This window comes from Protomyctophum parallelum (assembly GCF_964188405.1).
Source record: "Protomyctophum parallelum genome assembly, chromosome: 7".
NCBI classification, from domain to species: Eukaryota; Metazoa; Chordata; class Actinopteri; order Myctophiformes; family Myctophidae; genus Protomyctophum; species Protomyctophum parallelum.
Genome location: NC_139705.1, coordinates 40,961,981 through 41,034,069, shown reverse-complemented (window position 1 = coordinate 41,034,069; position 72,089 = coordinate 40,961,981). Strand labels below are relative to the sequence as shown.

At 41.2% G+C, this 72,089-nt stretch overlaps 6 protein-coding genes across 6 annotated transcripts in view; 3 read left to right on the top strand and 3 right to left on the bottom strand.

Annotated features, from left to right (window-relative positions):
• Positions 1–1,709, top strand: part of lhfpl4b (LHFPL tetraspan subfamily member 4b) — a gene marked incomplete at both ends in the record, with an annotated part of 2,933 nt that extends 1,224 nt beyond the window's left edge. The window contains 4 exons of the mRNA XM_083768978.1: positions 1–127; positions 440–519; positions 1,391–1,538; positions 1,684–1,709. The exon at positions 1–127 is cut by the window's left edge and continues 78 nt beyond it. Coding sequence (XP_083625104.1) covers positions 1–127; positions 440–519; positions 1,391–1,538; positions 1,684–1,709 — 381 coding nt within the window. The remainder of the gene's footprint in view (positions 128–439; positions 520–1,390; positions 1,539–1,683) is intronic.
• Positions 1,710–4,632: 2,923 nt separating this feature from the next.
• Positions 4,633–14,773, bottom strand: pcsk1nl (proprotein convertase subtilisin/kexin type 1 inhibitor, like). The gene is made up of 5 exons (XM_083768974.1): positions 14,627–14,773; positions 10,278–10,521; positions 9,748–9,916; positions 8,979–9,101; positions 4,633–5,450 (listed from the first exon to the last, which is right to left on the bottom strand). The coding sequence occupies exons 1-5, from the start codon at positions 14,705–14,707 to the stop codon at positions 5,072–5,074; spliced, it is 996 nt and encodes a 331-aa protein (XP_083625100.1). The 5' UTR covers positions 14,708–14,773; the 3' UTR covers positions 4,633–5,071.
• A 7,445-nt stretch (positions 14,774–22,218) lies between these two features.
• Positions 22,219–44,782, bottom strand: spats2 (spermatogenesis associated serine rich 2). The gene is given in 14 exon segments (XM_083768968.1): positions 22,219–23,854; positions 26,951–27,096; positions 28,104–28,206; positions 29,638–29,747; positions 32,641–32,699; positions 33,686–33,821; positions 34,091–34,229; positions 34,232–34,278; positions 35,614–35,842; positions 37,050–37,099; positions 38,388–38,496; positions 39,504–39,583; positions 40,847–41,130; positions 44,683–44,782. Coding segments are annotated over 13 exon segments (1,587 nt in total). The 5' UTR covers positions 40,872–41,130; positions 44,683–44,782; the 3' UTR covers positions 22,219–23,500.
• A 4,511-nt stretch (positions 44,783–49,293) lies between these two features.
• On the top strand, positions 49,294–52,728 carry pym1 (PYM homolog 1, exon junction complex associated factor). Its single transcript, XM_083768977.1, has 3 exons — positions 49,294–49,355; positions 50,047–50,140; positions 50,425–52,728. Exons 1-3 carry the CDS (start codon positions 49,319–49,321, stop codon positions 50,945–50,947), a joined length of 654 nt encoding a protein of 217 aa, XP_083625103.1. The 5' UTR covers positions 49,294–49,318; the 3' UTR covers positions 50,948–52,728.
• LOC310862101 (matrix metalloproteinase-19-like) lies at positions 51,148–60,537 on the top strand (the record flags this gene model as incomplete). Its single annotated transcript, XM_083769838.1, has 10 exons — positions 51,148–51,217; positions 55,676–55,719; positions 56,181–56,269; positions 56,792–56,922; positions 57,850–58,062; positions 58,453–58,698; positions 58,816–58,914; positions 59,481–59,645; positions 60,003–60,130; positions 60,229–60,537. The coding sequence occupies 10 exons, from the start codon at positions 51,148–51,150 to the stop codon at positions 60,457–60,459; spliced, it is 1,416 nt and encodes a 471-aa protein (XP_083625964.1). The 3' UTR covers positions 60,460–60,537.
• A 2,852-nt stretch (positions 60,538–63,389) lies between these two features.
• LOC310861509 (transmembrane protein 198-like) lies at positions 63,390–70,220 on the bottom strand. Its single transcript, XM_083768973.1, has 5 exons — positions 70,082–70,220; positions 67,730–68,038; positions 65,857–66,435; positions 65,137–65,273; positions 63,390–64,799 (listed from the first exon to the last, which is right to left on the bottom strand). Exons 2-5 carry the CDS (start codon positions 67,881–67,883, stop codon positions 64,650–64,652), a joined length of 1,020 nt encoding a protein of 339 aa, XP_083625099.1. The 5' UTR covers positions 67,884–68,038; positions 70,082–70,220; the 3' UTR covers positions 63,390–64,649.
• Between the last annotated feature and the right edge of the window lie 1,869 nt (positions 70,221–72,089).

Sequence of the window (72,089 nt, the reverse complement as noted above, 5' to 3'; positions counted from 1 at the left end):
AGTTCAGCCGTCCTGGTGTGTGTGTCTCTGACCATGGTGTGGACCAGCGTGGGATGTCTCTGCCTCTTCAGGTTCTGTAACGCTGCCACCGTCTACAAGATCTGCGCCTGGCTGCAGCTGACAGCAGGTACACAGCAGAGCCCATGACCCATGCTACATCTTTTGGGTCCGATCCAGATTTTGGAGAGTACGGTCTAGACCGGTGGTTCTCAGCCTCTGAGTCGGGACCACCATGGGATCCCCTTTTTTGAGGTTTTGGGTCCTTATAGATGACAGTAAAGTTAAACTTGAATGACTTGAATTTTAAGACCTTTTTTATACCTAAAAAAGGGGAAATAAAGAAAGAGGGGGGAAAAATCTTCAACAAACTATATTATATATATTTGTCAAACATTGGCCAAATTTTGAGAGACTTTTTTGTTGTCTGTCTGTCTGTCAGGGTCATGCATGGCGTTGGCCTGTCTGTTGTTTCCAGACTCCTGGGAGTGTGCAGAGATGAGAGCTCTGTGTGGCGATGGGGTCAGTTCACTACACTTATAACTATCAGTAATGCTGAATGCAATTCTCAGACCACTTCAATTCAACCTTTGCAGTACATGTTCCAGTTAGGCCACATGAATCAAACAACATCGCTGACTGTCAATAATGCAGCAGACACTTAGCATTGCATAGTTCTGTCACAGAGTGACTATGGTCCTATACATTTGCTCTGTCAGTGCATTGATTGGTTGTGTCAACATTTCCTTCGAGTAGCCTAAAATGACATAATTGTCTTTTGGTGCCACGGAAAAAAAATACAGAAAGTTAGGCTACTGTACAGTATGTTCAGACTGGCAGCCCAAATCAGATTTTGGCCTATACAGGAATCTGGACTGTTTTCATCAATTCTGAACAGCAAAATATACAAAATTGTTAATATTGTGGATCTGATTTGTACTACATTCCTAGGTGGTTTGAAATGTGATTCAAATCTGAATTTATAAAGATGTGTCTCAGTCTGGACAGTGGACACTTAGACACTGAAACATGGAAAATGGCCAATCTACAAGCTCGCAAGCTTGTACATCGTTTATTTGTAAGTGACATTGTTAAGCATAAGTTGAGCAATGAACATTAGTCATGCCATTGTCTTACCTCTTTACCACAGCAACAAATACAGATAGGGTGATGTTGTCTGAATACGCAAATCCCATCTGATCACTTGCAAATAACAGTGTTGACATTCGGTCCTAAAGAACATTTCGGAATCATAACAATCGTCTGCAGTTTGAACAAAGGCTTAACTCGATCCCCTTTGAAGGCTGAAAACCTTTTATGGATTTAAGATCTAATTTCTTATATGACCAAGTCAACGTGCCCATTTATTATTAGCATGTCTCTCTCTCTTCAGGTGAGTAGTTTCTCTCCAGGGAACTGTTCGGTGCACTGGGCATATATACTGGCCATACTGGGAATACTGGATGCCTCCATACTGGCCACACTGGCCTTTGTACTGGGAAACAGACAGGATGCTCTACTGCCACCTGATAATAAAGATGGTAGGTGGAGAGTGTTCAATATAATTCAAATGATTAACTTATAATGCACTATGAATGTATCTGTAATGCATTATTGGCTTTAAAGTATTTACCAAAACTTATTTCTCGCCATTTGTCATCTCTCTCTCTCCGTCTCTCTCTCTAGTGACTACAGGTCTTTTATCTGCGTAGGAAGATGTCCTGGTTCAGTTTCACCAGGTGAGTCATCGGACCGATTATTATTCTTCTTTATTGACCAATACCTCTATTCTGTTCTTCTCTGTCCCCTTTTTTATCTTCCCTTCTCCCCCTCTCACTTCTCCAATCCAGGAATGAATCCTCAGCTGTGTTCCTCTGTCCATCCTGTTGTCAAAAAGGATACAAATATAAGCCAGAGAAGTCTTCTCTTCTCTTCTCTTCTCTTCTCTTCTCTTCTCTTCTCTTCTCTTCTCTTCTCTTCTCTTCTCTTCTCTTCTCTTCTCTTCTCTTCTCTTCTCTTCTCGATACCAACTAGAAAGGTGTCGGCAGTAGAACACACATCTCTGACAGAAGACATGCCCTACCTTCCTCCATCTGTCTGAATCATGAGCTGAAAGGCATTGGCCAACGGGTGAAGGGATATAATAGAGGACTGTCATTACATCATTATGGGGCAACCAAAGTAGACAGGCTGTATGCATACAATTCTTTTGACAATGAACGGAACACATCGAAAAGTAGTGTGGTTTCTTGTCATCACTAGGACAAACATGACGTTACATTGTTATAGCCTTATAGATTGCAATAAGTGTGTGCAACAGCGTAAAAGTGTGATTGATCCATGTGTATATCAAGTTTATTATATCACCAGTCAATGAAAGGTTGTGTAATTGTCAGGTGTTTGCTGCCCCACAGTCAGTTTTCGAGTTCTTCGCAGGAGCGAGTAAAGCTGTTTCTCCATTGACATAATGGCTACACAAGTTGACAGTCAATTGTACGTGTAACTGAAAAGTAATGGCATGTAGGAGAAGAAGAAACAGCTAAGTGAGAGGTGGCAGACCGTGCGAGCATAGTCTCAGGAAAGAGATCTCAGAGCATGAGATGGAGTGAGAATGGAGACATTTCAATCCATAGTCTTAATTTCATTACTTCTCGTCTGCTATTTTTAGTGGGTAGAGAGAAGAAAAAAAAGCTGTCGCGCTGTCAAATCATCAAGTGCACAAAGGGCTCTTCTCTCACAGACGAGTTTTGAGAACTTTATGCACACTCTGTAAATCTGTATTTCTGCAGAGTAGAATTATCCATACATCATGTGACCAAATTGTGACTAAAACTTAAGTCATTTATTTAGTTATTTAAATTCTAAATCTGTTTTTAGTTGAGTTTTACTAGAATAATCTTGGCACACCCACACCAAAACACCTCATTAGAAGGCTGTTTCTCAATTGTTGTGCCTCAAAAGTATAGTAATACCTGTACATGCTCACACATGCACACATGCAAGCACACACACACACACACACACACACACACACACACACACACACACACACGTGAGCGGTGAAACATGATCTTCCTCTGGTGGACATACAGTATTGACAATTGTGAATGTAGGACATTTCAATAATTACTTATTGCATGTATTTTACCAGTATATTAACTTGTAAACATGTCACTGCATCATGTTGTATGCTGTATAGTTGTCACGATACCTTTCACGATTTTTCAGACCGAGTACGAGTACAAGTACTATTTTTAGTATTTATTTTACCACCTTTTTCTCCAATTTAATTTCATTGTCATGCCTACACTACACTGTCATGCCTACACACGTTTATGCTTGTAGATGCTGTTTCTGGCGATCTGCTGCATTGTTGGGTCAGACTTGCTCCCGTTGCATTGGTTCAGCCTAGTGTCAATTGGATGTTTTGGTACTCGGGTCAGAGTATTGGGGCCTTGAGGGTGGTATCGGCCCGAGTGTACCAGAATCTGTATCGGAACAACTCTAGTATGCTGGTGCATATCTGTATTTGACATATTAATTAATCTAATAGCAATGGTACTCACAGGTCCATCAGTATTTTTTAAATCGACAAATATTCTGTTTTCCTGTACAGATAGGGTATTAAGGTCTGTGTAGTATAAATATTGTATTACTCTAATATTAATATTGTATTTATTGCAATATAATGTATTGTGTATCATGGATGAGGTGTATATGTTTTAGATTATGTGTAGAATACATGTGTTTTTTAAGAACCAGTTTGTTACTGTGTACGAGGTGCGTGCGTGCATTTCGAATTTTACAACATGAATGATGTCTTCACAGCCCTAAAACTGTCAAATAAAATGAGTATTATTGTATAGGCCAAAGATTCTGGCAATTTTTTTCCATTTTAAATTATTCATTTTGAATGTTATAATTTCATACTGTTTTTTACACACTTTAATAATAAGAAAGTAGGCGGGAAGGAATACTGGTTTCAGTGATTTGAATTTGAACAGACTAGAGTAGATAGAATCACAACAGAGTAGGATAATGTACGAAGCATTGAAGTATAAAAGAGGTTGTTTAGTAGAAAACACAAGTACAGTAGAAAAAGTGTGTGTGTGTGTGTGTGTGTGTGTGTGTGTGTGTTTGTGCTTGTATTACTATCCATGTGTTGGGGTTGATAATGGCCCGCGGTCACACGCGCGGGGGTGCTGACTATGATGGAACTCCTAACTTTGTTAAGAGTCGAGTCTTGACCGAGGCTAGTCGAATTGATAGGACTTCGGATGAAAAGATGGACAAGTTCAAAGAACAAGTTATTGTTCGAATATTATCTTAAATACGATCTCAGCAGGAAACTTAATTTGTCAAAGAACAATTCTGGCACGCTTGTGCCTTTATTGAAGAGGAGATGACGTAACGACTAAGTCGTCATCACGTCAACCCTGACACCATGACAGTACCAATAATCTCCACAAGGACAGTAAGACATCAAAGATAAAGAAATCTTGTTACCTTGACAACAATGCAGAAATTGTTTTGTCGAATCACTGTACAATGACAGTGATGGACAGAGATAGACGAGTGACACTCCCACACAACAAAAGGAGCCATGTAACTAAGTTATAAGTTGGACATATTTTATTTTGTTTGTTGCCTTTTGACATTTGTCAGTTTTGCTACTATAGCTAAGCTAATGGTAGAGAAGATGAAATTGGAGCGGAGATGAGTGGAGAAGAGGGGAGAGCAGAGGAGAGGAGAAGAGAGGAGAGGAGAAGAGAGGAGATGAGGTGAAATGAGGTGAAAGGAGAAAGAGACGAGACGAGCAGAGGGTGGGGGAGAGTAGAGTGCTGCATGCTTAAAGCGTTGCATTAGCCTTACATCAAAATACAGAGTTGTGGCAGAATATGGTAGAGGTTTTCTTTAACAATCACACTGACACTGACGTACAGTGGTGATATTATCTAGACAGACACAGACCGACTGACTGACGGGTTCACTTTTTATGATGCATCTACATCTCGCACTCTTCCTGGAATATCTTCCCTCATCTCTTTCCTTCTCTCCATCTATCTCCCTCTCTCTATTGTATGTACTGTAGAATTTGTTGAGCCAGGAGTCTCGGATCGTAGTTCACTGCAGCTCTCCTCCTGCGCCTACGACCCCCATGATGCAGTTCATCATCCTGTTGGCCTGTTGCCATGGTATCGACTCGCTTCATCCTCTGCAGGGCTGCGGGGACAGCATCACCGTATCCCTCCTCCACCTCCTCCAACCTCTTCACCCTGAGGAGAGGCGGATCGCTGCTAGGCGACGGCAGAGCCGTGTCGTCAAGGGAACGCCGGGTCCTCCTATGGGCGGGTTCTCTGTCTGACAGGTCTGTCCTCATTGGCTGAGCAGCAGACCAACTCACCTGGCTGATGTCGGGTCCAATGCTGGACAGTATCTTAGCAACAAGGTATCTGATCGATATACATGACAGACATACAGAGAGGCAGAAAGAACGGTGTATTACTTTAAAGTGTTGTGGCTCTAACCTCAAATACCAACCTATTGACGAATTAACCGATTAAAGGGACACTTCACCCCTTTTGCAACCAGATCTTATTACTTGCGCAAGCAGAGCGCGCAAGTAATGTGATCGGCCTGGCCCATTTGTCGTGACAGCTGTTCCGCCATTTGAGGCTTACGCAGAAAAACATCAAATCTGTGCCCGTATTGCTGGACCAATGATGACGAAATGACCATATTTCTTACGTCATCATTTAGAGCTAGTCATACACGTATTTCTTACGTCATCATTTAGAGCTAGTCATACACATACGTGTATGACTAGCTCTAAATGATGACGTAAGAAATATGGTCATTTCGTCATCATTGGTCCAGCAATACGGGCACAGATTTGATGTTTTTCTGCGTAAGCCTCAAATGGCGGAACAGCTGTCACGGTTCTTGGACCAAAGTGACCACAGAATACCGCTAATCAACTTACAACTACACACTTTATACAGTATAGAGTATAGAGTATATATGTATACATATATAGTATATGCCTATATACTATATATATATATACTATATATATTTCTTACGTCATCATTTAGAGCTAGTCATACGTATACTATATACATAATCAATAAAAAATAAAATACCAAATTGTGCCTGATCTGCTGGGACCAGAGTACGTGGTGTGTATGTGTATGACTAGCTCTAAATGATGACGTAAGAAATATGGTCATTTCGTCATCATTGGTCCAGCAATACGGGCACAGATTTGATGTATGACTAGCTCTAAATGATGACGTAAGAAATACGTGTATGACTAGCTCTAAATGATGACGTAAGAAATATGGTCATTTCGTCATCATTGGTCCAGCAATACGGGCACAGATTTGATGTTTTTCTGCGTAAGCCTCAAATGGCGGAACAGCTGTCACGGTTTTTGGACCAAAGTGACCACAGAATACCGCTAATCAACTTACAACTACACACTTTATACAGTATAGAGTATAGAGTGTATATGTATACATATATAGTATATGCCTATATACTATATACTATATATTTCTTACGTCATCATTTAGAGCTAGTCATACGTATACTATATACATAATCAATAAAAAATAAAATACCAAATTGTGCCTGATCTGCTGGGACCAGAGTACGTGGTGTGTATGTGTATGACTAGCTCTAAATGATGACGTAAGAAATATGGTCATTTCGTCATCATTGGTCCAGCAATACGGGCACAGATTTGATGTATGACTAGCTCTAAATGATGACGTAAGAAATACGTGTATGACTAGCTCTAAATGATGACGTAAGAAATATGGTAATTTCGTCATCATTGGTCCAGCAATACGGGCACAGATTTGATGTTTTTCTGCGTAAGCCTCAAATGGCGGAACAGCTGTCACGGTTTTTGGACCAAAGTGACCACAGAATACCGCTAATCAACTTACAACTACACACTTTATACAGTATAGAGTATAGAGTATATATGTATACATATATAGTATATGCCTATATACTATATATATACTATATATATTTCTTACGTCATCATTTAGAGCTAGTCATACGTATACTATATACATAATCAATAAAAAATAAAATACCAAATTGTGCCTGATCTGCTGGGACCAGAGTACGTGGTGTGTATGTGTATGACTAGCTCTAAATGATGACGTAAGAAATATGGTCATTTCGTCATCATTGGTCCAGCAATACGGGCACAGATTTGATGTTTTTCTGCGTAAGCCTCAAATGGCGGAACAGCTGTCACGGTTTTTGGACCAAAGTGACCACAGAATACCGCTAATCAACTTACAACTACACACTTTATACAGTATAGAGTATAGAGTATATATGTATACATATATAGTATATGCCTATATACTATATACATACTATATATATTTCTTACGTCATCATTTAGAGCTAGTCATACACATACACACCACGTACTCTGGTCCCAGCAGATCAGGCACAATTTGCTATTTTATTTTTACTGATTATGTATATAGTATGATGACGTAAGAAATATGGTCATTTCGTCATCATTGGTCCAGCAACACGGGCACAGATTTGATGTTTTTCTGCGTAAGCCTCAAATGGCGAAACAGCTGTCACGGTTTTTGGCGCAAAGTAACCACAGTATACCGCTAATCAACTTACAACTACACACTTTATACAGTATAGAGTATAGAGTATATAGGTATACGTATATAGTATATGCCTATATACGTATATAGATATTGTATAACTGCTCTCAATAATGACGTATGTAATACAACATTATGATTCTGGAATGTATAAAAAAAGTGTCAAAAATTTAACCATAAATGTTAATGTTAGTGTAGTGTGCAAAATTAAATATATATCTAAGTATATAATTATATATGCAAAAACTAAGTTAAAATTTCGAAAGAGTCTCAGTCATTTCAACAGGCCTTGGCCTCAATTGAAGATTGGATTGGAGTATCATACTTAATACTAAATGTTTACATGTATAGTAGGTAGCAAATAATTACATCTAAACATTAATCATTTCAAACGTTCGTTCACAGAGATACTGAGATTTGACAGTTTACAGCGGGCGAAAACATTACATGCGCGCTCTGCTTGCGCACTAGTTGGCCATTTATGGCCTACTAGTGTGCAACAAGCAAGTATGCACTCGACAGAGTGCAGTTCTAGTTTCAATTATGTTTGGGATGTCTACCACCACTTTCCGGGGTTTTTTATGTGGGTAATATGTGTTTTTTATATTTTAGTATTTCAAAGTGTTTATGATCTCATGGACACTGGGCTCACCTTCCTGGACTACAATTCATATAATGCTTTGGTGCACTGCTCCTCTTTGTGGATAGGGAGAGGGCTGTCTTACTGAGACAACATGTAGTCCAGGAAGTAAGTGAGCCCAGTGTCCATGACATCCCTTTGAAATACTAAAATATCTAAAAACACATTACCCACATAAAAACCCCAGGGAAGTGTTTCTTGTCTCCAAACATCATTAAAATAGGATCTGGTTGCAAAAGGGGTGAAGTGGCCCTTTAACCAACCAAGGAACAAACTAGCTAACTAAGTTAATGTTTAACTAATACGATTAAACCATCTGACTATTACTGTGACTTATAATCTACTACATTTTAATCTAATGCATTCATATTAGTAGTTCTTCGTATCGTAGTTATGTATTCAATCTATTGGTTTTATACCTGTATATACAGTATGTTGTTTGTATGTCTGGCCTCGTGGGGAAAGATGGCGGGTGGATGGGGAGGATTGGGAAGGGAGTTGTGGCAGAAAATATAAAAACAAAGAGTTGTGTTTTCCTTTCTTTTTGTGAAACTTGCATATGATGTCATGCTCATACCCTTTGAATAAAGTTTATTTAAAAAATATATATATTAGTAGTCGGTTACAATTACAGTGTAGTCTAATACTGTTCCTGTGTAATTTCTTATCATACTATTGACACTGACCTCAGTGTCTCCTGGTCTGTTGCTCTGTCAAGTCCCGTTCCAGTTCTTTGTGCTCCAAGTCTTGCTTGCAGCCGGTCCTGTCCGATCCGATCCAGTAGAGCCTGGGCCACCTCTGGATCCATTCTGGGATCAGGGAGTCATAGGTAGGTCAGACCTGGGCTCAGACTGGCGACTGCGAGTACCAACTAACTGACCGACTAACTCTCTTCAACCACTTACTACCGACTTGGTGCCTTGCAGGTTCAAAACATGTATAGGAAAAATACATTCAAATATTCTGCTGCGTTACTGTGGAATAGACTAAATACATGCGAAAAACACCTTTTCACACTTTTAGAGCATACTCATGGCCATAAACATAATGATTGTATTTTTATATCAAAAGTCCATAAAAGTTCATTCATTGATTCCCATAGCTAGTGTTCCTCCACTCTCACCTGATTTTAATTAGGGAAACGCTCTTGGAGTGATACATCCCTTGTCCAACTCAAAATGATGGCCAGACGGTGATTTACTCGTTTTGAACTTAAACAGTGCATTAATATACTGTATGTATCTGCAAACATTGGAGGTGAGAAATAAGCAATGCACTACGTAGAAGTGTTTCAGCTTTTCTCCACTCTCCATGCAGTGTGTGTAGAGTCCATCGATCCCATAGCCCAGAGTGGACGGGAGTGTTGACTGACACTGATTGGTTAATCCCACCCCGAAGGCTCTTTTTGGAAACGGCCTCAGTCCTAAATGGGTAAGAGTGATTGAAGTCACTCACCTGTCTATTCTGGGCTGCATCCGCCAGGCGGTCTGGGGGTTTCCAATCACGTTGGTTTCATCGTAGTCCGGGGGTTCCTGGAAGTCCCCGGGTCTCTCTTCCTCTTCCTCTTCCACCAAACCCACGCTCTTGGCCTCGTTCAGAAGGCGAAGCAAATTGGCCAGGTAGGCTGTTGATATAGATAATAAACAATATAGATGCCTCATTGGCCGCTGCAGTTCAATGGGGCGACAAGCAGAAGTGCCTTAGGGCCAAGTGGCGTCACTCATGCGACTCCTCCATGTCTCTCGCTGTCACTCAATTGACTACTGGCCAATCACAGCACGTCTTTTCTGAGACTTCCATTACGCACGCAATACTTCCGCTATGCTTTGCAAGGAATCTCTGTAAAATTGTGCCTTCAATTTTGACACGCTCCCCAGAGCCGGAATAGGCCTTTATATGTCTATGGGCTGTTGATTGGTTTGTTTTAAACATAACGTTTCAATTCTACTTCTAAAGAATTAATTGAATGTGTTCTTCTTCATCACCTGCTGCCTGCTCCTCTTCCTCCTGCTGTTCCTGCCGCTGGTCGCTCTCCACCATTCGCTGTAGTGCTTGGCCCAAAGCCCGCCCCTTCCACTCCTCCGGTTGGTTGTAGAGGACTTCACGTCTTGTGGGATATGACATCATATCCGCCTCGTACGGTAGCAAATCACGGAGCTCTCTCCGCAGACGTCTGGCTCCTCCCAGTGAAGCATCAAAACCACGCCCACCATGCACTGCAGGTAAAGACTAAGAGGAAAGGAAAAGGAAAGGACAGTTGTACAATTGTACACAACCAATGATTTAGAGTGAATATAATTTATACTAGATTTTCACAATACAAGAAAAAACAACTTGAAGCCTAGTGTCCCTATTCTGGGGTGACAATAGCTGATCAACAAGCTACGTGTATTGTAGATTCGGAATTTCCGGCAAAGATATTTAGTGTAGTGGAGCAAGGATGGGGTATAGAGCCATGGAGGACTCCGATCAGCTAAGTATAGGATAGAAGTGATTAATGCTCTCCTCTCCTCTCTTCTACCCCTAGTGACTCACAGTGCTGAGTCACGGGAACACAAATAGATCCATACATGCATTATGCCTCTACGCACAAACGCAGACACATGCGCGCACACACAAACCCACTTCTCCTGGTTCGGTCATTCACAGGCCTGATTGTCTGGGTATTTAGCAGTCCGTCTACTGCCGGTGGCCTTGTGGAAGGTTCGCGGTTCCATCTGGCTTTCTGCCAGACAGTGAGGGGCAACCACAAGATGTTGTTGACATTTGGGAAACACGCCTGTGTCATGTACGTAAACCAGCAGTGACAGTTATTCCTTAGCACTGTAACTAACGTTCAAAGGTTATGTGATGAGTGATAATGTGTGGATAGATGCTCATGCTCTCCTCTGTTGCACTCATGTCTGTAGTTGTGTGCAGTTCGCTCAGGGAACAGATGGTCACACCATTGACCAGGATGTACAGACTACCGGCACCACTAGACCGATTAGTAGATTACTGCCAATTTCTTTTGCGCTTTCTCTCTCGTCCTCCTCCTCAAATTATGGCCATGTTTGGCTATTCCTTTCCAGCAAGCTGCGAGCGCAAGCTGGTGCAAGCTGTAAGTCTTAGGGCCGATTCATACTCCCATTTTACCGCTGTTTCGGCGCTGTAGTGCCGAAATTATTTCGGCTCGTCAGAAATTTTCAGTAGCACCGAAGAGCCGACTTTAGCACGGTACCCGCCCCCCCCCCCCCCCCCCCCCCCCCCCCCGAACCTCAAATGACGTCAAATTGTAGGCTCTACAGCGCCGAACCGACTTTTATTCGGCTCTAAAATAGGAGTATGAATCGGCCCTTATACCCTGAAATGTGAATAATATTGAGGGATTCCCTTTGTCTCCTCCTGACAGCATTGCACAATCAATGTGGTGCTGATGGGTGTAGTGATTTGTGAGGTTTGGACAGAGACAGACACGCCCCTGCTGTTCCAGCCTAAGTGGAGATAATTAGTCACATTTCGTCAAAAAAGCCATAGACAGTCAAAAGACGTCATATTATCATAAAAGAAGTGAAGTGAGGGGTGCTTTTATCATCTTACATCATCACATTCCGGCCAATCACTTTTCTGTCCTCACTTTTTAAGCCCTCAGCCAATCAAATCGTCGCTATGGGGTGCACACAGACACACAGATGCTATTTTTCCCCTCCCCTCTGCCAGTGGTCCGGTATTGATGATGCTGATTGCTGAGTCAGACCTTCGGCCCGCGCTCAGGGCATTCTGTCGAATATACAATCCTTACTGTTCATTTTACTCTGTGAAGAGTGGACAAATGGAACCAATGTACTCTGCATGTGTATTAACCGCACACAAATCCTATTTACTTCATTCCCCCCGGTTCTATTGGTCCGCTAGAATTTCCCTCTACACCAAATCTCTCAAATAGCACATGTACAAGATTGTACGTTGTACCGTATTTCCATTTTCTCCTACTGATCTGCCCTAGAATAAGGACACTATAGGGCTGTGGAGTGGACCGTGGTTCATTAAGAATGGTGAGGACACTGCAGTTGTGTTGTTATCTCAAATCACACATCCTCTGGCTCATCTACAAATAAATGTTAATATAGTGACAACGATCATTATTATGCCTATTAGTAACCATTTGTATAGACAGGAAAAACTGGAATATAAGTTATTATAATAAAAGATATTATGTACCTGTTGTTACTGTGTACAGGCTGACACACACACACACACACACACACACACACACAAACACACACACACACACACACACACACACACACACACACACACGGGTGACCCAGAATAACCTTCATGAACAGACGTGTGTTATGATACCTCCTGTGTCCAGGGAGGATTGTTGCCATGGCTGCCAGTGTTTCTAACGACCTGTGTTCTCCCTCCATTAATTCGATTGGCTGTGTGTGTGTGTGTGTGTGTGTGTGTGTGTGTGTGTGTGTGTGTGTGTGTGTGTGTGTGTGTGTGTGTGTGTGTGTGTGTGTGTGTGTGTGTGTGTGTGTATGTGTATGCACACGCAAGCATGCATTTGTGCACACTTGCGTGTATGCGCACACAGTTTTATGTGTCTTCCCTTGGAGAAACGTCCTTTTAGTGCGTGTTGTGCATGCATGCAGTGTGACATGTTTATTGATTATGATGGAGTCATTCAGGTTCAGGGAGAAAGGGATACAGTCAGACAGACAGACAGACAGACAGACAGGGAGGGAGGGAGGGAGATAAGAGATGAGGGAGAGAGTCATAGAAATGTGAGATTGTTCATATTGTTTGTACAGCGTTATTCAATCTCATTCACAAATAGAGAAGAGTACAAACAAGGGCCCACATTGCAATGGTTGCTATAGCAACCAGTATAAAGCGCAGGAAGCTAACATTTATTTTATGAGAATTATTCAAACTGATGATTCCTGATTATGACTTCAGTGTCTCACTCTGCCTGTAGCTGAGTGCAGTAATTACTGATAAATAGCAGGCCTTTAAGCTCACAATGTGACGTGTTGTGAGTATAAAGTATAAGTATAAATAAGGCTTTAGTAAAACACTGTTAGTGTTAAGCCCTTTTTCTGGACACAGGTTGTCTCTATACCTGGAGCTGCCCCCCCCCCCCCCCCCTCTCTCTTTGCAAAAAAAAACAAAAACACGTTGTGAGCTTGTAAATCTGCTGCTTTTGTTTGTCTAATGTTATATGGATTCTGGGGTTCATGTGGTTCAAATCAGCTGCTGATGGCCAGTGAAACCAGTATAAATCAGGCATCAGCTGTGCTTTTCTCTTTCTGTCCCTTGATGTATGTATGCATCAAAACACGCATGCACGCACGCACGCACACACGCACGCACGCACCCACACACACACACACACACACACACACACACACACACACACACACACACACACTGTTGTTACTGCTGGCCACTGTAGTTACGGGTTTAGTGTTGGAGTCGAAATAGACTGTTGCCTAGTGATGACGCACAAATGTGTCCTCTCTCTCTCTCACAAACTTTATTTTGTGAAAAAGCTCCTTATTGGCTGTTTCCCCTACCATAAGCCCAAAATGAATTGCATTGAATTGAATGGGAATTGAATGGGGCTATGGGGTGTTGTGCTAATTCGCTTATTTCCATCGCTCAAAATTATAATTTCTTTGTATATATCCTCTCTTCATAATGTAAATAATATCCCAAGCGGCACACTTTACTACTTCTTTCGATGGAAATAAGCGAACTAGCATAACACCCCATAGCCCCATTCAATTCCCATTCAATGCAATGCAATTCATTGAGGGCTTATGGTAGGGAAAATAGCCAATAAGTTTTTGCACAAAAAAACACCTGGACCTCTTTGGTGGGGACGTAACAACTACAAAGAAAGGTAAGAAAGATAAGAAAGCATTCTAGCATGGAATTCTCCTTTAACTGTGTGTGGCATTCTGTGTGTGGCATTCAGTAAAAAGAATAAAGCCATTTCGGAGTTTAATTTAATTTCCAACTATAGTCTCTTTTTCTTGAGTCATCATTTGTGAAAGAAAACAAAAAGTAATGAATTAAAATGTATAATGAGTTCTGATGCTTTAAATATAAATATGACCCAAAAAATGCATGTTTGGTACCTGTTTGTAGCAAACCTGTATGAGTGAGTGACAAATAAACCATCTTGATTGAACCCTCTCTGTGTGTGTGTGTGTGTGTGTGTGTGTGTGTGTGTGTGTGTGTGTGTGTGTGTGTGTGTGTGTGTGTGTGTGTGTGTGTGTGTGTGTGTGTGTGTGTGTGTGTGTGTGTGTGTGTGTGTGTGTGTGCGTTGCATGTGCCTTACCTTGGTGCTGGCTGTGTGCGCCAGCAGAATCACGGCAGAAGCGGGGATGAAGAGCAGACCCACAGTGACAGAACCCAACATTCTGACTGAGTGACCAGAATGAGGCTGTTCTGTTCAGCAACAACACACTCACACACGCACACTGCTACGCTGTGTCTGCACTGAGCACTCAGGGATGGAGAGAGGAGAGGAGAGAGGAGGGGGGAGGGGCTGCGTGGAGAGAGGGAGGGAGGGGGAGGACTTTCACACATGAGTTATGTAAGACATGCACTGTGACGACAGCGAGGGGGAGAGGGAGGGGGGGGGTCACGATTATGACATTTTGGTGGATGATTGTCATTCAAATAATTGCGATTGATAATTCAACTTTTTATTTTGCCTACATAAATAAAAATGTATAATGTATGAAATAGCCAAAAAATAGCCAATCTACAAGCTCACAAGCTTACCCTCCTGGACGACAAGTGTTCCATAAGCTCTGCTGAGCTGCAGATGGTTGAAGCCCTCCATCAGGTAACCAGAGAATGGGCCCCTTTACAGAAGATGGCCTGCATGGTTCCTGAAATACAAGATGCTGTCAAGAACACAGACAGACAGACAGACAGACAGAATTGTACAGGGTCCATGTCGTAAAGTTCTCCTGCATTCCGATCCATTATGATCTTCCAGTGATCCAGCTGTTCTTCTATCCAGCTGTGTAACATAACAACACTGCTTTACTTCACTAAACGAGTGTTGATTGCTACGCCCTCACATCTCATCTCCTTCCTCTGGGTCAAGGGGAGGAGCGGCCGGTCCTATAGTGAGGGACATGAGAGGATGGAAAAAGAGTGGAATAAGGCCACACGGGCTGCCAAGCCTCCCAAGTTGTTATAGCTATACACCTCTGTGGTCTATGATTGATATATATGGGCCTTTCTGTTCCTTGATGTATGTATGTATGCAACCCTCTCTCTCTCTCTCTCTCTCTCACTCAAACATGCACGCACGCGCTCCCCAAAACAACAGGTTTGGAGATCAGTTGGGAATTGATACATGAAACAGTCACCCGTGCGCCCAGTCCCAATGTTTGTAAACAATGAATTGGTTTATTGTGAAATTAATTAGGAACTGAATAAACACTGCCTCATTAATAGTAAGGTGTTAACCTTTTCAGTTTTATTCATGTATTTGTATATATTTTTTTTTTACCTCAATTGCACCCAAAAAACCTTCAGTGGATTGGCTGTGGTCTAGGATTTTCTGAATAACTATAGGCTCAACCAAGTGCTCTGATGATCTACCTGTGTTGATGTCACAATCCACAAATCCAGCCCCCTCTCCTCCCTGCCCCTCCCCTATGCTTCAGCCCCTATAGACCGATTCACAGAGGGTTTCCTGGGTGCGGCCATTACTGAGGTGTACCATTGAGTGCAGCAGCACTGATTAGCTACACCTGGCCAGGGGCGGCCTTAGGAATCTGGAGGCCTGTTTCAAGACCAAATATGAGGCCCCCATATACCTATGACATCATTATTTTGTTGATACAGCCATATATTGATACGAATAGTTTGACTGTTCAATATCACACGCAGCCATTACTCTTGACAATTAGCAACAACACCTTTCCTCATCCTGTCGTCCCTTCACAATGAAAGTGTCTCCCCTTTACCTCCCAATGCTGCACATTTTACCATGTTATTTACATAAAATAGGTAACTTTACTAACTTAACATTTGTGGGAGAGAGCAAGGCAGTGAGTGAGAGAGAGAGAGAGGGCCAAGAGTGGCGGGGGTTGACTGAGGGGACTTCAGTGCACTGTACACTCTTGCTTCGTGTCCCAGGTTGGCTTGGTGTGGAATGTGCTAATTTGTCCCCTATATTCAAAGTCTGATTTCCATTGATTGTTGGCTGTGTTTAGCATGTATATGGCTGTGGAGTTTTGGTACAAAATCAAAACAACTTGTCTAATATTTTGGCATGTTAAAACCTCCAAGAAAATCCGTGTTGAGGTTATTGATCCATTGTTTTTCATTTTTTTTGTCCTACCGTCCAGTTGGGATTGTGTTGAAGTCCAGATACTTTAAGAGCTTCAATGCCATGTGCCATGTAATTTTGAACAATCCTTGTAGTTGCCTTTATTGCATTGTTAATATTGTATCTGTGTTGTCTCAGCCTTGCAGCTATTGTTTTACTCGTTTCTCCGACATATTGTAAGCCACATTTTTAAATAAACACAGTTGCTGGTGCTGGCTGTTATCTGTTGTTTAATCTCCAACGTGCATTTGTAGTTCTATTTTTAACTATTTGTTTTGAGTTTGAAGTATTCTGGTCTCTGGCGTGCTGGTGTGTTGATTCCTTTTAGTTTGCTGTGTACCAGATAAAATGGTAAATGGTGCATTTATATAGCGCCTTTATCCAAAGCGCTTTACGTAGATTGTGCATTACATTCACCCATTCACACACACATTCATACACCGATTGCGGTGGAAGCCATGCAAGGCACCAACCAGCACATCGGGAGCAATTTGGGGTTCAGTGTCTTGCCCAAGGACACTTCGACATGTAGACAGGAGGAGCCGGGATTCGAACCGCCGACCCATGGATTAATGGACGACCTGCTCTACCTCTTGAGCCACAGTCGCCCTTAAGAGTTTTGTTTTTTCTGTAGGCTGAGTTTCGCGATTATTATTTTTTTGGCAGAAGGAGAAGGAAAAAAAAACTAACAATAACAATAAAGGACCAAGTCCTTTCAGGACTCCTTTAAATAAAAAAAGATAATAGAAATAAATATACAATAAAAAAAATAAAAAAAATAAAAAAATAATAATAATAATAATAATAATAATAAATAAATAAAAAAAGATAATAGAAATAAATATACAATAAAGAGAGTTCCACCGTGTTCAGTTTGGAACATACAGACACAGGTTTGTGTTTCCACCGCATTGTGTTGGACGGAACAATTGTCATTGTTTGATGCCTAGCTGAATGGTTGGAGAGCTTGTCTGGAGAGGAGTCTCCTGAGGTTTGAATCTCAGTAAGTGATGCTGAGAGGTGGCTCACCATCAGGTGGGATGAGATGTTGATCCATCATTTCTTGATCTTTCTGCTGTTCCTTCGTCTGGAATGTGGTCTTAGTTGTTATTGTCGTCTGTTGTCCTTGGTTGCCATGGCTGCCAGTTCCCACCTGATGTCGTGTGGGAGTTCTGATTGGTCCAGAGCGTACTGAATAACTTCTAGCTTACATAACGTCTTAAGACAAGGACTCAAGTCTAAGATGAACAGCTCATCAGAGTGAATGCCATTTCCTTTGTCTCCTCCAAAGAGGATGATATGATCTCCCACAATGCAACAGCACATACCATGCGTTGTATACCAAGTTGGTCCTTTCCCCTTGGGCTCAACCTTCTTCCAGGAGAAGGTCTCTGGACTTAATTTCCACACATCATTGACGTTATTGTGATCTTCGCTCCAGCCACCAAATATGTACAGCTCTCCATTGTAGGTAAATGCTGAATGATACCGGCATGTTTCTGGTAGTGCAGAAGGTGTGTTCAGCCAGAAGTTGGTCTCTGTGTCAAACACTCTGATAGTGTTGGAGACCCCCCTGTACCCGCTCCAGCCCCCAAATACAAACATCTTTGTCCCAACGATGGTGGCAGAGTGAAAGTGTGAATCAGGAGGTGGAGTTCCTCTGGTGTTAATTAAAGTCCAGACCATTGTGCTGGTGTCCAACTTGTACATGTCATTAGTGTATCCAGTCATCTTGGTGTGTCCTCCATGGATAAAAATGACCTTCTCCAACACACAGGCTGAGTGATCGCCCCTCTCCTCTGGAACAGTCCCATAAACCCTGGGTTGGAACCATCTGTGGGAGTCAACATCAAATGCATAAAGCACATTGTAATACTGCTCTTCCCAAGACCCTCCCCAGATGTAGACTGTATCTTCAACCAACACAGCTTTGTGGCCCCAGCGCTTGGATGGAACCTCAAGGTGACCGTCTCCTCTTCCTGGTTCCACTGGAGGTAACTTCTTCCAGCATAAAGACACTGTGTAGAAGACATGGACATCGATCTGTTCCATGTTGTTGTTGGTCCATCCATCACAGTAGCCTCCAAAGGAATACAGTTTGTTCCTCACTGCTGCAGCAGCATGATAGGCTTGCTTTGGTCCTCCTGCTTTGGAAACGGTCCAAGACAACATCACCCTGTCTGTCTGTCTGTCTGTCTGTCTGTCTGTCGGTCTGTCTGTCTGTCTGTCTGACTGTCTGTCTGTCTGTCTGTCTGTCTCTTCTCTCTCTCGACATCTACGGTCATTTTCAACACGGTGCATCATCTTATATATCTTCTGTTGTGACATCACACGAGACACAAACTGTTGCCATGCACGCCTTAACGACGCCAATTAGTGCAGCTGTTCTTCATCTGCACCCTTTGAACTCTATTGCTATATTTATTACTTCATTGCGGCTACCTTGGGGTCTATGGATCTATGGATCTATGGGTCTTCCACACGTATAGCATAGTATAGTATACGTATAGTTTATAATATAGTTTCATTTTATAGATATTCCACTATTACGTTCTTAGCTTACGCATGTTTCATGATAAATGCTTTTTATGTGATGCATTCCCATGCTTTTTTGTTCTTGCTTAATGTAAGTCACTCTGGATTAAGAGCGTCTGCTAAATGCCTAAATTATAAATTGCTACAGCGTTCCCTACCACTGAGCTGTGTTGTATTTTGAGGCTGTGTGTGTGTGTGTGTGTGTGCGTGCTCACGTGCGCGGAATGTGCTCAAGCTGACTGGCTGAGCACGGAATGTGATGTATGGTGATAACAGTGCCGCTCACGTCACGCGGGTATGATATTTTTCTCCATATCACTGTGTGAGAGACAGTCCACTGAGCAACTCAAAGTGAGGCTGAATGACAAGCATTTTGCATTATGGCTCTTTGAGGGGAGCTAGCGCCCCCTTATGGCCAGCTTTGTGTGTTTGTGTGTTCTCAGGGGCGGCCTTAGGAATTTGGAGGCCCGTTTCAAGACCAAATATGAGGCCCCATATACCTATGACATCATTATTTTGTTGAGGCCCCCCTGAGGGTGGAGACCCCCCTGAGGGTGGAGGCCCGTTTCAATTGAAACTGTTGAAACATACTTAAGGCCTCCTATGCACCTGGCCTACGGAGCACCTGCTCCATGGATTACCCCTCAGTAATGGCCGCGCCCAGGGCACGCCTCTGTGAATCGGTCTATAAGAAAAGTGCATTATTCCAAATTCTTATAATCTTTGAGACTTCTGGAGTCATATCCAATAGTTTATTCAGGAGTAGTTAAGAGGGATCTTTATCTGTGTTGTTTCAAACATATTTCAATATATCCCAAATAAGTATTTTGTTTCTTGACTGTTAAACATGAGTGGACTGCTGATGGACTTTTCAAAGACAAGGATAGGTTTCCCTCCGCTGGCCACATTTGGTATTGTATTCCTGAACTACCTCATTAGTATACTACTGCTGCGTGTCACTGTGGGCAACAACTATAGTGAAGTCCCAGCTTCCCTCCCTGGAAATAACGTCTGGGTTTCCGAGGCTACAGCAGACCAAGTAAAGTACCCGTAAGTGGAGGATTCTGATATAACGGTTCCATAAATATTAGGTGCTGCAGCTAATGGAAGCCACCACCTGATAACCACTCTATTCTCCCTTATTTGAGAATGGATAAGGTATTGTCTGGATTAAACAAATATAACTTCAGCCATCTTGGACAGCTATTACAACACAGATCTTTTAAACATCTTGAGAGCGGCTTAAACAACATTTGCATAAAAAAGAACTGACCCAGTATGCAGTATCGATTGATATATGAAGGATTTAACTACTTTTGATGAATAAACGTCCAAATTGCTGTTGAGAAAAACTCAAGTCACATCACATTATGTGCACATTATGTGCATGCAGCACGCTGGTATGCATGGTAACCATGGTCAGAACACCTTCAACATCATCATTCTGGAAGTATTGCAAACTGTTTTATTTTGTAAATGAAACGTGTGCCATTCAGTGAGGGAGAAAGACAGGGCAAAGGGATGAAAACATCGTTTATACTGCGTCGCACAACAGGTGTCGCTCACAGACAAGAGACAGACGACGCAGTGCACAACACCGCATAAACTCTGCTTTATGGGGGAAGGGAAGATGTCTTTGGTCCATATCTGGGGGTGAAAAGGGGTCAAATGAATTGGGAGACAAGAAAAGGCACTTAAGTTTACAGTTGTCTGTTTTTTGAACAGAACATGGACATAAAGGTCTACTGGAAGGATGAACAGTTGTCCCACATGTTTTTGAACAGAACATGAACTACTGGAAGAATGAACAAACATGAATATCACATACAAAATGCCCCATGTTGTGAGCACAAAATTATATTGCTACATAAAGTATATACAGTAATAATGATTCAGAACGATAAACAAAAGTGGGCGTAACAAAGATGAACGTCTTTTACGCCCGATTTATAAAAGGTGTCGCTCACCAAAAATAGCCAATCCACAAGCTTGCGATATGACGCGTTGTGAGCTGGGAGGTTGGCCATTTTCGCCCCACAAAACAATGTATAAATCAAGCATTATTCTACATTTTCCCAGTTGTAAAACAATCACATGAGTCTCCTTTTTTTCTCTTTTTTGTGGCATTTTTCTTTTTAAACGGGCTGTGGAAAGAAGGCAACAACTTGGAAACGATGAAATTATTTCTTTGGCGATAAACCTAAATATAAGTTTGGAATGTAAAAACAAAACAAAAGTGACATTGTTTGGTTGAAATAAAGTTACCCAGGTTTCAAAACCTCACAGCAACAAAGTAAAAGAGGGAGCAGAGCACACACAAACACACCCCTCTGAAGACAGTATTAAATGAGGATGCAGCGGTAATGTAATGATTGGTTTCACGCTATAACCTTGCAGTTCCAACATTATGATGCACATTACTACAAAGATGAGTCTGTCCATTTTGCTCGCAGGCCATGTAGAAGGAACAACAATGAGGTAAAGAACCAGCGTTTTGTTCACATACTGTAGTGTAGACACCACAGAAGAGATGCAGCCCCAACTACAAATCGCCACGCATCAAGACTTGACAGCTAATAGAAAAGACTGTCAAACCAGTTTGACAAAAGCATCAATTTGATTGGATCAGTTTGACTTTTTTTTAATAGATTTGAATTAAAGTAAGAGAACACATAAAATCTTAACCATTTAAATCCTATATACTTTGTTAAGTATATAGAGCTATTTTCTGGGAATGTTCGACCCATAATAGGGACGACAGAGTTTGTGGTTAAGTTTCTACTCATCGGTACCTTCTCTGCAGCGTGCACAAACGCCCTGCTCTACGAGTACCGTGTTACACCGCCATCTGTGTTCCCAGAAAGGCAAAGGTGAAGTTGCTCTGTGACTAACGCCAGGGCTCCACTGGGCGCGTTGCGTCACGCGTGCGTCACGCGTGCGTGCGTCAAAAAACGAACCGGTTCAATTTTATGGTGACGGAGACGCGACGCAACGCGGGCAGTGGAGCTACCCTCCATTGATTAAAAGGGCACATTCCCGACGCTGACGGAGACGCGACGCAGACGCGCCGCAGACGTGCCCAGTGGAGCCCTGGCGTAAGCGACGCCGTCGTATGACGTATTATAAATTAGGCTTTAAAGGCGAGCTTTTCGTTTATATGCCGTTTGTGTGTGTGCAAATCAAACACAAATGGCAAAAGATAAAAAATAAAAAACGAAAAATAAATCCCACGTGGCAAAAGTCCAGTCTGTCCAAATGACAACTCATGGACAGGTTAAACATCGCTTTCTCGTCAGCCTCGACAACTGTGACGTTAGCAAAAAGGCAACGAGCTAACTATTAAGTATCCAATTACAATAAAGAATGAGACGGAACAATTGCCAACATAAAATTTAACCCGTTGGCCAAGAGCATGGGAATCACTGAAGCTATTTGTAAATTATCGTAAAGATATTTTACACAATCTCTGAATCACAGTTTGATATTTGATACATTTGTCTTTTACTCTAAAAGACAAGACCATCTGTAGTGTTGACTGAAAGTCTGTTCTATCGGCAACAAAAAGCTCCCCTTTGATGCTACTACTAAGAATGCACTTCCAATGTACTTTCTAAGGCTAAAGAACTTAAATTAAATCGGTTTATGCTAACAAATGAAAGTGATTGGGGTCATGCATCGAGATGATGCGCCACAGCGGTAAAGACTACTAAGAGATTCATACTTAAGTTGATTGGAAGTAATTATGTCAGCAGTACAATCCTCAGTGTTAATTAAAGCATTTGTAAATTCGAGACGTACAAATATAACCAAATGGACCTGTACATTTGCACACTCTTTTGAACACTTTTTACAATTTTCTACAACAATGACATGTCCAATAAAGGGACGCCAGCGTGATAAAGTGGTTTAAATTAACACTCAGGATTTCCCAGTGTGAATTGTTAACCGTTTTCTGGGAAGTGACGAGGAATGGAACGTCAGAGATCGCGCAGCAACGAGATCGCTATAGGACAAAAGCAGGGTTATCGAAACGACGACGATGGAATGATACAAAAGTAGCATCTAATCAGCTTATGCCAAAAAGAAGCTACACTTTATTATAAGAGAATAATAATAATAATAATAACGAGAACTTTTCAAGTTTGAAGGATGAACAGGTTTTTTTTTTTTTTCGATGCAGAGGTGGCACTACAGCTCAAACTGACAAAAATATGTAAACTCGTATTTTCTATTCTTCATTGAAAGGAGTTAGTAGGAGGACGGGGGGTGTGCGGGCGAGGGGAGGGGGTTAGTGGGTGGTGATGGTGGTGGGGGATGCCGGGGTCAAGGGCAGTGCGCCGCCCGCGGGGGCCTCTGGGGGAGCCCATTGGAAGCGGCGGAGGAGGAGGAGCGGTCTTGGCGATTGTTGTAGGAGGACGTAGAAGAGGAGGAGGAAGTAGAAGACGGATTCTGGGGACCTCTGGAGTTGCTGTTGGCGTACTGGGAGGAGGCTGGGCCGCCGTCGCCCCCCGGACCACCACCAGCGCTACTGTTGCTGCTCCCGTTGCCGTGGTAGCCGCGGTAATGGGAGCGGTTGGGGTTCCTGTCATGGTAGGAGGAGCCGCCGTTGTAGCGATGGCCGCCGCCACCGGAGTGATAGCCCTGGCCCTGGAAGGTGCGTCGGTTCCCTTGGAAAATCTGAGGAGGTAGGCGTGATTTATCATAGTTATTTATCATCATCGATGACACCCTTTATTTTCAAACTAGAGACACATAAAATAAAATAAAGATGAATAGCAAAAATATATGTACATAAAAGCTCTAGTTTTGTTTCTGAGGGCCCTCCTATGGTCAGCTTTGTGTGTTTGTGTACCAAAATCGAGGTGATTTGATTGGCTGAGCACGGAATGTGATTTATGACAATCTATGCATTTATGGTCACTATGGATGTCACTGCTGTTTCACTGCTGTGAAACATTCCCTCCAGCTGAGGACAGACGAAGAGCCACCGAATCAATTCATTATGACTCTAATCGAATGGACTCTAAACAACAATGTATTTGTCTTCCAGGAAAAGCTATTCAGGCAGAAACGAGGCACTGCCATGGGGGCAAGCTTTGCTCCCAACTACACCCGTCTATACCTTGGACACTGGGAGGATAAACACATCCATGGCCCCTCCAACCCCCACCGGGACAATATCATCTGGTACGGACTATACATTTGACGATTTGATTTCATTCTATAACGGTGATCTACAAGATCTTATACAGTTCCATAACTATCTCAACACTACCAGTGACAGCATAGAACTGTCCATAGAACACAGTCAGACTGAAATCAATTTCCTGGACCTGAAAATCACAAAAACACCTTTGGGGGAGCTACACACAACCATATTCAGAAAGGACACGGATCGTAACACTATTCTACACGGCGACAGCTTTCATCCTTCTCACCTCATTAAAAATATCCCCTTCGGCCAATTTCAGCGTCTCAGACGCATATGTAATCAAGAAAATGACTTCTCCTCCAAAGCCGTTGACATGAAAAACCGATTTATTGAGCGTGGCTACAAACACACCGAGTTGGAAACTCTCCTCACTCCTCAAGGTAAAAGCGATGGACAGAAAGAGCCTCTTGAGTTCCAAACAGAAACGCCCATTCAAAAAGAATGTTTATTTCACATCCACGTTCAGCAAACAGTCGGCTCATATTCACAACATCATTAAGCGCAACTGGAGTCTGCTACACAGCGACCCAGGTATGAAGGAGATCTTCTCTGCACCACCCACCTTTATCAACAAGAGGGCGCCCACGCTACAGAATAAGCTAATGCGCAGTCATTTACCACCTAAATCTAGTTGGCTTCAGAAATTTTCCATGTGGTCATTGTACCCACTGTGACAATATTCCTAAAACAAATGCATTCATTGATGTGTACACTAACCATATATACAAAATCAACCATTTTGCAAATTGTAACACAACCTTCATTGTTTATCGCCTCGAATGTCCCTGTGGTTGTTTCTATATAGGCAGAACCAAAAGCAGATTCAAAGACAGGCTAGGAGAACACAAAACGGCTATTCGCACAAACAACCCAAACTACCTGATGGCTGTCCACTATCACGAAAAAGGGCACGGGAGCCCCTCCTCTCTGAAAGCTACAGCAATAGAAGCTATTCAAAGCGACATCAGAGGTGGTGACAGACTTAACAAACTGCTCCAAAGAGAAACATTTTGGATAGTTACTCTAAAAGCCACAACGTTTCCTGGCCTTAACCCTTTTACTGCTGCCATTTATTGAGAAATTAGGACCTAATTCATGCCAGCATTTTTTTTATTTGAGCTCTTATTTTGAAAAGCCACATTTTGCCTCAACCGGAAGTGAGCTTATCCCTGCCAGCTTTACGTTGCCAAGACAACCTTTGTTTACATGATCGAATCATGCCGGTACATTTTAGCACTCCACAACGTCGGCTCGTGCCGTCAAAGAAACGCTGTTTTGACCAAAAATGCCATCTGGGACAAGGAATAGGAGATACAGGCGATTGAAAGAAACGGATAGAATGGATTCTTATGGCGACGGTGAATTAATATGAACGATCCAGTGCAGTGCTAACAACAGTGCTAGCTAACCGGCTAACGTGAGTAGCATTATGGCTTGATCAATCATAAGCACTATAAAAGAGCAATTGCCGAAGGGCTTCGGCAATGGCAGCAAGCGTTAATATCAAATTAATGCTTCAATTGCCGAAGGGCTTCGGCAATGGCAGGAAGACGGTTAATGATGAAGTTGATTTCCTGCCTTTCCTGATAATATATATATATATATATATATATTTTTTTTTTTTTTTGAGATTTGGGTTACTATCTAAATGTAAATATTTACTTTATATTTTTCCCTTTGTTTTTCCCATTAATTGTCTTTTTCTTTTCACTTGGTGCTGGTCACTTTGGGTGTTATTTTTTGATTTATTGAACATCTTTTGATGTAATCAACATGATATATATATACAACACAATAATGTAACTAAAATGAAATAATTTATATGACAATGAAATAATAACGATGTAATGATATGATTGGATCACACCCACCACCTGGTTGTATTTAAGGGTGACTAATCAGCCAAGCTGGCAGATAGACCCTGACGAAGACCTTTTGGTCGAAACGCGTACGGTCCTGTTATTTATTTGCCTTGCTCATCATCAAATAAACTATTTAAGTCTGCAATTCACATTTTGACAAGCAGTACTACTTGGAGGAAGGATACCTTTTGTCTATATGGTTTTACCTGTATCACCAAAGAGCACCCATCTAAGAGCCACTAACAGATCCCTGCAGCGCTTCCATTCCTCTATTTCTAAATTATGACAATCTATGTCATGACAATAAAAGCGCCCTCACTTCACACAAGTGTGATTCTTACAAAAAACATTTACATTTTGTGGTACTTTTCAGCCTATGTTATGCCCAGAATAGGGATGCCAGCTTTTGATAAGTTTAATAATAAAGGTTTAATAATAATAATAATTATTAATAACTTAATGAGGCGTTAAAACAGAAAATGAACAGAATTCAATTGTAGAAATAAAAACATATGTGCCTTCTACACAGTTTACAAAATGAGGGGATTACTTACAAATGCACAGCATGCGTATAGACCAGGCCACTCTACTAGCACTGCATTAGTGCACATGACTAATGGTTAAAATCTATGGATGACAGCTTACTAGTCGGGGCTGTGCTCCTGGACTTTCACTGTAATAGATGATGAAAACAATAACCTGTTTGGCGGGTGGAGGGCGGTGCTCGCTGGAGGGTTGAGGCTGGGATGGAGGTGCAGGTGCTTCCACCAACGGTGGACTGGTGACGGACGAGGAAGTGGAGCTGCAGCGAGAGCGGGTGGAGTAGCCCGTCCGTGGGTGGTACACTGTATGACATGACAACCACAATTCATACACTGTATGCCATGACATCCACAATTGATTATGAACCAGGGACCACCACCCTGACTGAGAATGAACCTTGGGAACACCACCCTGACTGAGAATGAACCAGGGACCACTACCCTGACTGAGAATTAACCTGGGGACCACCACCCTGATTGAGAATTAACCTAGGGACCATTGTTGTGTTGGGAGGGGTGATACCGTCGTGGTGTTGGGGAAAGAAATGAACCTTCCATATTAAACTCATGTTGCTGTTCATTGTAACTTACTCTATGAGTAAGCAGACACTTGCGGTTGATTATGGGCACATTTCTTTATATTGGTGACTCAACCAGGCAATCCGGTATGGTTTCCCTTGTGATTCTAACTCACTGTTCTGTGGAAGTTCTTGACATCAGACTTCCCAGTAACTGACGACATCGACATAATTTGACACCGCATTTACTGCATTGTTTCTCAACTTGTGGTCAATACAATAAATTCAAATACGAATCTTCACTTTCCTACATTACTAAATGCATGGTCAGGGACCACATGCAACACCTTCACAGACCACCTGTTGAAAACCCATGCACTGTATGATATGAGATCCACAATTCATACACTGTATGACATGACATCCACAATTGATTTGAAAACTTTTGAAAAAGTGTTCAGACTGGTCACCTACATTATATAAACATGCCCAAAATAGGCAAATATTTAAACCAATTTAAGTCTGTCTGCAGGTTTTCTAAATATTGAACCCAATATAAAGTATTAAAGAAGAGCTTGTGACTGAATAATGTGTCGGATCCATTGGAACACACCAACACAGGTTATTTTTTGTGTGTTTTTTCTCCTCTCTTGTTTTGGACATACAAGGTTTCCACTCAACAGCAATGATATACTATTAACTCTCAGGCCAGACAATCCAGAAAACATACACAGCTTCTTCCTACAAATTATGATCAATTCATATTTAATCAAGGAGACGGAGCTACTGTACCTGATCCAAACCCTATAATGTTGGACTTCAGCGGTTCAATCTCAAACGTGAATCTCAGGGCTTTCCCAAGGTCCTCGTCATATTTACGTTCACTCACAAAGTGCTGAAAAATAAAGACATGATCAGTGACAAGTTGGGTGAAACGCTGTGCAATACAGATTGTGCATTACATTCAGAGGTGATACAAGGAGAGAGTAGCCCAGTATGGGGTGAGGCGCTTTCAGACTGTGGGGGAAAATGGGGAGAGAGTCCTTACCGCAAGGGGGGAGTTTATTCCCCATTATGGGCATAACACTTTTCTCCTCCGATAGTCAAAATTTAACGTTTATTATTCATATTTGGATGATTGTTATTACTACATTGACTTATTCTATGCTTGTATTATTCAATTTAGGTGGTTTTCACTGTCTGGAACTTTGATCTCGCCAGTCTCGCAAAAACTGATCTTGTGAACAGGTTGCTCACACCTGATTTAAATAGCACTATAGCATTGCAGTACCAACAGTCATCAGCAGAGGGAGCCAATTTCCACTTCAGATGTGTGCATTTTACATAGCACATACATTGTGTTTATCAAAAACAAAGCTAATTTCCCCCTTTCAGTGACACAGCGAAAGACAGAAATTAAGGAATGAGAAGACATTAGATATTGTTTATAGCAAAGGGAACAGGCCGATCAGGGAGCATCTGAACTTAGTTTGTAATCTTTAAATATCATGAACAGAATAATTGATCTTATCGAGTTTCATCATGTATGTTTTTGTGTACAAGTGTAACCATATATTTGTTTGAATACTTTAACATGATATGACATATTACATCCAATAACCCTAGTGTCCCTATTCTGGGGTGAACATTCTGTGTTCTAAACTATGCTAAACGCTCAGCCAAGATATTTGGTGTTAAGGGAAATGGTAAATACAAGCGGATCTAGTATAGATCTGGTATACATCCAAATACATACTGTAGGTAAACATTTCACTGTGTACACACGTACAGTACAAAGTACTACAATAACATTTACAGTACACCAGTGGCCGGATGTTACCTTATAATAAAAAGCAGCATGGAGGACCTTAGCCAACTACACTGATCCTCTGGCCTAAACAGACTGCTATGTGACTTAATTGGTAACAATCTCATTTTACTTTTATGTACAAATTAATCCGGGTCCACTTGGTTCCTACTGTCTGTCATTCATTATGCTGGGAACCCCCTCAAGGACCCAACTTTGAGAACTAGATTATAATAAGATCTGTCCCCGGAACCTGGGCCGGCTGTGCCCTACCAGGTAGGGCAATATATTGATGAATTATATCAGTATTGCGATATGAAACTAGATATCGTCTGGGATATGGCGTAAGTGTTGTCATCACTTAAGTCTTGTTTTAGACAAATTGTCTAAAAGCTCAAAATGTGTTATTTCTAATCGATGACAAAATTATAGTGTCAATTTTAATAGATTGTCCATATATCACATTCCTGCAACCGAGTGAGCAACTGGGGCGCCCCACTGATCTGCGTATGCATTTACCTTGATGTCAGCGCGCAGTTCACTCAACTGGTCCTCTGACATGGAGGCCGACTGGTCCGTCAATCGGCGCAGTTCCTCTGCCTTCTTATGACGACCATCCAAAATGGCCACTGAAATAAAGTTGAAAAAGATAGTGACTCACACAATGCGGTCAATCAATAATTTACTGGGAACAATAGTGCGGGAGTCACTATATTTTTGTTATGTTACAGTCGATGCTGGCTTTGGACTCCAGGTAATTGATGCATGCGTGTTGTTTACCCGTGAACTACTGAAATGCAATCGCGAAATGTGACCTTTTACAGACTCAGACTGTGAGAGTATGTGGTTCAGATCTCCAGAACCCTGCAGAAGGCTACAGAGTTTTGGTATCTTGGCACCGTAAAGTAGTCTTTGGGTGTGACACAACAGTGATCAGGAATGCAGGCTATCTTTTCAAAATCACTTAAATTCTGGTTATTTAGCCACACGCACATACGCAGGCACACACACACACACACTACTGTAGTGTATAGACTATTAGGAATTCAGAATTCTACAGCTTGTTGAAACTCAGCTTCTTTAATGTTCCATATTTCACCGGGTGGAATTCCTAATGGATTATCTAGCAAACCATCAAATTATGTCTAGTAATAAACTATCCGAAATAATTAGCCTAAACACAAAGTTCCACTGCAGCAATTACACATACTATGGGCGCATTCGGCTATGCGCACCGGGAATGTGGTCAGTTTGTTGAGTGTGGTGGGCGGTGACGTCACAGAGTGCGTTCAGTGTGCCTTATTTACGAACGACCAGTTACAACACACCATTCACACTGAGCAACCCTACCCTGAGGGTAGGGTTGCTCAGTGCGTGCACTCGGCACACCCGGTGCGCAGCGCACTGGATTTTCGAACGACAACGCACTGAGTGCACTGAATAAACGAACGATAAGAGAGCACACCAGTGCGTTCAGGGCGCATTTCCGAACGCGCCCTATATCTCAACTCTGAAACAAAAATATTAGCATTTACCCATCAACATGAAGGCATAGGGCTAATCGGCATGTGGTTTAAATGTGCAATGCTAGTTTATGCTATTCAGTGAATGGAGTCAATGGACTGCATCTTTCTAATCTTGCCGACCCTTCATTATCCCTTTACAACGTACTTCACATTCACCTATTTATACACACATTCACATATTGACAGTAGAGGAAGCAGGGCACCAACCTGCTCATCGGAAGCAATTGGGGGTTCTTGCTGAAGGACACTTTGACACAGCCAGGAGGAGTCGAGGATCGAACTTGGAACCTTTGGATTCCAAGACGGCCCGTCTACCTCCTGAGCCACTGCCTTCCCACCTTTGCACAAGTGGTTTATGATAACGTCATAAAATATGACAACATAGATTGAAAGTTTAGTTTAAAAAAAAAAAACTTGAATAGAAAGCTTAAAAAAGCGATCTAATAACAGCATGGCCTTCATCGGTACTGTGATGTCAGGATTTTATGACCTCTAGATTATTACACAGTAAAAGTATTGGTCCATGAGATTTGTGCATTCTTCAGAGTTAAAGTCATACTGTGTTCTTTGCACTGTGTGCTTTTGAAGTGATTTTTGGCAACACCTGCTAGCTACGACATGGTCATTATAGCATCTGTTCACAGCTTGTGTTTTCTGCACATCCCATGAAGTCTAGGAGTCTAGGGGCAGAAACTGGTATAAAAAGTTACACAGTATGGTTTTAAATTAACTGAGGACTGTACGTTGTAGGATAATCGGTCTGACAGAAATATATCAGCCTGAGCCATTACTTGGTATTGGCAGTTATGCAGCCAACTGGACATTGACAAACATTTTTGAAATCTCGCAACAGACTGCATTGAGTTTGGCAATTTTAGATATATATTTTTTTAAATAGGAGCTTAAGTGTTTAAATCAAAATGTAGTAAGATTTTGTACAAAATATCAATCAAATCCTCTCTGAAATCTAGGTCCATGACTCTCCAAATTCAGGATCGGCATTGGACCCAAACATTTGGCTATCTATTAATTCTGAACATTATTTGACCACAGGAGGACAAACGGATAAAACACACGTCGGCTTTTCTGATTGTGTGGGAAACAGCCACTCTGACACAGATCTACAACGACAACACCAAGCAGGGAAACAGCCACACTGACACAGATCTACAACAGAGGAAGAGATTAGTGGGAAGAAGCAGCTAGGTAAATTTGGAGGAATGTCGGGTTTTGTAATGTCAAAGCAAGTAGTGGAGCACCCCCACCCCCCCCCCCAACCACCAGTCCCTGAACACACCTGACACAAAGGCAGCATTGAGGTTCCCCCGACACCTGACACTATTCACCCAGAACGCACAACAACCCTACACTGCAGAGGACACAAGAACCCACAATGGCCTACTTCTGGAAATATGCACTCTTGCTCTGTCATGTTACACACACACACACACACACACACACACACACAGCTATACTCATGTGGACATCAACATTTTAGGACAGCAATTTTAGGAATGCCATGTTTACCTTTTTTGTCGTTGTCACACGCTGAAAATTGTCGCTCTACAAGCTCATCACAAGTTGTGAGTTTGTAGATCAGCTATTGTCGGCATGAATTGGCAAAACATCAACCCTAATGTAATATTTTTTAACTATTAAAGAGTTTATAAGGACCAGGAAAATTGTCTGGTCCTTGTCTATTTTTCAATACACACACACACACACTCTCTCTCTCTCTCTCTAGGTATAGAAAGGCCCTGAGGGGCACCGCTTACATATTTGCAGATGGCTTGTTTTAGCTGTTTGACAACCTCTTACAGTAACTGTGCTCAGATTCAGCAAACAGCAACTCTGATTGTAATAGTTTCTAACATTTCCTCAACGTGTCGGGTGTTGGGGCCCACAGGCATGGTGTGGCGTGTACGTGCATGTATATAATATACGTCAGTCACACAGCATTTGAGTTGAGAGCAAATACAAAGAGCGATGTACTCACTGGCGTCCGCTTTGACTTTGTCCATTTCTCCCATCAGGTTTACTTCTCTGTCCATTAAACTGGGGAGAGAGAGAAAAAAAATACTTTTTACTTTCCAAGGATAAGAAATTTTTTGCACTTGCAGTCAGACTGGATCCCAGATATTAACCATTTAAACCCTGGCTTCACTGTTCTGCGGCAAACATTGTCAAAATTAGCAGATCTACAAGCTTGTAGAACAGCTATTTTTGTTCAAAGAGACTTTGTGTAGAGGGGGAAAAGGAGCAGAGCCCTGGGGGATACTGGTCAAATTCATGGTATAAGTGAATTTGTAAAAGTGGTTTCACTTAATGAGCAGGTTATACGTGATACACTTTCATTCCACGCAGTAAAACTCTAACCATAGGGCGGGTTCTACTGTTTCATAAGACGTGCAACACTCTAGCATAATGTTGTCATGTTGAGCAAAGGTAAGCAAAATGCACTTTGATTCACTGATGGACATTGGAACCTTTAAAACCACTTTTCCGAGACTGCTTAGGTAAACTAAAAACACTACAGTACAAACACTATGGAACACGGAGGAGATAATATGAGAGGAACAACCCAGGTCATGTCAGCCCCAGAGTCTGATAGCCTGTCAATCACCAGCAACAGATTAGTCTGAGTCCCTGCTGACCCATACAATTGGTCATGTGGGAGGGTGCAGGCCACCGTTTCCACTCATGGGGTCCGGGGACCACCAGTGGTCCAAATGGACCCTTATGGGTCTGTAACTCCAAGTGTGCTATAGAACCGAACCTGGCTGTTAGGTGATCGACAGATTATGGGGTGATCGACAGATTGTCGGGGGATTGCCGGACTTGTAGGTGATTGACAGACTACGGGTTCTTGACACACTATAAGGTGATAGACAGACAATTAGGGGATTGTCAGATTATGAAGAGATTGATTGACTAACAGATGATTGACAAATATGACAATAGACAATTATGCGATTAACTGAATTTGACACACGACGAGGTAATTAATGACACACTGAGCGTTTGGAAAAGGAACAATGTACCAGTTCTGCAGTTCCGCAAACGTCTGCTTCATCCTCTTGATGGAGGTGTCCATCTCATCTTTAACCACTATCCTGTAGCGAGTTAATGAGACGGCACATCTCTGCAGGTCCTTCACAGAGCGGTCGATGTTGGACGCTGAGGAGGCAAAGAACCCACAAACTTCATGACTAAACACTGACAGTTCCGAGTTAACCACACAAAATACTGCACATCTCCCCAATTCTGGGCATGTCATATTAAGTGAATATTTCGATGAAGATGTGGCTTGCAGTGTGTTGTAGAGTGAAAAAAGGAGCGGACATAATATAGTAGTACAGAGCCCAGAGATATATTTTATAGCAAATAAAACAGGTCTTAGAGAGAGCTCTCCAACGCTATGGACTAGAGGAGGACAGGCATCTCACCCATCTTCTTATTTCCAGATGTTGTGTGTTGGCTGCTGTCAGTAGTGAGCAAAGAGGAGGAGGAGGAGTTGGAGCCTGCTCTGTGTCTGTTCTTGCCACCTCCTCTGGAACCCTGGTGATTTCTCCCTCCTTGGGGAGTGGTGGAGGTCGGGGGGCGATGCTGCTGCTGGGACTTTCTGCCTCTGCAGCTGCAAGGAAGACCCACGACAATAGAACATTTAGCATGCAAACTGTGCGTTCATCTAAGGTATCAGGATCAGCTGTTGTACGAGTATAAATTAAGCCATTAATATGACCGTTTGCGACACCATTGTGTGAACATTGAATTAAGCTTCACCCCCATTAAAGGCATTATTCTTTAAGAAAAAAAAAGCCTTTGCACAGAGAAAGGTCAAAATCAGAGGAAGCTAAATCAGATTAAGAGACGTTTTGTTTGCCCAATTTTTGGATTTATACGAATACAGGCATGTTTCAAGAGAATCTCATATATGATGAATTGCATTTTTTTGCAATTCAATTCATATATAGTACGCTTCAGTGACATAACCTAATTGTAGGAGCTATTAATGTATGTTTTGTTGTTGGCATGTTATTATACTATAGACACTTGCTGGCGGGCATTACATACACACAGCATAGGTTGTCTACACAGGGAGCACAGGTGCACCAATTAGTGTGGGGCTGGGCACAGGCAGAGGGGAGCACACACTGTTCTTACCAGATGCCAAACAAAGATGGACAGAAACTGAGAATCAAGAAGAAACCAAAGAGAGAAAAACAACAAAGGTTTTCTGGAACAGTACGTTACTTTTTGTAACCTCTTATCTCTATATTCTAACTTTGTGTTGTTTTGTTGTAATTTAACGCCCTACTTGATCCTACTAACTACAATGTCACACAAAAGCATCAAAAGCAGCAGATCCACAAGCTTCTTTTGAGCTTGTCAATATGCTACTTTTTTTAGTTTTTGTGGCTTTCGCCTTTATTTAAAAAACAATTATGGAGGGACAGACAGTAGGCTGACAGGAAATGGGGAGAGAGATGGGGGGGGGGGGGGGAGAGACATGCAGTAAAGGCCGTCGGGATCGTGAGTTGAACCCGCGGCACACTGCCAGACTGGATTACCAGCCAAGGTGCCTGGACCATTGAGCCATGGCCCAGGCCGTCAATCTGCTACTTATACTATTTTTTTATTTGAATCCTGAACAGTTTAACATATGAGGTTTCTCCCCGACAGACGTTTTGCTGTATAGGATAAAAGCACAGTGCTTTAATAAATTAACAACAGCGGGAATATCGATTGGACATCGTTGTTTGCATCTGTGTAGGATCACTCACTTTACGGTGGCAAGCAAGGGAAAGGGATGGGATATTGAATTTAGTTGCCGTTACACTAATTATCCAAAATAATTGGGATATTAATATAATTATCCAAAATAATTGGGATATTAATATTGAACAAAGACAAAATGTCATGCTCAAGCAGAAAGACGCTCAGATCCCCAGCGGGGAGGTATCATCACCTGTAGTTTCGGAAGTGGCGGGTTCAAAGTCCAGCTCGGCCGCATCCAGAGAGACAGAGTCCAACTGTTCGCTCAGAGAGTCCAGTGACTCTCCGTCCAACACCGACTCTCCGTTTGCGTGGAAACCGTTCACCTCCTCCTCCTCCTTCTCCTCTTCGGGCTGGGCCTCCTCTGGCGGGGGGGTGGGGGTGGGGTCCGCCTGGAGCTTGGGCTTCTTCTTCTTCTTAGGCTGAAATGGTCAACAAATAAACTCAAACATCTTTGATTAAACACTTTGGTTTTTTTGGGGGGGCGGGGATTGGCATCTATACCACTGGTTCTCTATTCTGATCTGTCTGTCCATCTCCTACATCCTAACTCCTACAGGAAGTTGATCGCCCATTTTTTGCTACGCGTGTCAAAAATCTTATGCTTGCTCGAAGGACATACTGCACTGTAGGAAGCATCACCGAGGACGTAGGATGCAGGAAACCCAAGAGCTTGCTACCAAGGACTGTCTAAAGAGGACGGGACGCAAAGACCGTAAGGGCGCCGCCATGTTGCTCACATGGTGCTCCATGGAAGGAAAGAAACGCAGTTGAGACCAAGGAAGCTGAACGAGGAAGTGTTGGCTGCATATAGCCCATTGCGCATGTTTCTTTCCTTCCATGGAGCACCATGTGAGCAACATGGCGGCGCCCTTACGGTCTTCGCGTCCCGTCCTCTTTAGTCAGTCCTTGCTTGCTACCAGGAAGTCTTTACAAGCTGTACAGCATGCGTGATGATGACCCGGCCCACTACAAGGGAGGGGGCACATGACCTGTGTTGTTGTCATCAGACATGGCACTTCAGAGGAATATACTCAAGACGAATACGATGATGGGACCTTATGGGGATATAACTAAGAGTGTACAATTGGAACCAATTGCACCCATAAGCATCCATTTGGTTGTTCCATTTGTGTATGATTTTTTTCTTTTTTGTACGTTAAAGTATGTTAATAAAATATAACTTATACAATAGGGTGGCTGTATTTGGTTTCGCTGCTCCCCTATTGAGACATTCAGATCCTGTGTCTTAGCTTGGATATGAACTTTAACTATCCCGTTTCTGGTTTGACACGATTCAATTTCTCCTCAGTCTAATTTGCAGACAGGCTCTATTACAGTGTATATTGGGACCACAGAGATTTACAACAAAAGGTTATCAAATGGGGGTCTGTGGGCTAATGTACACTACATCAAAATGGGGGTCCTTGAAATTAAAAAGGTTGAGAATCACTGATCTATACCAACTGTTGGTTCAACAGTGTTGCCAAAACATAGGTTCAGCCATCCAATGAAGACAGCACGGAGCACAGGTGACTTTAAACATGAAAAGAATGTCAAACAGTAGAACAATGTGGGTGAGATTCAACCACAGATCATAAATAAAGAAGTAGTTGGACGTTGCATTACCTTCTTTTTACCGGTAACATTCCATTCCTTCAGGATCTCAACTGCACTGCCTGGAGAAGAAAGGAAAACAAAGACGAACTCACTCAAAGACAGATTACATATTTGTAGTGTGTATCCAGGTTCTTGTACTTTTATTGCACATGACATAAACGCTTTGGAAGCCCTCTCTCACTATCCAATTAGCCATGAGGTGTAGTTTACTGTAACTATGTAAATAAAGGGACAAACATAGTTGTGACGGAGGCAGGCATCATTCTTGTTCTAAAATTAACCCACCGGCACTGAACCAACACTTCATTGTATTGTATCCGACCAGTGACGCAAGCCACAGCAACTATGAACGAAGGCATGCGTCTCGGAGAGCTGCAGTAATAACAGACTGCATGGTGACAACGCAGGTCTGATTGCACTGCTGCTCCTTAAGAGAATACTGCTAAATGTGTTTCTGGAAGAAGTCCAATGAGGTAGATCGCACCAATGCAAGAGAATGTCAAATCGTGTTTAAAGTAAACCACAATGAACCACTCAACTCAAAACCTATGCTTCGTTGACCCCCCCTACTCACCTATTATGAAAGGCCTAGAATAAGGACGCCAACGTTGAAGTGGTTAAACGTTGTTCCATTGGGGTTATGACCCAACCGTTGTTACCCCTGTGTAGTTACCTAGCAGTTGTTACCTTAGGGTAGTTACCTTGCTAATTCTATTATGTAACACTTTTAAGTAACACCATTATATATTTAATATTTCAAAAGGCAGTTAAAATATTATTTTGCGGGTCCCCAGATCAAATGATTATTTGGGGGGGAAGGGGGGGGGGGGGGGGGGGGGGGGGGTCATGGCCTGAAAAGGTTGAGAACCACTGTTGTATGCAACATTTGGGCAAGGATTCAGCCTGATAACCCCATTGACTTCCATTGTAGGCACTGATTGGTTTAGCGGTTTGCGAGATTAGCGACTGATAGACAGAGATACATCTCACGGAGCCGCAACATAAGAGGATGCGAGGTGATTTACCTACATATCTTTGCTGCGTTTTTATTATGATTTTAAAATATATATATGAAAAGGTACTAGTGACAATAGCATTGAGACGTGTTGTGAGCTTGTAGATCTGCTATTTTCACTACTTCACTTGTGTATGATGTCGTGGGTCATTAATTTACAAAAAGAAAACATTAAAAGTTGTAAGAAATATGGAGATGCAAGGTTTCTGCCATACAGCAACGATATACAGTTAAAACATGAGATACTGCTTCCACAGCTAGCACGACAATCTTTGGTTTGTTCTGTGTAGGCCAAGCAGTCAAACCTTCAGGTCAGGTTGTGTCATCCATACCTTCTAAGAAAGCTTGGACAGCTTTGTCAACGCTGTTCTCAAAATGCTGCAACACCAGGACGATCTCATTGTTGCTTTTGTTGGGAACGACGGCCCTGACAGCGCTGATCTGTAACAAACAAATAAACAAATCAAAAGTAAGAGGAACAGGTTCAGCATCAATATCACTGCTACAGAATTATCTCAAATTACACTCGATGAGTATCGAGTACTCAATGAGTATTGAGTACTAAATGAGTATTGAACATGATACCATATCTGACATGTGGGACAATTTATGAGCGCTACCGAGATCCCAGAGGTAGATTTATGACAAACTGGAATTAGCCAACGTTACGTTTAATTTATACTCTGAAGGTGCCGCTCGCCAACATGAACACATCTGTCCTTTTTGGCAAGCGACACCACCGTACTGCACTGTAAAATCCTCAGCATTCATTTAACTCCAGAGATAGTATAGGACCTGGCTAAAACATGCATGCACTTCATTTAGCAGAGAATATCTCAACTGTTCTTGGCCAATATGAGTGTGAGAAATACCTGAAAATGACCACGCCAACGCCCTTATTTAAATTACAGGTAATTTAAACATGGCTCTATCTTAATCTAAACCATTGGAGCTGCAGATGTTCTGATGTGCTCAAAATGTTAGAGATTCTTAGGCTTTTTGTTTCTCAAATCTGATTTTAGGAACCGACCGTCCACACTGTTATTTGCAAGGGATCAGATCGGATTTGTGTATTCAGACATTGTTAAATTATGTGCGCTAGATGTTGTGTTAACGTAAAGACATGTAATGCTCAATTTACACTGTTGTATGACAGCTTGGCACACCGAAAATAGCCGATCTACAAACACAGCTTGTAGAAGGGTTACTTTTCTATTTAATTTCAAACCACCTAGGAATGTGCTTCAAATGTGCTCCTTGTGTTTCCATGTTTCCATGTTGTTTTGCTGTTCAGCTGAAGTTGATGAAAAGCTCTGATCAAATGTCCTCCGCCCCGACCTCAAACCTTTTGTGAACAAATACTGTAGTCATGTAGACAAATAGGCTCTACTCTAAATTAAGACTATTTACTGTGTATGTCAATGTTTAGAAATACAATAAATTCTTACCTTCTCCTTCATTCTTTCAAACGTCCCCCCCTGGGACATGACCATTTTTGAGTGAGTGTCGAACACCACCCCAGCAGTGTCTAGGGAAAAGGGACAGAAAGCCATGCTTTATTTTCTGTTTGGCTTCTGTTGGATTTGCAAACCACTGTGGTGCCATTTGCTAAACAAAAGAGCTGTGTCAGCCATTATTCCAAGATATGTTCTGGGCTGGCGGGTTCCTGGATAGAATCGATTTCTAATGGCTAAACCTGCTATCACAAATGTTTTACATAAGGTGACCCCATACACTAAAAAAGCAGAACATGCATATGAATTGTTTAGTATGATATCACTTCCAGTTCCAACCAAACTTTATTAGTCAAGACCAAGACGCAATTAACCTAAAAGTGGCCTTTGCACAGCCACAGCCCCTTGCAATATTTGCTAAAACATTATGTTGAGTTCAGGAAAGAGAGTACCCGGTAATGATGCAGTGTAAGTGGGGGGCTGAGATTGGGGCAGAGTATGGGCTGAGATTAAGAAACATGGAAATAAGTAATTTGTTTACAGGTGGCCTCTGGGTGGTAGGGCTGGGATGACCCACTTACGTCCCGATTCGAAACGATATCTAGGGTGCCGATTCCATTTATATTGCAATTTTTTATTATATTGCGATTCGATATTAAAATGTATAGCTGATCTACAACTACAAGCTCACAACATTTTTTCGAAGTGTAGGGCTTAAGTGGCTAATAAAAACGCCTTTATCATAGGCCTCATCTCTATCACATTTGAATGGGTAATAATGACCAATAGTGTAACGTTAATAATATATAACAACTCTGCCATTATAGGCTTTATGCATCAGAAAAATGAAATTATAAGTACATTCAAACTCGTGTCAATGAGATTAGAAGCCGCCGAGTTACAGCCACAATAGAACAAGTGGCATGCATGACCAAAACAGATCATTGCAGGACAATCAATAATGAAGAAAAAGGAAAACCTACTGTAACTGAAATTAAAGAGTAGAGAAGAGGTTAACTAATAGTAAACATGGAGTTATTGTAAATGTGGTTCATCTAGAATGATGCATGAATGTATTACGATTACACATTACTCCACAATCTTTTGGGCCAGGACATTAGCTCATCCGCCTGCGAAGCCACGTTTACACACACGTACGCATGTGAAATGACTTAAGGATATGAACTACTTGGGAATTAGGTCTCTTCTTGCCTGCTGGCCTGTCAGCAAATATTTGATACTTAGTGGCTAAAAATACACTGTAGTACTAGTGAGTCGTGACTGTACAAAAATCAAACATAGTACATTTTAATAATCCTGATGCAGAAAATACATACCATTGTGGCTGTTTTTCTTGGCCATGTTGGGAAAACTCTTACTCCACACTACGTTAACCAATAAATGGTTTGTTGTATAGATTCTCAAGTCAAGAATGATAAATAGCCCTTCAGGTATTCTGTTTACTCAGATAAAGAGGCAGGATGGTTGGAGTTGGTCGTCTTCTCTTCGACTGGAGGCCAAGCGTGGCCGACAGCTGGCAAGAGAAGGTTGGGAGATCAGGTCTCCTCTCCAGGCTACGATTCAACTTCTCTTCTCAGTTCTACACAAAGTTGATCCAATTCTGGGGGAAGAGTGCAAGAGCAGACACAAATGTAGCCTATGAAGTAGCGATCACAATATTTCACCTCTGGATAAATGTTATACCAAAGTTTAAATTTTTACTATATTGATAATTAATAAAAGAAAATAGCAAATAAAATGAGAGATTATACAAGGGTCTTAGGTTTTATATTAATGTAGGTATAACGGTTCTAATCTATAATAAGCATAAGCAATTTAAGCAAGTATTTTACAGTAGTCATTTTTTATTTTTTAAGGGAAGCTCCGCACACTCAGATCTGCGCACAATGTATATATTTAGCAATGAATACATTGATTGTGCGCAGATCTGAGTGTGCGGAGCTTCCCTTTATTTTTTCTCATGTTCCCTTTGTGGCTCCAGCACCTCTTAAGTTTTTTCAGCGGATGAGCGGTGGTTCTTTTTCCATTTTTATTTCAAAACGTTAAAATGATAAAGATGCACATCCACAAACATCCATTTTCTTTGGCATAAAACAGAATGAAAAACATACTTCAATAAATTAAGTCTTCCTGGCGCACCATTGTGGAAAGTCTGCACTCAATATTGCCTTTTATCACACAACACATTTCAAAGTAAGTTGGCCTCCATTAGTACATTGTAACATCTTTGATTGATGGCCGGGTCTGATATGGTTGTGGGCATTGATGATGTGGTCTAACGGTGTAATGGGCATTTATGACAGGGTCTAATTGGTAGGCACTGAAGTTCCACTGAGCTCACATGGTGAATCAACCAGGACATTTTATGACTGGGAAATTCCTCACTGGGCTCAACAGGATTTGACATCCTAGAAACACTTTAAAATGCCATTAGTAAGTTCTTGAGTACTAAATTGATTAATTTAGTACTACTTCACCACATTTGACATTCATAATAAAGAATTTGAAATAATTTACAGTTAGAAAGTATGAATTAAGCTTATAGTTGGAGTGCTATATAGGCCAATTCCCTACTAAATATGATCAAGTCACTCGGTTAGGGTTATAGCCCTATATATTTATATAGCGCCTTTATCCAAGGTGCTTTACATACATAGTGCATTACATTCACCCATTTCCTACACAGATGGCGGAGGAAGCCATGCAAGGCACCAACCTGCACATCGGGAGCAATTAGGGGTTCAGCGTCTTGTTCAAGGACACCTACCCGGGATCAAACTGGTGGCTCTACCGGCCACTCTACCCCTGAGACACTGATGCGCCCACACAGGTAGAGATCCTCACACTTTTTACCACATTGGGTGGTCTGGTCTGGTCTAGAAGTTTTAAGATTAATGCAAAACAGAAAGTGCCAGAACCATGACACTGCATCTATAAGATTACATCTTACATATTTCTATGCCATCAAACCTGCAAAACGATATCTAGGAAAGGGGGCAGTGGAGTGGTGAAGACTGAGAGAATTTGAACGGTTGCAATCTAATCATTTGTTACACTAGTTAGTTACAACAGGCTGTAACCTGTAAGTTACATCCCATTGTCCCAATTTAGCCTACATATATGAATTTGAGCGATTTGGAGATCGACAGAACAACCTTGCTGTTGTCATACCAATATGAAGGAAAGGGCTGCCTTCTTTGATCATAATAGCAGCACAAATTCACATGATACAACACGACAATCTTCCACCGAATCCACCCTACAAATTCTGTTTGTGTGCTCAGCTTTTACTGCCAACAGCTGCTTTGTCCAAATCAGATTTAATTACGGCCCTTCTCGTCCCCTCAGCGCTTGCCTTCAAGGCTACTGTTAAGCAAACCAGGTTTCTCTTTCTAAACCAGGAGCTTGGGAAAAGGAAACGTAAACTTTGTAAATCCACACCCCCGTCATTATGTGTTCACATGCCACAGTCCTGTATTACGTGCCACCAACCACACCACACCTTTGTAGACGTCAAGCGCACATAAAGCACAGTCAACAAGTGACACTGGACGGGGTAATCATGCAATGACTCGGACACATTATTATGTTTATCAAGAGGGATGGTGCTCAAATCTTCAAGAACACTTAGTGCACTTGATGTTGACTTGATAACACAAACTGCTACCATACAAGGACATTTGAAGACAGCAAATTAAACAGATGTAAAATGTCTAGTTGACAGAAATGGGAGAGGAGTTCCACTGTCCTGAATGACATAACTAGTCTGAAAACCTATGGTACGTCACTTGACTAAATATAGCATACACATACTTCTTTGAAGGCTTATCATTACTTTAGAATAGATGTCTATCGTTATGACGTATAGGTTCAAGTGGTTATTAATACTAGACTATTTACAATAATTCTAAATGCAGATACAAGGAATGCAGATAATTTATTCACCAACATTCAGGAAATTCACATTTCTTTCTAGAAGATTGATTGCTTTAATACTTTAACAGTTTGCTAATAGTAGCCTACAGTGGTACGATTATACAATGGGCTTCTTTTTCATTGTGATCCTGTGCATTCAATGAATTGAGAATGTGTTGTGTTAATGTTTAATATTATCATCATGATTGTTGTTGATGTTATCATTATTGTCATCCTATTAGAGTCTGACCGAGTTGCAGCATCCTGCTATGCATTTCACATTTTGCTCTCCATTTTCCATGACACAAAAAAAAATCTAAAATCAAACCAAAGTAATGATGTTGCTGGATCCTTCACGCCACCAGGCTTAGCTAATGTAATGTATTGTATTACAGTATTTTACGGGGAACTAGGTCCAATGTTGTGTTTCATTAAACTAAGGCAAAGCCCAAGTAAGATGATCATGTACGATGTACTACATAGTACATAAGATACAAAACCAGTTGCCACCTAACGCCACAACTTAAAGTTAAGATGCATTACGATCGATTCTGATAGGGATTGATGATATTAATTAGTATAAGACCAATTTCACCAGTGAAATAAACATGAATGGAAAATTAGGGAGAATACAAGTTAAGTGTGCCCTGGTGGGTCGAACTTGGGATACAGTCCATCAACAGATTTTAAGATCTCTGTCGCATAACTTCAGATCTATTCTAAACATTTAAATGTGAATGCAATTAAATGCATTAAAGAGATGTGATGGCCTCCATACAGTTTTGAGACTGTTCCAGGACCTGCAAGACACCCTGGTAAAAGGGAACCAAGGGCTTCGTCTTTCATTCCCATAGGCAGCCCATTCGCATAATTTTGGCTGCAGCTCTTGAGGCTGGGGGTTTTGCTGCTTGCTAAACGTTTTCTCACTAAAATGACTGACAATGACCACCATTTTGTAGGATTTAGACTTGTACACATGATTTTCAAAACAACAACCACGGCAGCAACTATGTTATTTCACCACGCACAAGACATTTTTCCGAAAATCTACTCTGCGCAGCATCAGCTACTAGCATAGCAGCAAACTGGCTAAACGCTTCTTATTATTCAATGTAACGCTAGCAACGCGGCTAACTAACGTTACGAGCTAACTTTGGCTTTGTGAGCTACCAAGCAATAAAATGCGTTTGCCTTGGATATTTCTGATGCTCCGTGCTAAAGCAAAGCAGTGTTTTACCTGTGAGCCAGAGCTGCAGCAGCGTCTTCTCTCTCAGGCTGTGATGTTCTGACGTTAAAACGTCTCTGCAATATTTTCCTCAGCAGACACATCACGGGTTGCCAGGTCTGACAGCAAAACCCCCGCTTTTTAATGGTTCTAGAATACTTCTCTGCTGCAGGCAGGAGTTGTATTAATTGTTTTTCATGATTATAAATTATAATTTTGTTTTGAATACGCCTTTTTGTGATTTATTGCTATCACCTCGTTTCTCACTCGTATTTTGGGGGTGTTTTGACAGTTATGAAGGTGAAATGAAGGAGAGAGATCAAATGGAATGCCACCTGAATCCATGTGTGTACCCACTACCCTGTACCCGGGCCGGCAGAAAATGCACAATGCTTTTTATAGCTCTGTTTACACCTTTATTGTATTCCTATTTATATTCAATATTTATTTGTACATACATTGTTGCATCTTGATTGTTTTGTTCCACGTTTGCTTTGGCAATGTAAACATATGTTGTCTCATGCCAATGAAGCTCCTTTGAATTGAAATTTAATTTAATCAGAGAAAGAGAGATCAGAGAGAAAGTGAGTGAGTGAGTGAGTGAGTGAGTGAGTGAGTGAGTGTGTGTGTGTGTGTGTGTGTGTGTGTGTGTGTGTGTGTGTGTGTGTGTGTGTGTGTGTGTGTGTGTGTGTGTGTGTGTGTGTGTGTGTGTGTGTGTGTGTGTGTGTGTGTGTGTGTGTGTGTGTGTGAAAAACTGACCTTTTCGATGGAGAATCAGATTATTTTCTTTATGTATGGCGACAATGACAGTTTACCGTATGTCATTGAAGAAATAAAGTCGTTTTGGTTGATTAACCCGATCAACTTGTGTAGAATTGGTTGATATAATTTCAATGTAGTGTAGGCTAGCAATATTATGTAATTATTATATTTTATACACATACATGGCAATCATTGATGGCAACTTAAGTAAGTTGTATGGAGAAGATTTTAAAATTGTTTGCACACAAAAAAAGGAAATCAAAACACCGGTGAGAAATGTGAACCTGGCAACCCAAATCCACGTCGTCATTTCCGAGGTCCAACTCAAGGAATCAATGTAGGTGCGCATGTTTTGCTGCCCGCGGCAGCCCGGCGGCGATGTACACACTACTATGGTACATGATGGTACACTACACACAACTGCTCATCATTTGTCATCGACTTTATGAATGTAACGTTTCTAAACTCGCATGATTATTCTGCATATTCGTCATCATGTTGCCATGACAGTTGACACAATGTTTGCGTGAAGATAAACGAAGCTTTTCAATAAACACTGAACTGTGTGCCCCGAATCTACTGTACATGATGGAGGGTGGAAAATCAATTTAGGGCTGAAGAACGACGTCACCAACTGGCTACAATATACATACCAAGGTTAAGTCAATGACGTCACAATTAACCAGGAAGTGTCAGTAGCCTCTTGTAGTTTCAGCCAGGCTTTAGTTTGCCTCTTGCCTGGTTGAAACTACCTTAGGCCTATAACTCTGGAAACTACCACCTGATACATTTCAGAAATTTCATCTCCAAAAAATATATCTTATTTTTTTGAAAGTTTTGAAAAATGCAGTGGTCAATCTGGCCATAGCAAAATGAACAGAGAGCGATGACACCTGGGAAAAGGAAACAGATTGTCCCCAGTTTGGTTCACCCCCGTCCCATGTACTGAGCAAGACGGATAAGGGCTCATATAGTTAGTATGGGTTCAATGCAGAGGACAATTTTGGCATAGCCTATACCTGGGTCCTGGTAGGAGGGGCCGGGACAGGAGTCAACCCAGAGAGCCTAGCCCTAGTCCCGGTCCCGGCACTCCCAGTCCCGGCAGAGTAGTTCCGGAGCAACAGATTGTGTGGCCTTGCTCACTCAGTAAGTCAGGATTTGATCAACCCCGGCTGGGTCGCCTGAGTGAGGGGTATGATGTTGGTAGACCCGAAACCCCGTTGACGGATACATCACTGAGGATACTTCCCAGGTGCATCCATGTGATGTATTTTTTAGTTATAGTTATTCTATTTATAGTGACTCATGGGAATAGACTATGTGACAACCAGGTATAGTCTGGTGACCACCGGAGAGACGGGTGACAGCCGGAATGTAGACGGCACCCGGGTGAGCAGTATGGGTTAGCCCCCCAGCCTGTGTCCTCCGTGAGGAGGAAGCCCAACAAACCTCGGTGAGGCCTTTATGAGGGCCATTATAATCCACCACTCCTGAATGAAGTGCCTGGTGCTTGGAGTCTGGTGCAACACACAGGTCCTGGGCCTGGTGAGAGCAGGAGTGGACCTGGTGAGACGTAGGAGGGGCCCGGACAGGTAACCCAGAGAATCTAGTCCTTCCACGCGCCAGAATTTGGTTCTCCCAGTCCCGGCAGAGTAGTTCCGGAGCAACAGATTGTGTGGCCTTGCTCATTCCCTGATGGACTGATCGAGGGTAGCTACTGGGACGTAAGTCGGGATTTGATCAACCCCGGCTGGGTCACCTGAGTGAGGGGGTATGATGTTGGTAGACCCGAAACCCTGTTGACCTCAGGATACATCACTGAGGATACGTCCCAGGTGCATCCATGCAATGTATGCATTTGACGTGGGGGCCCCCAAGGGCCGCTGTGACAGATCTGTTGTGTCTGATATCAGTGCTGAGTCTGCTGACGGAGGGGCCAATGTGCATTTGACTGTCGGGTGACCCATCGACTGCACCACCCATTAGGCAATTTTAATATAAGGAAGGATGTGCAAATGTACTGTGACAAACAAATACCCCAGAAGTGGGTTATAATAATAATAATAATAACAACAATTATTATTATTATTATTATTATTATTATTATTATTATTATTATTAATAATAATAATAATAATAATAATAATTAATATAATAATAATAATTATTATTATTATTAGTAGTAGTAGTATAGTTACTTACTTACTGTATCCTCTTCGTCCCGGTTGGGGCATAAGGCCGCAATCATACACTGCTACTGAATCCTGTCTCTTGCTTTGGCCTGCGCTTCGTAGAAGCAAGAGACGAATAACAGTCTAAGTCCATAATTTTCTTCTGACCCCTCCCGAAAAGGCCTATCTGTCCTGAACCCTTATCTATAATTTATACATTATGGATGGATGGATGGATGGATGGATAATCAGTGTGGATTTAAGACTGTTATTCGTCTCAACTGCAATGAATGGATAAAGAAAGGAGTGTTTTTGTGCAAAACTAATGCCTGGAAGGGATTCAGCATCATGGAAACCTAGTTTGACACGTCACTAGCTCTGGTCCATAGCTAATAACAAACTATCCTTACACCTGGGAAAAACTGAATCCATTCTCTTCGGATCAAATAGTAATCTCAGCAAGGCAGATGGCTTTTTGGTTAGAGTGGGTGACAATGTTATCACACGAAAAGATCAAATTACCTACCTAGGTTCCATCCTGGAGGCCAATCTTTCCGGTGATAAAATGGCCACCAACGTAATCAAAAAAGTCAATCAAAGAACAAGATTCCTTTACAGGATCTCCTCACTGGTCAGCAAAAACACCTTGAAGACCTTAACAGGAGCCCTCGTACAAGGTTTCTTTGACTATGCATCCACCTCTTGGTACCACAGCACCTCAAAGGCCCTTAAAACAAGGCTCCAGACCTCCCAAAACAAACTGGTCAGGCTCCTATACTTGGCCTCACCCCCCGAACCCACCTCACCCCTGCCCACTTTGACAGGCTGGGATGGCTTAGGGTCAACGACAGAGTACAGCATCTTGCAATGGGTCTGGTCCACAAGATTCGTTACACCACCAAGATACCCATGTACCTGTCTAAATACTTCCTTAATGTAAACGAAGTCCACACCCACAACACCAGAGGGAGTGCAACAAACCATGTACAACCCAGATTCGGCACAAACAAGGGACTAAATTCTTTTCGCTCCTATGCCACCAAAATGTGGAACGCCCTACCAACAGTCATTAAGACATGTGAATCCCTTGACTCCTTCAAAACCGCTCTCAAAGGGCACCTACGGATGGCTGCAATTCGAAACTGGCCTCTGTAAGATCTGAATCCCCCCCCACCCCGCCCCCCCCCCCCTTTCCCCTCACTGTATATGTATCTTTTCCCTTTTTGCTTCCTATATGATGAATTCCTGTTCTGTTCTTTAGCTACATAGAAATGTCTATTTGTATGTCTCTAAATGTTTTGATGAATTGAACAATGTGGACCCTGTTGTAAACAAGTGTAATGCTTAATTGGGTCGTCCACTCACAGTTAACAGTCTTTGTATTGAGTTTGTGCTTGAAATGTACTGTAAATTCTGCAAACTGTTAATAAATATTTCAATCAATCAATCAAAATAATGCTTCTATGATTCTGAGCAGAATCATATAGAAGCATTGGCTATGGGCCAGAGCTAACACGTCACATGCTACTTAAAGCATGATGGAATTTTCAATAGGGCTTTAGATAATTAATTCATAATCCAAAATATTTCTCGAGCTGAAAAAATTGTGCAACTCTATGGGACATCACTGTCGCATCCTTGGCATCTTCATATTCCAAACCCAGTGGTCCTGACTGTGTGGAGGAGCAGCTGCAGTAGCAGCACGTTCAACCAAAATGGCGACTCCCTATGTTCAAGATGAATCTGGTGAGGGTAAGAATTCTGCCGCCGCTTTGTTTATATTGAATGTTGTTGTTGATGATCAAAGGTTCTGTTTCGGAAACGTCACATTTAACTATTAGTTTGCAGCCACATTTTGGATTATTGTGCAATATGTGACTACAACGTTAATAACAGACAGTACAGTGTGCAGTGTGGAATGACATGCTACGCTGCTAAACGTTAGCTAATGTTAGCATCATCTTTAGTGAGACAGTGGCTTAAACTTTAAAAGTCCTCTATAATCATACTTTATTTCTCTGCATATTAAATTACTATACTAGTTATACAAGCATACCTGACCTGACCGCTGAAAGAGATAGCATATGTCATTATTACAATTCTATTGAATTCGTCCATTTCCCATTTATATGTATGTATATTTTCATTGTTTTGCTGCACGCCATAACCCATGGGAGGTGCGCAACCCTTAACTGTACCCTCTATTGCTAATTTATACATACATCCCCCCCCCCTCTCTCTCTGTCTGAAGGCCTGTAGTCTGTGTACATTCTATCTATATTATTGCTACTGTATCCTAATCTGTAGTCTTTCACTACACGAATGATGAAAAGGTTTATTTCATGCACTGCATATGAACACTGAATAGACTCCTACAGTACAACAATATTGTTCTGTTGAACACGTGTGTCCAGGTAAATATTTGTCATATCTTTCTTTGCAGGAAAATACATAGCTGCCACGCAGCGTCCGGATGGAACCTGGAGGAAACCGCGGAAGGTGAAGGACGGTTACACCCCTCAGGAAGAGGTCCCTGTGTAAGTTCAATTATTACATTTTTCATGTACGTACTGTACGGGGCTGACTACACAGAGAATTTGGCTGCCAGAACCAAAATTAACTGAAATGAACTAGAATATAGTTCATAGAATCATCAATGTCACTTTTTTTTACCAAAAAAAAAAACCTCATTAATGTAGAGGATGAGCCACTGAAGTGCAGTGTCGAGTGAGATATCGATTGGATTCGAGTGGTTCTCCAGAATCCGCGCAGTCAGCACTAACTAGCTAACCCAGCTTCCTCTGTGCGTCTCCTTTTTTAGATACGAGAACAAGTTTGTGAAGTTTTTCAAGAGCAAGCCAGACCTCCCGCCGGGCATGAGCCCAGACGACGCCGAGCAGTCCAAGAAGATCCCTGGCTGCGGCGATGGTGGCGATACGGCAGGACTGTCCAAGACGGCCAAACGCAACATGAAACGCAAGGAGAAACGAAAGCAGCAGGGCAGCAGCAGCGGTGGTCAGGAGGGGAGCGACGCCGACGCTGTGGAGTCGCTGAGAGATGCAGTCGAGAATGCATCGATTTCAGAGGGTGACGATTCTTCGCAGACCACAGCAGCGCAGCCTGTCGTCGCCAGGACACCCGCCCGCACCGATCCCACGCCGCCCGATGCCACTGAAAAGGCCAAGAAGATAAAAAACCTCAAAAAGAAGGTGCGACAAGTGGAGGAGCTACAGCAGAAAATGGACTCTGGGGAAATCAAGCAGCCGACCAAGGATCAGTTGGAAAAGTTGGGGCGTGCCGACGACTTACTGGAGGAACTGAGGGAGCTGGAGGCGGAATCTTGAAATGGACAAACGGTTGAAAACATTAACTAAAAAACACAGAATAAAAACAGACTTTGAGATCTTGCCGTCTTTTGGAACATGTGGTGTCTGTATCTTGTCCCCGCTACTCAACATGAACCCTGAACACACTACTACACAGTAAAATCCTCTGTGCTAATGTATCCATTTGTAACTCTTGAGAGTGCACTTAAAGCGTTATAATGAACTGCTGTTTTCTCCAGCAGTGGTTGACAAAGACCTGGCAACCCGTTGGCATGATCCTCCAGGCAGGTGAGAGCTTTAGGAGTCCTGCTCATTTGTTTGGATTGGCCACAAACTCCTTGTTATTCATCCATAGTTACGGTTTATTTTAAATCCACTTCTTATTGTATTGCTTATTTGAACCTTTAAAAAAACGAAAAGAAAGGAATATTAATTCCACCCGACAAACTGATAATATTGTATCAATGCGGCTGTTTTGAATTTGTTGGTTGAAAGAGGATCTGTCAGTCATTCTCATTTGGCTGGACAATATATTGATATTATCTTTTATCGATATCATCGATGATATTAGACTAGATATTCCCTGCCCTGGTTTTAATCACATTGTCCTGTTTTATAGTATTAGCTGCCCAGCCCTAATGTCCACCTATTGGAAAGATTATTTGAATTGCACCTAGAGTGAACTTTTGTTGTGACAAATACCCGCTGTTACTGATGACACTGTTCCACAACGTCGCCTGTTCATTTCTGATGTACTGTAACTGACAAAACAGGATTTCTCACAAATGTAGTTGACCTACATGCTTTTTACAATGATCAACACAGTAAACTCCTCATTTAACTCTTCAAATGTAACCAAATTGAATGTCCATTTGGTTACATTTATACCAGGGTTTCAGCTAGCCGGCCAACATGACCGACATTTTATTAATATTTATAATTTAACTCAGACAGACAGACAAACAAACGTGATGTTTGTTTGTTTATGTGAGTGACCTCCATCCAAATATAGCCTAATAATTAATTGTAGCTATTAATAATTATAATATTGTCGAGCATGGCAGCTGGCCAATGTGGCTGGTGATCATTTTATTTATCGGTCACAAATGGGATACAAATGGATAAATTCAAACTGAGGTAAATTCTAGTGGCTGTGGCATAATAAAAATGAAAGACTTTTTCATGGATGGTCAAGTAGGGGTAAAATGACGAATTGGTTACTCGAAGGACACGAAATTAATAAAACACAATTCTAGTCATTAAATGATGGGTTTCGTTGTGTCATGTAAACAATTTCAATATGTGCTATTTATAACTGAATATGTTCCTTCCACATTAGGACATGAAATGTTAGGGTTTGTCTTTTTTACTTCTGGGTAAACAGTATTAAGCAATTTCATTTTTCTTTTTGGGATTTGAAGACTTGTGATGTAACATACCATACTTTTGTACTTTATTACCTTCAATGTCAGTTTATGGTCTAAAGTAATCAATTACATTAATTGGAGAAAATAAATATGTAAATTATTAAATTATCTTGAAAATATTTGTTAGTTGCAGCCATAAATGAAAGGTGCATATGCTTGCATGCATACATACTAAAACATCTCTTCACCTTCAAACCCTTTGAATGATTAACAGAATGAATAGACCATTATCCCTTCCCTGCGTGGTCCTAAGCTGAAGAATGTACCAGAAATTAATTATAATTTACCAGAATTATGGCACTTACCATAAAATATTGGCATACTCAGGTTGAGGTCACTGTAATTGTAATTAAACTTTTTTCTTTTCCAGCACTTTCTCCCCAACTGGCTCAATTCATTTGCTATTGAAATAGTGCTTGTGGTGAAACGATCAGTGTGAAACTGCATTATACAGTATACTCCCTGTATACTGTATATACTGGAGGTCAGGGCAGAACATCTGTTTTGACAGGGTTTAAAGTCGGCTCTGCAGGACAGTCAAGTTCTGCCTTACTGATCAACAAACTAAATTATTTCTCTGTGATGGTTGGGTGGGGATTGTAAACTGTTGCCAGACTTGCCACACAAGAATGTCTAGAATGCCATATCTGTAGCATTAATTGTTCCAACACAAATGCCTCATATACTTAGTTTCTCACAAAAATACCTGATCTACAAGCTTGAGCTAGTATACAGTATCTGCTATACTATCTCAAGGCACCACTGCACAGCACATTGTATACATCAGGCTTAACCACAAGTCCTATACTAGAGCAAACATTCAGTGAAAATAGATTGACAAGCTCACAATGCTACGCATTGTGAAGTTGTAAGTCAGCTACTTTCGGTGAAGTAATTTTGTGTAGAGGGGGAAAATAGTTCCCTAGTAGTAGACCCCTATAACCTATAGCTGACTCGTCAATGAAGTACAATTATGGGTCATATAATCTGTATTGTATAAACATTTTGAGTTCACACAAATGGAAGAGTCTCTTCCTTCCTGTCTGTCGTCTCAATTTTACACGCAATATAAACTGACATTACATAGGCAGGTTTACACGCAATACACTGACTGTTTGTTTGAAATTTCTTTATTTAGGAATACCCCATTGAGATACAGTATCTCGTTTTCGAGAGGGTCCTAACTACAATCAATACAATACAATACACAAAAAGGAGGAAAAAAAAACTAAAACACAAAACAAAACAAACAAATACAAAAAACAGGGTATTACAATAAGCAAGCATAATAGCAAAGAGATGGATCATTTGTTCTGTCATATAACTGTCACTTCCGTTGGTCAGCATTAGAGTACAGTTGATTAAACACATATGTACATATCCAGAGCATACATATCCACGTGAAACACATATACACTGTTTATATATTCATTGCGAGTAACTATAAATACGCTAAGTGAAGTATATAGTGTATAAATAAATTGAATAAATAAGTTGAAGAGCAATAGTCATCATGGCATCATGGGCATGTGCAGGAGATCGTAAGGTAAGAAGACAGCGCACTTTTGAATATATTGAAAGATGAAATGGATCGAATATTGGTTGGTAAGTTGCTCCAGTCAGAGGGAGCTTTAAACATAAATGCATTTTTACCTAATGTATTGGAGACTATGGGAACAGAAAAATAAGGTTGAATGGAATGCCTCAGTTGGTAATTGGTGGTGGGTGGTCCTAGAAACTGTTTGAGATATTGAGGATAATTGAGGTGTATACATTTAAAAATAAACTGAATCCAGTGACACTGTCTTCTTACAGTAAGAGAGGGCAACTGAAGATTTTCATACATGATACAATGGTGAGTTGTAAAAGGGCAACCTAAGATGAATCTGCACAGTTTGTTATATACAGTATTAAGAGTATTCAGGTTTGTTTTAGATGCGGTTAGATACACAACATCTGCATGACTGACAGAACATAGGAGGGGCCTTTCTGCCCACATGCAGGAGACAAACAATTTGTAGCAATGGTTACATTGTTTTTCATGAACAAGATCATAGTCCATACACACTGTAATTTACTCTAGTCTTAGAGGAAGTGTGGCAAGTTGTTTTTCTCAAGGAATACTTGCAATAACCATAAATTCATACTCAAGGTTATAAATATTTTCATTGAGAAATATGTTTTGGGGATATTTGACAAACAAGAGTCCTCACTGTGTTAACAGACAACTATTGAGAAACAATAAATACAAAACCTATACAATGAACCACTTTGTTGACAGGGGTCCCAGTCTTTTTGCCCTTGTCGCAAAGTGTTAGTGGTGGATAGGAGTGTAGATAGGTGTAAGTATAAAAACAAAGAAATTGAGGCAAGCTAGGAGGAAAATGTGTCAACAAAAAGTGGAGAAAACGCAAAAAAACAAACAATTTAAATGAATGGGAGGTAAATTGTCAACTGTCAACCTCTCCGCATGGCAGACAACACTATGCTTAGTTTAGGTTAGGGTTAGGCATAGTCTATTCTGAGGCTATAGGTTCAAGTTTAAGCATACCAATGAAAGAGGGAGTCCCCCAACTACATAGGCTTCAACAGGCCATGGCACTCCCCCCATAACAGCAATCCTGTACAAACATTACATAACATACATTTCAATATGTACTGATCAACTTAAGGATATGGGGAAATGTGTCTTAAGAGGCTGCTCTGTGACAACCCTCTGCTACACCAAACGTATTCGCAGAAAATAGCCGATTAGCTATTTTCTAATTTAGCCAAATGTTCACCCAAGAGTATAGGTATGCTAGGGTTCAAATATAGCCTCGGAAACCCAGACATTTTTGGGTTCAAGTGGTTATATTTATTCTAAGTAGTTCACTATTACATGAAATGTGGAGGAGACCATGTATTTGAACTTTGAAGTCTTTGATGAAAAGAACTAAACAGCAACACTTCTTAAAATTGGTTATCCCCAAGAGGTATAATTCTGAATGTTAGTCAGTGCACAGAAGGCGTTCCTCTCCCGACAGTCTAAATTATGTTCTGGTCTCATGCAACTGTAGAGTACAATGCATTCCTTCTGGTTCTATTGTGTGGTTTACGACTGTGCTATAGCTGATGGTATAAGAACTGGATGAGGACATGTACTGTAGGAACTAATGTGGAGAACATGGACCTGGTTGGATGACCCACGATTAGACAGACCTCTCAGTGTGTGTTTAACTGAGACAAATACTTATCTTATCAATAATGGAAAGATATCAGCATCCCCGAATGGAATATAAAATTAAATATGTGATGCTTCTTGTATTGGCGACAACAGCACCATCTGCTGCCTTGAGCAGAGAAGAAATCACAGAAGCTTTGGTAAGAAAACGCTTTTCCTCACAACAACTGAACAAAAAAATATTATGATACTGAAATCTGGTTTGCTTAATTCACTGGACTGACCTGCAGTGGTGTAATAATTACCACAAAAACCATGGTCAAATAAAGATATTATGGATCATTTAGTTCAGCACCTAGAGAGTTCCATAAATTCCATCTACTATACAGTGAGTGGAGGGGATTTATGAAGACCTTTGAAAAATGGCTTATCATTGCATTGGTTAACAATGATATTGCGAGTCAATTGAGTCACATTGTTTTTGGAAGCAAGATGTTTCTTAAATTGGGTATTCTTTGGAGAAAAAAAGGGAAAATTTAAAAGCATTGGTTTCTATAGATTGGCTAGCAAAATTGTTTAACAGGAAGCTGTCATTAATTAGTGATCAGTAAAATAGCTTTATACATTTACAAACATCATGACTTTTAAATATTCCCCGTAGGTCTATTTGAGAAGTTATGGCTACCTACATATTCCACTGGACTCTAAAAACCAAAAGGTTCCCCGTGAGGACATAGAAGCAGCCCTGAGGTATTATAACTATCTACTATATTTTACTACCTTTCTATTATTCACTGTTACTGGTATAAGACTGTCTTGTTATTATGATGTTCATCCTTTATCTAGCTTATGTTATGTTCTAACAATCTGACAAGCTGATGATTTTGGGCATGTCATTGTAGGCCAAAATGTTCCGAAAAAATGACACAATGTGCTTCTAGCTTGTAAATTCGCTATTTTCATAGGCCTATTTGTCATAGTACAATGTATGTCAGGCAGAAACCTTTTTTTTTCTTCTTTTTTTTTGTCATTAATGGCCTACTTTGTCATACTTTGTCATACAAGAGTGTAGATGATCTACACAAGCTTGTGAGCTTATAGATCAGATATTTTCACCATTTCTGAAATCATTCATTCCACTTCCATCCCCTGAAGTAATAGTTTTGGACATACAAGGTTTATTATGTTTTGGCACATCATGATGCCAGAATTAATTGTCATATTTGATTTGATCAACACTATATCTAAACATCCTTCTTCTAAATCTCTCAGAATCCTTCAGAAAGTCAATGACCTTCCCATATCAGGAACGCTGAATGAAGCCACTCTGACAGTGATGAGAAAGCCTCGCTGTGGTATTGAGGACTCTTTCAACAACAAATCCCTCAGATATAGTATGATGGGTGGGTATTTACACAAAGCACATTGTGTTTTTAATGAATCACTTAAACCCTTTATATATATATTAGGGATGCACCGAAAGGGAAATTCCTGGCTGAAACGAATACCGAATATAGGAAACCGAACACCGAATATCCGAATATATATTTTTCCTACCATTGGTGTCATGGCCGTACCTTAAAGCTACCTGATTATGGCAAAATACATAATTATGGCAAAACTTAACTTAAATAATAATCACTATTATGCGTCCATAATACATTTATTCAGCACTTTTTTTAATGCATTAATTGCATACACTATTCTGTGATATTTTTTCGGCCTATTGGGGCCGAAACCGAATAGGCTGAAAATGCATTTTTAGACATTTTCTGCCGAAAGATTTCTGTGGCCGAATATTCGGTACATAGCTGAGCGGTGCTGGAGCACCCCTTCCCCCCAGGCACAGCCCCACCTCAGACAGGAGGGGGGAAATAAAGATGAATTTTAATCAAATTACTAGGCCTAATAAATATGCTGTATAACAGTATCGGCGCCTTATCCTGGTAAATTACCTGTGTCAGTTTGTTCATGCGTGTGGAGAGGGAAAGTAAGACACTTTTCTGCGCAAAAATGCGCAAAAATGCGTGTGAACGAGGCACGTGCACGTGTATTTTGCGGCGCAGCTGGTTAAAGATAGAAATATATATATTATATTATATTATATATATATATATATATATATATATATATATATATATATAAGAGTTTCAAGGTTTGTTATTATCAATCTGACTCATTGTGAGCTTGTAGATCGTCTATTTTCAAAAATATGGCTTAAAATACGTTTCTATAACTATTGGTTTGTGATACATGGATACAGAGCTCTTCACCGTAGGTACAAACGTTGCACGCACCATATTGAGATTTTATGTGACACGATTTAACAGGCCACTGGCGTAAGAAGATGCTGACCTTCCGCATCTACAATTACACACCTGATTTGGGACAGGCAAAGACCCGCCTGGCCATCCTAACTGCTTTTAGGTACTGGAGTGACGTGTCGCCACTCAGGTTCCAGGAGGTGCATCGGGGAATGGCAGACATCAAAATCTCCTTTCACAGAAAAGATAAAACATGTCCTGTGCCTTTTGATGGGCAAGGTAGGAGCTTTGTTGTTGTTGATCATCAATGTTGCAGCTGGTTAAAGATAGAAATCATTTTAATGACATTTACTATACGGTGGGGATCAAACATCTATCATAATTTATTACGGTAGTTGATTTGTAATTTGTATTCATCAAAATCTGTCACTATAGCAACTATTACTCTCAAATAAATAGTAAAAATATTACATTGTACTGACTACAGCACTTTAGTAAAAGTACTGTAAGTAAGTATTACGCATTCTACCGCTACAGAATATCTCAATGCTTCTGTGTTGTGATGGGAGATGATAGTTGTTTTATGATTAGGACATGTGATGATGATTTAAAAAAAGTTTATAGATTGTGTGATAATAGTTGTCTTAAAGGAGGTGTGTTGTCTTATAGGACGTGTCCTGGCCCACGCTGAGTCCCCTCAGTCCGGCATCGTACATTTTGATGAAGATGAACTGTGGACAGAAGGGAGGGACTTTGGCTCCAACCTGAGAATCGTAGCCGCCCATGAGATTGGCCACGCTTTGGGTCTGGGCCACTCACAGTACTACGGCGCCCTGATGGCGCCCGTTTACATGGGATACCGTTCCAACCTCAGGCTCCATCCAGATGACATACGAGGCATCCAGGCTTTATATGGTAAACATCACAATATGGTAATAAAGGCTACAGTTCTTCTGTTTCAAGTAATACTCTGCCTATGTAGGCTAATCTGCATGAAACGTTCCCCTCCTTTCTATGTCTGCTCTCTTTTAGGAAAGTCAGCAAAAACTCCCCCATCCAGGAATCTAAGCCGACCGGTGGCTGTCAGACCCCCAGTACCCTGCAAGGCTACTATGGATGCAATTATGCTTGGTACAGTCAGCCTGAACTCACAAATAAAATGACGTGCATTAATCATCCATTTTAATGTCCTCAAACGTTGGACAACTGCTGACATTATTATGCAGTGAAATCCTCATAATGTGTACAAATGAGCATCAAACCTATCATCTGTCCAAAAACTCTGTACCAAAGATTTGAGGTACATTTGAACGATAAAAAGAAATAGCAGACCTACAAGTTCATAGCGCGCCACTCGGTGTCGCGCTATGAACTTGTAGATCTTCTATTTTTTAATAGCTAAATTATAACATAATGTATGTAACCACCAAAAGGGGTTCCCGCTCAAAATGGGTTAACATGTGTGGCACAGTGTGGGCAAACATGTCTATACGGTTATGTCTCAGTAGCTATCCAACATACATCTGCATTATGCATAGTACATCTAGCATCTATCAAAATATGGACAACAAGCAGTGACACAAGGAATGAGGAATGCTAGGGGGGTGAGTTCTAGGGGGTAAGGGAATGAGGAATGCTAGGGGGGTGAGTTCTAGGGGTTAAGGTGGAGTCTGAAGAGGTATTTCTTTGCCCTACAGGTCCACATCATAAGACATACGTCTTCAGTGGTCAGCATGTGTGGACAGTGACTGACAGAGGCACCACCAGCCCTGTTCCCATCAATGCTCTGTGGAAACATCTTCCTGGAAACATCAATGCAGCCGTTCATTCCCAGAGAACAGGCAAATCCTACTTCCTGAAAGGTACGTTGATATACTCTGACTCTGATCTGCTGCTATTGTATGTCACAGACTTGCCACAGACTTTATTTTGTGATAGTACTGTTACTTTAATACTCTAAGTGGAAGCCACTTTTTGGGGAATATTGCACAAAACAATTCACCCAATGCAATGTGACAATAAACTAAAGTTGAGATGAGTTGATAGCCATGTGACCAATTACTCTTTAACATTAAAATATACTTTGACTGGTTTTGCAATAAAGATTGCAATGTAGTGCAGTAAACATAATTGTTTACTGCATTGCATTGTCCCCTGTTAAAGTTAAACACATACTGTAACTGTGTGTTGAACAGAGGACATGTGTGTGTCTTTGACAGGAGACAAGGTGTGGAGATACACAGACTTCAAACTAGACTACAGCTTCCCCAAACTCCTGACCAGTATTCCTGCTAATGTCGATGCAGCCCTATACTCCAGCAAGAACAAAAATTTGATCTTTATCAAAGTATGTCATGAAAATAGCAGTTGTTTTCAACGTACCCTATGTGCTATTTGTTGTTTTTGCAATGGGACGTTTACTCACTTCATCTGTGCCTATTTCAGGGCAGTGGGTACTGGCAGTGGGATGAACTTGGACCAACAGACTTCAGCATCTACCCGAAACCCACTGGGCAGCTATTCCGTAGCATACCCAGCAGTCCAGATGCTGCGGTCACGTGGACAAATGGCCATATATACATGTTCAAAGGTAGCCAGTACTGGCGCGTAAACAAAAACCATCAAACTGTGGAGAAAGCCTCCCCTCTCACACACTGGATGCAATGTAATAACTAGGCCACTAGAGGCCGCTTCAGGCCCATGATTCTAACGTCAAAACCTAAACCATTTATGTCACACAGGAGGACAGGGAGCCACTGTACTGTTCACTTAAGTTGTTCTGGAAGCAAGGCAAAATTAGTTAGCAGTAAAATCTAAAGATCTACCCTTATTTCAGTATGTCTTCTAGCAATTGAAATTTACTGAGTAAGCATAGCCTATATGACAAAGAGCCATAAAAATAGTAGCAAAGCAAAGACATAATGAAAACAATATGAATACTGAATAGTGTTTAATGGGCTACTGCCTACTGGTAGCCTACTAGGATAATTGGCTCAATTTACAAATTTGGTACATTTTACCCCACATCCACAATTTTAGACAAAACTAATAGACTTCAGACAACTAATCATACTTCAGACAATTTAATGATATACATTCATGATATACATTTAGTCCTGTGTAAATATGCTTTGATATAAATTACTTTGACCTGCAAATAAAACTTTGTATTAGATTATTGTGTGTAAAAAAAAATATTTTATTTATTTTGTGTGTAAAATAATGTTTTCTACTTTCCCCATGTGCTTCCCAATTTCACAACCAGGTGTAAATGATGGATGGATTTAAGGTCACAAACATGGCAACACAGTTTTCTAGTTTTCTAGATAACTCCACTGGATCATCTTCCATATACACAACATTTAATCAGCTAAAAATGTAATGTGTGAGTGAGTTAGAGTATAAGGTCGGACCCCCTTGTAGCCGTGTATGTCCACGGATATTCCATCGCCGTGGGGCGAGCCGTCTCTCTCTCTCTCTCTCTCTCTCTCTCTCTCTCTCTCTCTCTCTCTCTCTCTCTCTCTCTCTCAGGCGTAAAGTGTGATAATAGTGAGAGTTGATGGGGTCATCACTCATCAGCCTCTTTTGTTTGAGTGTGCTGGGTTATTTTAGTCTATGGCTGGGTCGTTACTACAACAACAGATCCATCTGTTGGTGGCGCTGTAACTGGCCAATGTGAAAAGGGTGGGATATATTCCTCAGCCTAGTAGCCTATGAAAGTCTGTGAAAGATTCCACGTAAATTGCACACTGCCTTCATGATTTGAGACATTTTCAAAAATCCACCTGGCGGTGGCGCTCCTGTTCTCCTGTTGAAGTAGACCACTGGCCTATGAAATAATGCAGCACCAATGTGAACAATGTGAATGTGAATGTGTTTTGTTTATTAAAAAAAAAAAACATGGCAATTTAAATAAATGTAAGCCACTTTAGCATATTTAACAGAAATGCAATACATGTAGGCTAAATGGCTCAATTGAATAACAACATTGCTGTAATTTGCATCAGTTGAGTCCCAGTTTCAGTGTATTGATTTATAAACAGTATGCAGAATGAGTACATTTAATTCAAACAAAAGTACAACTCAATACAAAAACTGTGGACACTATGATGAAGCATTACACTTGTTTACAATAAGGCCCACCATTTTCAATTCATCAGAACATTTAGAGACTTACAATTATACACTTCTATATAAAAATCAGGAATGATTGAATGTAATATGTCAGGCATATGTGTCTTATGGGTTAAGAATTGCATAATTATGTACCATAATATGACATAAGATTCAGGAATACCCCAAAGATGTATAAGTTTGTAGTATAAGGATATAATGTAACCTTAAGAGGCAGCAGGCATATATATAAACAGTATTCAGGCAAATGGTTTGGTATACTGGACAGTGGTTTGCATGAGTTGAGTTGCTTAAAGTAACTTTTGACTATCAACTTTATCTGACTAGTGACTTTGTCTGTCTAGTATTGTTTCACTGGGAAAACAGAAAACAGGGTTTCAGCAGCATGTGGTGTTTGTTACAATGGCGAAAGAGCTTGTAGGCTGTTCTCTCTCTCCTTTTATACTGGTTGGTGATTTTATACTGGCCCAGGTGTGTCACAATCTCCACGACACGCCTCCAATCTCTACTGCCACTCCCACCATCCATCCATCATCAGCACTGGAAAACACTAACAGTGGATTATACACAGACCAAAACACCACTAGGGCCACATAGGACCGTAACACAGAGCTCAAGCAGTTTTATGATAACATAGAAAATGTGTATAATTATTTTGGCCACAGCATTAAACGGTGGGCCTTGCTGACTGGCACGATTCATCTCACCCAAGCATCACGTTGAAGCGATTATGACCTACCTCAAGCTTCACACTCCAATACAAATGAAACTATTTGAATAAAGGTTGTACTTCTCAAGGGATTGTTCCTAATAAAGAAATTTCAGACTCCTCCTTTTTGTTGTATCATCAAATGAATGCTGAATTGTTGGCACCAAAAGGGGCTAATTAAGCTTGCAATCAGAAGGGCATAAATAACAAACTCAAATGTTGCCAGATGAGGTGGTCGTCGTGTCCTGTTATTGAAACACCTCCACTAATTTCCGCTGGGTTCAGCCTCGGCACAGAAAATTGGAAATGATACAAAAGAAAATCCTACAAAGGACTTATTTGGTGGTAATCATTAGATCAAGAGGTAAACGGAACATCATGGCATATTGTTCTGCCTGGCAAAAGGTACATCGAACTGGGAGGTCTATCTTATTGACTTATGGAGAGAATGATAGGCAAATGATAGATGATCCCATACAAGGATTAGATTAATAACTGAGGAAGAATTATAGTCAAAATAAATCTGGTACATATGTTATAACTTATATTGTTTTGAAAAGGTGAAAATCCCACCGTCATTACGTTTGGGTGTATGTCATGTCAACTAACCAACCAACCAAGTACCAACCAACCAGTCAGTCAGTCAGTCAGTCAGTCAGTCAGTCAGTCAGTCAATCAATCAATCAATCAAACTTTATTTTAATATCATACAGTTACAAAAGTAAAATAGTGAGTTAAATTATCATCATATTATCAACAGGGTTTCAATGCTTTTTGTAAAAAATATTATTTTGATTTTGCATGGTCATGTGGATGGTATTGGACATTGCAGTTATAAAAAGGACACATTAAAGAATAACACATTTTTTACTGATTTATTTTTATTTACATTTGTTTAATGATTGGAGATTGTTCTAGTGCACACATAAGGCATGTATGTTACATTCTCAACCATATTGTACACAAACTGCCAATTGTGACGACTGCTAAACATCTTAACATAAATGGTTGGTAGGCCTACCTTTAATTGATGTTATGTTTTGTTTATAACACCAAACTGCCAGGTGTTCTGTCAAACTAGGGGTCAGTTCACTAATAGCATTCAGCAGGCCACACAGTAAAACCCTCTGGTCAAAGTATACAGTATACAGTTTCTATAGTAGCTTTATTGTCGTTTGTTCTGTAAGATGGGTCTCACACAGTGCCCCCAGCTCTTTCTTTAGTAAACAGAAACTACATTTTCAGGTGGAACACCAATTTCATCTGGAGGGAGAACCAATGCTCTTTTTGTTTATCCAAACCTAAAAATGCGTTTTCTGTTTACTATACACTCTATAGCAGTGATTGCTGTGGGAATAAAGAGCTATATAACAATACCTTTATATGCTCATGTCCATTCAATTCCATGTGTATTCTCAGATTAAAATTAAGGCAGGATTTCACTGTGTAATATTGTATGTCATCTCTCCCATAAGTTCAGTAGAACATATTGATGCATATGATGATATTAATACACCAATTATCGTTGTCATTTTGTTCATATTTGTACAGTAAAACTGTAATCCCTTCAGCTATTCCAGACACATTGTTTAGGAATAATGTAGTCACCAGCTATACTGTACATGAATGAATGGTGGAGCACGTAAAGGTTAATATTAGCAAACTTTTAAAGGGCATTAAAACTGTCTAACACTATAGCAGAGCTGTAGAAGATTATAAACCTGGTAATAATAATGAAACTGTACACTCCTATCACTTTGTCTCATCGTTCATGGGGTTTTGGGTGATGAATTTGCTCCTATAGGAAGTTGGATCCCTCCATGATTTGACACTGTATATGTTTTGGCTTTAGTGTATTACTGCAGTGTCTTCTTCAATGTATGCTATAGAGATGCGTTGTGAGTCTTATACTGTAGGCATGTTTTGTGTCTTTTAGCATAATACTGTACTGTAGAGATGTGTTTTAGTGTATATGGCCTACTGTAGAGATCTGGTCCTTTTATATTGCAGATTTGTTCAGTCTTTAGACCGTCCACACAGGTGAAGAGGCAGTTAGTGGCACTGTGGATCGTGTGTCAAAGTCATAGTCAATCACAGTGTGTGTGATAGTGCTCAGGCTGCTGCTTGACGACCCTGTTCCCGTCTGGCGCTCTTGAAGGCTCTGCAGATAACTCTGAAAGTCAAATGGGAGAGAGAGAAAAATTGCTACTCTCAACTTCTCATTTCACGTGGCCAAAAATTCATATAGGCCTACTCCAATATTCCCCATGCATGTCAAAGGAAAGACACATTTGGCAAGGTTTTAAAATGTACGTAGTAGTCGTAATAATAGTAGACCTATATTAATTCTGAAATGGGGAAATATCGACACCACACATTCACAAGCAACACAACGTGTAAAATTACATAGACTAAACTAAAGAAAGAGTTGTGTGCGTGAATAGGCGTAATAATCAGTCATCTGCTGACATGTAACGTATATATTTTACAATTTAATATAAGCTACTGACCGGAGCAAGGACGTCACCAGCGTAGCGTTTGAGGAGTGGTGGTCTTCGACGGCGCTGTGTTTCACCTCGTCTCCTTCTGGAGGGGGCGTACCTGTACTCATCTTTCTCATCTTTCTGCTCCTGTTTCTTGTGAGAACCTGAGGAGAGAGAGATGCAATTAACAAACATGTACATGATGTAACCTCATGGAATACCTTTAATTTGAAGCATGACGGGACTTAATCATGTCCAATAAAATGATATTTGAACTATCATTCTGTATAGTACTATAGTATGCTATTACTATAGTAGGAATACATCTGCACTGCAGTGGTTGGAGGTGGTCTCTGGGACCAGGGAGACATTGTAGGATGCATAAAACATATGTATTGTAGCACTCAGAAAGTCAGGAAAAAGTCTGGAGTGCTTGTAAATTGGTGTTTTCAATTGATGGATAAGGCCTATAGCCTAACTAAGAGAAAGCTGTGCCATTACATGTGGGCTGTAAGCCAGTTCTGTTTTAACAATATAATATGAAATAAATAAATGTGTAGGCCTAATGTAATACATAAAACATGTATTACATATAGAGTTATGTTTAAAAATGTAAGACATTTTGCAGGAATAATTCATGTAGGATTAAATATTTTCTCTGAAGAGTGCCTTGGATCTTTTCTTTCTTTTACAGTACAGCTTGTGTTTTTTTTCTTTTCTTTATTTTACAGGCACTGTTTCCCTCACCTTCTCTGTGGACCACACCGTGGGCAGTGACCTTCCACTGCACCAGTACACCCATCAGACTCAACACAGGGCAGATCCCGGTGATGGCCCAGCTGAACCAGCATAGCGGCCGTGCAGGGCCAACTTGACAAAGGACGTCGTACACGTGAACAGTCAACTTAAAGTTCTCCGCCAGGTAGTCCACACACACCATGACCGTGGTCGCCCCGAACACGGCCGTGGCGACCACAGTGAATGGCTTCTGCCACTGCAAGGTGAAGATGGCCGTGACGATGGAGGCGGTCAGCAGAGCCCCGACGGGGAGCCACGTCGGTGTCAGGCTGTGGAACTGTCCGATCAGCGCCAGCACGGCGACGGTGAGCAGACCGCCCAGCTGGAGGCCCGTGAGGAACAGTCCCATGGTGGAGACCAGCATGGTGACCAGACCACACAGCACGCCCACTCCCAGACCGATCCCCGCCTTGGTCTCCATCGCCAGCTGAGCGTTGAACTCTGGCTCCTGTTGGTACAGCAGGAACACGGCAGATGACCCCAGCTTGAACCCCGAGAAGAACATCACCATCTTAAAACACCGGTATCCTGGAAACAGAAGACGTGTCCCCATATCGTTTATTCGTTCGAGCCTTGTCAAGCCATAATATGGCCCACCTAGGGCAGAAGCCTGTCTCCTGTTTCTGTAGCGTGAGGCAGCTTGATGGAGAAGGGTCTGCAATCTGCATCTAAACTCTGTTGGCTTGATGTACTGTACAAGTACACCCCTGGACATGATGCTAGTATGTCACAGGGAGTGCCAAGCAGTACCATTTTTAGAGTCTGTAGTGACACGACCAGGGATCAAACCCTGACCTCCCAGTCTCAGGGCAGACACTAACCACAAGGCCACTGAGCTCGTTCATCTTGCATTGATTTAACTTTCTGTGGCGTTTCTAAAGTTAATTGATTTCACATGGTTGCCCTCAAATGTTTAACTGATGTACGGTACAGAAAGTAGAATAAACGTAGAATCAACTTTTCCAATCAGATGCCCACAGGTGGCCCATCTTCCGCTATACACCCCCCATCTCATCTGTCTCCTCTACCATATGCGAGCTATCCGCCCTGGCAGCTCATTACACAAACTGTTTAGTTCTTCAGTGGTTCAAGTGTGTTTTGCAATTTAGCTGACAAATTACTCCCATTAAAATGTTGCTTTTAGCAATCACAAATTGTATTTTGTAAGTATTATTAACATATTTGCAATATCAATTTGCAGACCTGCCGCACCGATTTTGTGCAGTGCTGTTCAGCAGACTGTGGGCCCGCTTCTCAGTGTAGGAAAATAGCCACAATTACATTTAAATATGGACAAAGCTCACCATAAAAAAGATTGAGAGCCTATATAACACATCTAAAATAAGTGCAAACTTTATAATAAGCATTTCAATTGTATACAGTACAGTATACTCTCAATCGTTTTTGTGATTGGATTTGGCCATATACACAGAAATGTCCTCAGTGTCGTCTGTCTACTGTGTGTTTCCTTCATTTTACAGTAGTCCTTTAAGCCAAAAAAATTACCTTTATTTATTTCATATAGGCTACAAGTATTACCTTGATTTCTTGGACTGGGCCTTGCAGACCATCTTGACACATATAGGTGGGCATGAGTTACAGAAGGTTGAGAACCCTGCTTTAGATGTTCTCATAGTTCCTCAGCTTATTCGTTTTTTGGCACCTCTAATGGTTCTACTAAGCACTATTTGACAAATAATTCAGAGCCACTTTTAGTGGTATTTTAGCCCACATTAACAATTAACCATTGTTAATTACACTGGTATAAACAGAGTTGTATAATTATGTGTGTCTAGTGTCTAGGTATGTTGTGTTTCTTTACCTAAAAAGCAGTAGATGAGTCCGAATACGATGCATATGGAGGAGAGAATGCAGGGGATGACGTCAAACCGGCCATTAATGTCCAGCAAACACAGGTCCACGTCATAAGAGCCTATTCCCGGCTCCTCAGTGATATTCAGCGATGTGTTGGACATACTGGCAGATTATTAATATTATTTTTCCAGTTATTGTGTTATTATGCTGGGCCTTACAGGACGCCACTTTGAAGAGTGGACGTTGGAATGCCGCTACCGTCCAGGGTAAGAGGAAACACCATGATTAACATTGTAAACCATATCCTGTCTTGCACCTGCAAAGAGAAGAGGGAAATTCAGCTCTGCAACAACTTCAGTACACAGTACACAGTAAAATGAAAATGGCAAAATGATGCATTTATATAGTGCCTTTGCAGTCTTTATCCAAGGCACTTTATATATTGTGTGATACACATTCACATGGCAGAGGAAACCATGCAATGCACCAAACTGCTTATTGGGAGCAATTAGGGGTTCAGCATCTTGCTCAAGGACACGTCAACACTAACTCTGGAGCAGGGGAGCCCAGGATTGAACTGGGAACCTTCTGGTTCCCAAGTGGTCACTCTACTCCTGAGCCACTGCCGCTGTTAATTTACATTTGTAACTCTGAGAGTTACACATGGAGCTATAGGGTCCGTGTGTACACTGTCACTGACACGCTCAAAGTTAAATTGACACTCAGAGACACACACACACACACACACACACACACACACACACACACACACACACACACACACACCTGGGGTGTTATTTAAGTTCACATGAGAGAGTTCATTTCTTTCCTTTTCCTCACATACAGGACGCAGAGTAGGAAACCAATGCTAATGTCTCTATTTCCTAAACCATAGGCCTATGAGTCAGGACACACAAGAGGAAATGACCCGCTGTCACCTTCAGGGATTCGTATTGTTTTGAACATGTGGTTAAGTGCTCCATCTACCCAAACAATGTTAAACAAACACCCCGACAATAGCTCACACTGTTCCACAATGTCAAATAGGAAATACCACTTTTGCATTGCATACAATGGGCTAATTGTGGCTTAACAAACTGATTCAAGTAAAGGATCGTTGCCAATAACAAATGCCATCAAAATGACTCGCATTACTGTGTATTACTGAGTAATGTGAGTCTGTGTGTGTGTGTGTGTGTGTGTGTGTGTGTGTGTGTGTGTGTGTGTGTGTGTGTGTGTGTGTGTGTGTGTGTGATATTGTTGTAAATATGTATTTTAATAATAATAATGAATCCCTTCAAGCTTGTTTGTAGATCTTCTAATTTAGCCGAATATTAACCCCAGAATATGGACAATGGGTTCATGTGGTTGCCTCAGGGCTAAGAGAGTTAATAACAATTCCAAATCAAACATTCATTCAAGAATATTGGAACTTAGTGCACCGTGTCGTCACTGCCGTGCAGCCCATTTCACAGGATCTGGATTTAGTCCAGTCAGATGGAAACCTCATGTGTCCAAAATTGTCACTTTTCACGATTCAAATAAAAAAATAGCAAAAGTATCAGATCTACAGGCTCAAAATGTGTCACTTTGAGCCACGTTTCCAGCTCGCGGATCTGATACTTTTGATACTCGTGTGTGACGCTGATGAAGTAGGGCATTCATTTACAACAAAAACAAAAGGTTAGAATATGGAGATCTGAGGTTTCTGTCCGAGAGCAACGATTTGTTTCCATATACGCTATAGTTTCAGATACGGTTCTCAGAATCTGGGCCCTGCTCAGGATGTCTGGGGACCCAGAACTCAGAACATGTACTGTAGGCCTACTTTAAAAATGTTCCGACAATAATCACAGAATATCACAGAACTTCAGAGGTTCTGTAAAGTTTAATTTGGAAGGTTCTGCATTACCCTCGCTCGCTGCTGAGTTGTGTGTAGGATATTGTAGTGTCTCTGTCTCCCAGACCCTAAGCTCTTCAGGCTGAGCCTCAGGCTCGGCTCAGCAAATGGAATTACAAGAGCTTTAGCAGCCCTGCAGTGTCTCGCTCCATGTTTGTGAGTGCTCAAAAAAGGACACACTGTCTCTTTCTAAAGGATCTTTGTTGGGTATATAATCAATATTTATTTCAAAAGAATATGCCGATATATGAATATTTATTTATTTATTTGTGCTGTTTGATAGTGGGACCCAGCAAAATTGACTTTAAATTGAGCATTGTTTTGTGCTGCTATACTGAATGAAGAAATAGAAAAGAATCAATGACTTGTCTGACAGACAACTAGAAGTGCTCAATAACAGATGATCGCAGACAAATGAAAACATCACTTCTCTGTAGAAATTGTTTATAAGTGTCCTACCTGCTGTGATGAAGCATTATCTTCAAGAATCAAACGCGATGAGAGAAAGGAAAGTCCTCTACATTTGCCAATTTGTCAGGTACTAAAAAAGTTCATGGGTTGTGCATTTCCCTCCGTGTGAGCTGCCCGGGGCAGTAACTCCCTCATCTGTGATTCTGTGAGCAGCTGACAGTGTTCCACTTTGTGAGAGAGGGACCATCTGTCCCCAGCGTGCTGGACAGTGACGGCACCAGGGTGCTGCCAGTGCCAAGGCCAAGTCAAATCTCTCAGATCTCAAAAGTGCTCTCACTGTCATTGGCTTAGTCCAGTGGTTCTCAAATGTTTTTCATGTCCAGAACCCCCAAATTAATTAATGTAATGTATTTGACCACGGACCCACACAATATTGTGTGGCCAGGGGCCGCCACACAATATTTGTAATTTAAGGTCTACAAGTTATCAGCTATTTTCAGAAGCTGATGTAGGCCTACAGTACAGAGTCTCATATGGCACTGGTGCTGAAAAAGGACAAACATTTTATATTTTAAAACAAAATGCCAGACGCCAAATGGTTAAAATGGTTTAACTGGTTTTCATGCCATCTAAGTAATTTCGCTGTGGACCCCCTGTAACTCCTTTAATGCTTTAGTCTGTATTCTAACTCTATAGAGAGCTTATTAAATATATCAACTCTATATAGAGAGCCCTCACTATAGCTGTAGTGGAGTATTCAACTACAGCTTTCCCTGTATATGCTTATGGTCATGTGCTGGAGTTTGGAAGTGCTCGTTGACTATCACTCAACAGCCCATGTGAACCACCCGTTTAGAATTGGCACATAATGCAGGAGGCAGCAGGAGGTTGCTTTACTGATAACGAGTGCTTCCAAACTCTGACACTTGGAAAGATAATCATCTGCAAGGAATTTCTTGACAGGAAGTAGATTATAACATGTTTACGGTGGATTTTTATGAAACAAACACTTTGCAGATAGTAAGACGATAATTCAAGCTTTTCGTAGATGCAATGTTGGTGCATTTGACTTTAATTAATACAATAAAATAGGTATTTTCTGTTTGGATGAATGGGCTATGGGAAGTTGCACCTAGGTAGCACCTTGCTGGCAAGATGGCAGCTGTGTGCATATCATCAATACGAGGCTCTGGTCCCAGCTCTATGACATTTACAGTCAGACACTTAGCTGATCTCTTCTCCAGAGTGACTTAATTGAGCCAGGATATGTTAGCAGGTCACATATGGTTGGTCATCATGGACCAGCCAGTCTGTTTCAAGGATCAGATCTATGACTCAGTAACGGTTTACAGTACAGTGTCTAAACAATAGCCCAAGCTGTTGCCTTCAAGGTGCCTTATATGGGAGGTCTGACTCTCTGGCAGTTTGAATCAACAGGTCAGAAAGTGAAACGGCACAGACGGTTAGTTCAACCGTACGGGCACCTAGGCTGCTGAGCCGTGGATTCGACTCCCGATCCCGACGGCCTTTGCCGCATGTCTTCCCCCCCATCTCCTGTCAGTCTACTTTCAAACTATCAATAAAGGCAGAAAAGGCACAAAAAATATATCTTCACAAAAAAAAGTGTAACGATCACAGGCTAACATGTCAACAGTCAACCCCATGTAATGCACCAATTGAAAAACACAAAGCTACAGTGAAAAACAGAAAATAAATGGCATTGTCTTGACATGAGAATATGAGAGATAGCTAGGTAACTTGGGTTGTGAATCTTTGTTTTTCACAATTTGATTAAATTGAAAAAGGATTCAATTTCAAAATAAATGTTTTATTTGAATACTGCATAGTTAATCTAAGACAAAGGTTAACATTTATTCATTCTAATGTAATCCTGGGCGCTATACACTCCCTCTGCCAACCCGGGGACAGCAAAGGACTGACCTCATGCTTCCTTCAATGCATGATGAGTCCAAGCTGCTTCTTTTCACATGACAGGACTGCAGCGATGTTGACATGACAGACATAATAAAGCTGCCCTAAACTTAATTTATGCATT

Bases quoted from the DNA above. Each gene is read 5' to 3' on its own strand.
- pcsk1nl (XM_083768974.1), bottom strand. From the start codon at position 14,707: ATGTTGGGTTCTGTCACTGTGGGTCTGCTCTTCATCCCCGCTTCTGCC. The intron at 10,522-14,626 runs GTAAGGCACATG...CTTTCCTCTTAG, and splicing joins CGCACACAGCCAGCACCAAG to TCTTTACCTGCAGTGCATGG. The intron at 9,102-9,747 runs GTGAGTGACTTC...CCCTGATCCCAG, and splicing joins ATGCAGCCCAGAATAGACAG to AATGGATCCAGAGGTGGCCC.
- pym1 (XM_083768977.1), top strand. From the start codon at position 49,319: ATGGCGACTCCCTATGTTCAAGATGAATCTGGTGAGG. The intron at 49,356-50,046 runs GTAAGAATTCTG...CTTTCTTTGCAG, and splicing joins TCAAGATGAATCTGGTGAGG to GAAAATACATAGCTGCCACG. The intron at 50,141-50,424 runs GTAAGTTCAATT...CTCCTTTTTTAG, and splicing joins CCTCAGGAAGAGGTCCCTGT to ATACGAGAACAAGTTTGTGA.
- LOC310861509 (XM_083768973.1), bottom strand. From the start codon at position 67,883: ATGTCCAACACATCGCTGAATATCACTGAGGAGCCGGGAATAGGCTCT. The intron at 66,436-67,729 runs GTAAAGAAACAC...TTCTGTTTCCAG, and splicing joins ACTCATCTACTGCTTTTTAG to GATACCGGTGTTTTAAGATG. The intron at 65,274-65,856 runs GTGAGGGAAACA...CTCTCTCCTCAG, and splicing joins CGGTGTGGTCCACAGAGAAG to GTTCTCACAAGAAACAGGAG.